Source organism: Lactuca virosa, chromosome 1 (genome assembly GCF_052849685.1).
Source record: "Lactuca virosa cultivar CGN04683 chromosome 1, Lactuca_virosa_CGN04683_v6, whole genome shotgun sequence".
In the NCBI taxonomy this organism is placed as follows: Eukaryota; Viridiplantae; Streptophyta; class Magnoliopsida; order Asterales; family Asteraceae; genus Lactuca; species Lactuca virosa.
In genome coordinates, this window is record NC_136426.1 from 81,892,297 (window position 1) to 81,964,385 (window position 72,089).

The 72,089-nt window shown below is 37.4% G+C and overlaps 2 protein-coding genes across 8 annotated transcripts; one reads left to right on the forward strand and one right to left on the reverse strand.

Moving 5' to 3' along the window:
- Positions 1 to 2,308: 2,308 nt before the first annotated feature.
- Positions 2,309 to 10,783, forward strand: LOC145148970 (uncharacterized). The gene is made up of 10 exons (XM_079075184.1): positions 2,309 to 4,403; positions 4,515 to 4,568; positions 4,725 to 5,735; positions 6,465 to 7,361; positions 7,653 to 7,787; positions 8,222 to 8,328; positions 9,232 to 9,592; positions 9,711 to 9,854; positions 9,947 to 10,062; positions 10,248 to 10,783. Exons 1-10 carry the CDS (start codon positions 3,093 to 3,095, stop codon positions 10,657 to 10,659), a joined length of 4,548 nt encoding a protein of 1,515 aa, XP_078931310.1. The 5' UTR covers positions 2,309 to 3,092; the 3' UTR covers positions 10,660 to 10,783.
- A 3,326-nt stretch (positions 10,784 to 14,109) lies between these two features.
- Positions 14,110 to 55,349, reverse strand: LOC145148986 (putative receptor-like protein kinase At2g23200). Of its 7 annotated transcripts, XR_013729857.1 has the most exons (7): positions 54,355 to 55,349; positions 54,209 to 54,250; positions 17,083 to 17,158; positions 16,493 to 16,611; positions 15,984 to 16,083; positions 14,824 to 15,268; positions 14,110 to 14,374 (listed from the first exon to the last, which is right to left on the reverse strand). XR_013729857.1 is itself a non-coding variant. In XM_079075186.1 (4 exons), exons 1-4 carry the CDS (start codon positions 55,285 to 55,287, stop codon positions 16,544 to 16,546), a joined length of 1,119 nt encoding a protein of 372 aa, XP_078931312.1. In that variant the 5' UTR covers positions 55,288 to 55,349; the 3' UTR covers positions 15,833 to 16,543. The 7 variants fall into 7 exon arrangements, 3 of the variants coding, with proteins under 3 accessions (XP_078931312.1, XP_078931313.1, XP_078931314.1); XR_013729851.1 differs by having other exon boundaries at positions 15,984 to 16,611; XR_013729899.1 differs by lacking the exons at positions 54,209 to 54,250; positions 54,355 to 55,349 and adding an exon at positions 17,346 to 17,712 and having other exon boundaries at positions 15,984 to 17,158.
- Positions 55,350 to 72,089: the final 16,740 nt, after the last annotated feature.

Consider the following 72,089-nt stretch of genomic DNA (forward strand, 5'->3'; position numbering starts at 1 on the left):
TTATTTTAGAAAAAACCATTTTCTTAAAAATATATTCCTTTTTGAAAAGCTTTACCAAATCCTCAATTTGAGTTCTGACACACCTGTGAGTGTGTCCAAATCCCTCAAACCAAGACTCTGATACTAACTTATAAAATCTCAAAAATATGATCTCAAAAATTTCATTTTTAATTTAAATAAAACAGTATTCCAAAACATTATCCATACAACCCAAATGAAAATAAGTGCATCAAACATCATATCAATCAGAGTAATATCCCAAAAGCGGAAACCATGTGGTGTGTGCAATGCCGTCATCCCAAGCTCTTCCCCTTGGAACTAGAAGTACCTGAAACATAAACTGAAAACCGTAAGCACAAAGCTCAGTGAGTTCCCCAAGATACCGTATACCAAACATAAAACACATAATGGGCCCCGCCCAAAGAGTATAACGGGCCCCACCCAATGAGTATAACGGGCCCCACCCTAATTCGCATAACGGGCCCTACCCAATGAGTATAACGGCCCCGTCCTAACTCGTATAATGGGCCCCACCCTAACTCGCATAACGGACCACTCCCACATACAATTCATACTACATAACAATTAATAGCATATAGGATAACCATCGGCCCCGCCCAGTAAGCATATAAGTATATACACATACTAGTGTCACACATACGATGAGCATTCTAACATATCAGATCATAGGTCGGTATTGGTACCTTCGACCCACTATACATGGTGAGGAAACTCACCTCGACTGTTGGATCTCACAGAAAAATCTCTGGTTGCTGGTCCGACAAATCCCCGAACTATCAATATAAAATAACACCCAGTTAACATTTGGGTCTCAAACCATGACCAACAATCTATACTTGGGTAAAAAGACCATTTTATTAACGCTTAAATAAATAAGGGCCTTTTTGATAACTTGCTGACTGGGTTCGGTCATCACTTTTTTGTTGACTCGGTCCGGTAAGCTTGTTTGATACAAAGTAAATTTGTCTGACCCGATAAGAAGCTAGTGACCCACCTCCTAACTTGGTCCACTACAAAAAAGAAGCTGACTCGGTCCTTTTTCTTGATTTCCCTCGTTTACCCTTATCCCAAAACACGTCCGCTCTTCACTTCTTTCTTCCCCGTCGCCAAGTTGATAGATGAACGCAAGCTACAACTCAATCGATTCTTCCTCAAACATCGGCCACCCCTTCTCCTGCTCCAACAATGACTTTTTTTCTCTGAAATCAAATGTATGTTTAGTGAAATTAGATATATGTTTCGTAAAATTATGTCTGATCAATCCATTGCTTGTTGTTTTCTTTTGATTCTATCAATTTGAAACTGCGATGGCTATACTTTTTCACACAAAATCGATTTCTTTTCAATTGCAGGATTGCTGACTCCAGTTGATGCTTTTGTTGGATTAGAAGTGCTTGATTGTTGCCTTTTGGAAAAGTACCTCCATCCGGCCATAAAACCCATGGTTTAGTCGAAGAATCGGTTTCAGGTGCAATGTAGACCGGAGAGTACTCATTGGTAGCTTCATCTTCAACCGACCATGTATTAGGAACATGTGAGTTTCTTGATCTCTTTGTTTTCAGCAATGCATAAAAAACGGGGCCAATTTTGATTGTTTTTACGTTTGAATTACATGCTAATTTTGATTGTTTTTGTCCCAGATGTTTGTTCATCTCAACTTGATCGGGTTCTATTTTAATGGCTCACAACGTGTTGGAATCCGATCTTTACGATCATTGTTGTTTATTTTGTTATTTAGGTTGTTTCAAAGAAATTTGTGAAAAAAGCTATTAAAAATACAATGCACTTTTTTTTCTTTTTTATACATGCACTACATGGCTATGTATTTTAGTATCTTGGTTAGTTTCTTTTAAAACATACACTACCTGACAACAGGGCCGGTCCAGACGGTGGGCAACACGGACGGTCACCGCCCAGGGCCCACGACTCCAGGGGGCCCAAAATTTATGGGCTATGTAGTTTATATATAAAAAAGTATTACTAAATGATTTTTAGGGCTTAAAGTTGGTTGAAACTTAAATTAGCTCAAACATAAACAACTTAGTTTGCTTGTTAGTGCTATATTAAAGAGTAAATGATATATTTTTTTTGATCTTTATTATATTTGCGAGGGGCCTTTTTTTTTCTTTTTTCCCCTGGCCCATATATGTTTAGACTGACAATGTGTTCTTTTTTCATGCCACTAAAAAAAGACAAAAAAGGTAAAAATGTTATTTCCATAATCTGGTTTTAGTCGAATCTAATTCAGTCGCAGCTTACTAGCTTATTACTAGTCAGTAAACAGCCAAGTCCTATACAAATTTCTTTTGTTTAAAAGTCGAAGAAGAAAAAACGTCAATGCCTGTAAACGGAAAGGCAGCGATTTGACGTACGCCAGCAGCGTTGGTCAGAGTGTGCTGGACCGTCGGCGACAGCAGCGTTGGTCTGAGAAGTTCTGATATTGTAGAGTTCACGGAGAGCAAAATTCAACCGGATCTTACCATTGGGGTGACCAGAGGGACGGCGGAGCTGGAAAGTTCCGATGATCGTGGAGTCTTCGAGGTTTCAAGAGGGTTTTGAGTGAAAGATTTCTAGAGTAAGGATGGCGGCGGACGGAGAGGACAAGAGTCGCAACAGGTTGGAGGGTTTGGGTATGCCTGAGATGGAGAAGGTCTGAGCTTGGTCGTAGATCTCTGGCGGTATCTAGGGTTATAGTGGATTCGGACGAGATTCAGGCAGGGGAGGTCGACGTTTTCTGGAACAGAGGCACGGGTGACGATCTGGAACAGAGCAAGATTCTGGCTAGGGTTCCCGCAAAACGAGATTCCGGCCGGCGATTGCCGCTGCAGTTCCGGTATCGTGACTAGGGCTCTGATATTTGGTATGGAATCGTGATTTGTATTATGAATGATGTACATGAATGGCGAATGCTAAACTATGAAAGGCTAATTACATGGAAAATTTCTGTACAAATGGTATCATGGAGAAATAGAGACGGAAATAGGCTGACGTTATATGTATATATCCCTTGAACATATCGTCTTCCGTTCTACATCTTTTCCTGTGGTTTTAACTTGATAAATACAAACATCATGTCGTCTTCATCGACTTACAATCAGTTTGCTCACTTACAAATCCCACTTGAAGAGATATTATCCGCCACCAACAACTTTTCTGATGAAAATCTCATCAGACGAGGTGGATTTGGATCGGCTTATAGAGGACAACTCTTGCGATCTAGTCAATGGATCGAGATTGTTGCACGGAGGTTAGATCAGGCGAAAAAGCAAGGAAACAAAGAGTTTTGGATGGAGGTATCGATGCTTTCTACACTCAATCATGACAATCTGGTGTCTATCATTGGGTATTGTGATGAGAAGGGCGAGAAGATCATCATAAACAAGCATGAGACCCATGGAAGTCTCGACAAATATCTACGAGACCCGGCCCTCACATGGATGCGAAGATTGGAGATATGTGTTGGCGTTGCTTGTGCATTGAAGTACATCCATTACGATGAGGGACGCGATTATAGCGTCATACATCGTAATATCAAGAGCTCCAAGATTTTACTTGATGACAACTGGAAACCCAAGCTATATGGTTTTGAACTTTCCATGAAAAATACAAAAGCTCGAAGACATGGAGTTCTCTTTGATCCTGTTGGTGGCACGATAGGGTATATAGACCCAAGATGTGAGAAGCTTGGGGGTGTAACTCACAAGTCAGACGTGTACTCGTTTGGAGTTGTATTATTTGAAGTCCTCTGTGGGAGGAGGGCATACATTCCTAAGATGTGTTCAGATCAGTTGTCCCAACAACATCCCACAGAGGATTTCGTGGGAAGTTTGCATGAGATCCTTAACCATGAGGGTCGATCACCTCAATTGGCCAAACAGCATTCCAGTGAGAGAAAACTAGATGAGATGGTAGATCCCCATATAAACGAACAAAAGGATCCTCCATCATTCAACATCTTATCAACAATAACAGCATTCAGTGGCTTATCAAATGAAATGCAGGTGCTGTCGTCAACAACAACAGTTAACAGCTGTTGTACGAAGAAACAAGTTAAACAATCTCCTGGACTAAATCCCCTAGGCATGTCCATGTTTACCATTTCTCCATTTGCGATGTTGGACTATGAAAAGAGATTTGGGCACTTGCATATTCCAAAAGACGAATTATTAGCTCCACTGGCCAGATTCCACTATGATGAAAGAAAACTAGATGATATGATTGATCCAGATCTACGGAAACAAATGGACCCACAATCATTCCACCTTTTCTCGGAAATAGCATATTGCTGCATAAAGGAGCAACGATCAACACGCCCAGATATACATCAAATTATCATAAGACTTGAGAAAGCCTTGGATTTTCAACGGAAACACGATGAAACTGTAAGACCAACTTTTTTCTTTCCCTTTACCCCTTATATTTTGTTTTCTTTCATCTGTTTATTATATTAAGTTACATGCTAATCTTGTTATTTCCCATTGAATTCATTGCAGTTGAATCTAGAGGAACACACGGAAGTTGAAGATACGTCGGCCAATCACTTGAAGGTAATTAATTTCTTTCGCTTTGAGGTTATTTTCTACACCATTTTAAAGGCAGATAAGAAAGTACCAACACACACGTTTTGTTAAAACTTCATTCTCATTCTTACTAGCCTAGATAGGCTGCAACACACCCTTTTTAATATAAGTCCAATGCTGCAGTTGAAAAAATTCAGGCACTTGGAGATCCCACTCACTGATATAGAGAAGGCCACCAAGAATTTTGACAAAGCATACCTCATTGGGTCAGGCGCATATGGTGAGGTGTACAAAGCAGAACTTGACCATTTTGATAGCAAAAAGTTCTTTTCATTAGAAGAGAAGAATAAAGGTAAATTTCCCAAGAAACGCAGCACTGTAGCTATAAAACACATAATGATTAGAGAAGACAAGCAAGGAGAAGAAGGTTTCCTTGCAGAAGTTGAAATGCTTGCTAGTTGTAAGCATCCCAACATAGTGTCTCTTCTTGGCTTTTGTGAGGAAGGTGGTCAAATGATACTTGTCTATGAGCATGCTTCTAATGGAAGCCTTGATGATTATCTAGGAAGCACCGCTAACTTGACTAATCTTAGTTGGGTGCAACGTATAAAGATCTGCATTGATATTGCATGTGGATTGAATTACCTTCACACCAAGATAGAGGACGACCGAAGGATAATACACCGTGACATAAAAAGCTATAACATTTTGTTAGGTGATAATTTGGAAGCGAAGATTGCTGATTTTGGACTCTCTAGATTCCGCCCTGAGAATCAAGAGTTGAACAAGACTCTATATACACAGACTCTTGCGGGCACAGAACTGTATTCGGATCCAGAATACATTAAAACGGGTAAGTTGAAAAATGAATCAGATATCTACTCTTTTGGAGTTGTATTATTTGAGATGTTGTCTGGGAGGTTTGCCAATGATAAAATGTACACCGAGGAAAATAGCAATGGGATTGTACATGCTGCACGGCGACGCTTCATTGAGGGAACAATAAGGGAAATGGTAGATCCTAGGTTAGTGGAAGAAACTCATGAAGGCCTTTTCACTCGAAATAGAGGACCTCACAAAGATTCCTTGGATGCATTTTCAAAAATTGCGTATCAATGTGTGGCAGAATCTCAAGCTGGGCGCCCGACAGCGGTAGCCGTAATCAAGAAACTTGAGGAAGCGTTATCTTTTCTAGTAAGCCAATATTTATGACGATAACTTTTTTAGTTATAATTTTATAACAATGCTGGATTTATGATTTATGATTTATAGATTATATAACAGACACTTTAGTTTTATATTTACCATGTTACACATTTCTTTTATAACTCATAATTTCAAACAAGGGTATCTATTAGTTTGTCAAATTATAGATCTATTGTCAGAAAAGATTATAATAAAATACATGTCAAGCAAGCTGTTTGAAAATTTCAATAATATTTAGTGGATTCTTTTTAAGCTGCATGTTGTTAAAAGATTGAGAAACTGTCATACTCTTTTTGTCTCGTTTAATCCTATAATAAATATTTTGTATAAGCCCGCGTGTACAGATATGCATAACAATACAGTGCTGACGTGTGTGTGTGTGTGTATCTAATCTAAAAGAATACGAATTGTTGTGGCATTTGGTTGGCTACTTGTAGTGAAACATTGTAATTTTGATGTTGAGTATTACTATATCTATATATGAATATATTTTAGTTTCTTTAATTTCAAAATATGTTTCATTTTTTAACATGATTATACGGTTTCCATTTTGTTTTAAAAAAGTTGGCATGAACTTGCTGGGGACTTGTAGTACAACTGAAATTTAGATTTGAGTTTCAGCGTTCTTAGTTACCAAGTTAATTCGAGTGTTTAATAATTCATAGGAAAACTAGTTATGAAGTTAAAATTTGAAATCAATTGTTTAATTATCCACAGGTAAATCCAAAGGACCATCTTCAATTTTCACTTGAGGATATAGAATCGGCCACTCAAAACTTCAGTGATAACAATCTTATTGGAAAAGGAGGATTTGGGCATGTATACAGAGGAGAAATTACACATGCTAATGGATGTAATACCATTGCTGCAAAGCGGGTGCACGGGATGTATGGTCAGGGAGAACCTGAATTTTTAATGGAGCTTGAGATTCTTACCGAGTATAAACACGAGAACATCATCGGTCTTGTAGGTTATTGCACTGAAATGGATGAAAGAATCATTGTTTATGAGTACGCGTCTAGAGGAAGTCTCGATACACACTTGAACGACTACGATCTTACGTGGAGGAAACGGCTTGAGATATGCATTGATATTGCACGTGGTTTGGATTTCCTTCATGGAGGTAGTCTAACACAAGATGTGGTGATCCATAGAGACATTAAAAGCGCCAACATTCTACTAACTGATGATTGGAAAGCAAAAATCTTTGATTTTGGCCTTTCCTTAATAAGTCCAACAAATAAAGATATGGACTTTGTCATTGACAATCCTATAGGCACATTCGGCTATGCTGACCCACTGTATGTGGAATTGGGTTTCTTAACGAAAGAATCTGATATATACACGTTCGGTGTGGTTTTAGTTGAGATCTTGTTTGGGAGATTGATTATTGAAAAGAACACTGGCGGTCAAACCCTAACCCCTTTGTTTAAACGCCACTATGAAGAAGGAAAACTTGATGAGATGGTGTTTAAAGGTATAAAGGAACAAGCTGTGCCAGAATCTTTGACTACATTTCAAGCAATTGCCTACCAGTGCTTACATCGTAAAAGAGAAGAACGACCAACAACAGGTCAGGTCCTAGTGCAACTTAAAAAGGCATTGGAATTCCAAGTAAGTTTTCATACATTAAATAATATCTCTTTATTTTAATTAACATATGTCACATATGCAAAAAGAAGTTACCTAGACATAACTAAAGGAAAAGTTTGTGCGATCTTTGAAAATTTTAAATAATGGTTTTTGTGATAATTATGAAAGAAAAAGTTCTTTTAAATAAATAAGGAGGATAATATCTTTCTAAAACCGGATTTTGTTAAACTTATTTTTGAAAGTAAAATGCAAATAATCAAGTGTGCTGTGCATCAATTAAAACGTGGTTTTTATTGTTTAACTTACACACAGGAGGATTGTGAAATATGGGAGCCCAAATTGCCTAATGACTATAAAGAAATAATCTCTGAGACCTACTCTACTGAAAAGAGGAAAGACCTCTACCACATGTTCTCCAAAGGAATCCTTGTTCAAGAAGCCAAAGTGGTAGTTAGCTCCTTCTCATATATCATAGTCATCTTGTGTTTTCTATATTTCTTGCATCTTCTGTTATCCAAAATTTATAAAAAAAAAAAAAACTGATAGACCTTTTCAATTAACTGCTGGTTTCCATAATTTCACTTATGTTTTTCACTTGAACATATCTTGAACTTCATAAACTCCTCCAACTTTAGAACTTGAGTACTCTAGCTCATTATTGACCACAACAGGTTGTAATGCGAAACTAAAAATCTGCACTCTTACAAAACTCAGTTTTTATAGAATTGTGTTATTTATCAACTCTTTTGGTCTAAGTGAATCTATTTTGTTTACATCATTATCTTGAGATGTAAAACAAGCATCCTGAGGGGTAGTCCTAAACCATACATGCATTTACACATAACAAAAATTGGGTTTAATTTGGTTGTTTTGTATATCAGTTGTTTTCACTAGGTGGTAATGGAGAAAGAAATGTAATGATATCAGCAAAAAGATTTTCATACATAAACCATTGTCTGCATAAATGGCGATTTGTTCCGGAATCAAGGTCCCACTCTTTTCTCTGTCTATGTGTTTTTATATGTGAATGGAAACATGCATCTTTGTATTTGGGATTCTAGATAACGAACTATGTTTCTACAATGCCTTTAAGTAGCATTTTCACTTGTTACCAAGAGGCCTTTGGCAAAATGCTAGCAGACATGGATGAAAGTACAAAAATTGTTTAATAAAAGGGAATAACATTAAAAAGTAACAAAGTTTGACAAAATATTTCATTAGGTACCTCAAAAGTTGATGTTTCACCACTAAAATTTTCATTTTGTTCCATTCATACGAAATCATGTAATCTGTTACAACTTACAAGTTTGTGTTACATGTTGGCTGATGACTCTTGGCAACATATTTGGAATAAGTAAGTTTTTTTCTTTTTCAGTTACATACCTTAAACCTTTTTTAAAAGTTCAACCCCACTAGTGTCATATCATATATAATTTTGGTGGAATGAGTGACCATCATTACCATCGAAATCTTGATCCAAGATTTTTTTTTTTAAAAGAGTTATCCATCTTCCCATTAGGGCAACCATGGCTTATCAATTCTTGGTTGTTCATTCCAGACTTCTAGTTTATAATCATACCACAATAACTAGTAGATTGTCTAACCTGACAATTCACAAATCATCCGCTGCGGTGTTTGACGACTTAAATATCAAAACCACATATTGATAAGAAAATAGAGAAATTGTATAGTTCAATGTGGGGTTTGGCAGCTTCAATAATTTGAATGTTTGACGATAGAATAAAAAGTAATTAGATTTTTAAACTCATGTACCAAAATTCGGAATTATTCATTTATTTTGGGCGGAAAAAAGTATTAAATTCAAAAGTAAATCAAAGTGTGTTTGCAGGGGAATAGAGTTTAAATTTTGTATCCACTTCTACATGTGCAGGTTTGAAGTAGTAGCAGAGATGTTAGATATTTCAAATCTAAAGATCAAAATCAAGACAAGAACTCAACTTTTATCTCCAGATGTCATTTATGGGGTTTATTTAGTCTTCAAGTTTTGTGACCCAAGAAAAGTTTCAAGTAAACCTTTGTATGTGAACCTCAAGTATAAAAATGGGAGAAAAACCTCACATGCATATTTTGCAAAATGGAGAGACAACGATTGGATGATGATTGAGCTGTGCAGATTCTTGAATGACAAGGAAAATATCGATTTTAAGTTTGTATTAGAGAGCCTTTCACGATACCACTGTCAAGATAGTACCATTTATGCTGAAGGCATTGAATTTCGACCCATTGAAAATGCAAGTTTGAAATTACTCTTTGGTTCCCATATATTCTAGATTCTTTGTTTATATATTTTGGAACAGAGAAGGATTCATGGACAACATTATCACATTCTTTTTTACAATCTTTATACAGGTGAAAAATGAAGAAATCAATGAGATAAAGGAAGTCCGACAAGTATTGAAATCAGACTCAAACATGGATCGCATCATGCAACAACTGCCAATGAACCCTGAAGAAATATATAAGGGATCCGAAAATGGAGACAATGGTGAAAAGGTAATTTTTTTTACTACTAACAAAAGTTATCTATAGGACGAAAATCTCCTTGTGGTTTTGTGATAAATTCTGTCTGAACCTATGATGAACAGTTGTTTTTGCTCAACGAAGTGAACGGAAAGAAACATCTTATGCTTTCAGCAAAGGCGGCTGTTTACAAATATTCTGATGTTAAGCTTTTCAAAACAAAACCATCAACTCAAACCAGGTTTGCTATTGGAACTAATTATAACCATGAAAGATTTCCTTGTATATTCCCCATGTATCTGAAACTTTCTCAAATTTAAGCAGATTTCATAACTTCTTGTGTATTGAATCGTACAATACCCCCAAAAAAGAAAAAAGCTTCATCTAATAAGTATGCAATCACATGATATATGTATGTACATGCAGATTTGCAGAGGTGATTGAGCTTCTACCACAACAAGTATTTTGTATCAATCGCACCATTAAAAGTGAAATGTTATCACGAGATACAGAGTATGCATGTCACCTTGTCTTCAAGCTTTCAGAGAAATGCCATGGGCTGCATTGTCCTGTGAAAGTACGGAATCTACTCCATAGGAACAACAAAGAGGTTGGAATTGTTTATTTTAGATCCCCAGCCCCATGGAATTTACATGATACCAATCAAGCTCCAGAACAGAGAGCAGATGGATGGATGGAGGTTAAGATCTGGAAATTCAACTTAAATCACGAACTCACAAAAAATGATTGTTTTCGTGTGAATTTGAAGTTAATTAGTTATGAAGGAACTTTGTCTGGCCTTATTGTATGTGGCCTTGAGTTTCGGCCAATGTATTAGAGTGTATATGTGTGAAGTTGTTTGTTAAATCAGTTGTATATATAGTTTTTGTAAAATTAAATTAGTCATTGTTAATTCAATTAACAAGTTAAGTATTGATTTCTTAATAAGAAACTCTTGATTATTATTGCAGTGAGATTTTAGTATGTAGTTTTGCATTGGAGTTGTTAAAATTCACCAATTGAACTCTACTGTTGAGAAGAAAGTGACTAAGGTGAATTGCAAAATGGACATACAAAAAGTTTTCCAAGTTGTTGAAGATAATAATCAAATTTCAATCTTGTATTAGAAATAAGTAGAAATTAATCGTTGTTGTATAGTCTGTTATTGTAGGGACTTAAAAGCGAGAAGAAGAAGAAAAAAAAAAAGATTGTTGCTTTTGTGAAATGGAAGTACCGAAAGTGGAAAGAAGTTGGAAGGGTGAGGAAATAAACTAAGGGTTATACATCGTTTCATAATTTTATTAAATAGATCTTTTATCTGAGCATTCAAAAACATATAACATTTTTTTTAATATATTCATTGACCTTTTGGTGGTATATTACTATATTTTTCTAAATTTTGGCAATACGCGTTTTCCATAGGAAAGAGGTAAGAAGCAACGTCTTACGTCATCATATGGGTCGTCATAATACGTAGATTTGTAATTTTGTATGTATTCCTCTCCTCCTATAATAAGTAGCCCTCTTTGGAACCACAATCGGCAATTCAACATCTCTTCCTCCGATGTCTCGAGCACCATCGCGTTCAGGGGTTAGGAAGCTTGTGCCTTCTCAGGTAGAAGACGGCCAAAACCGTGGTGGTTCCGATAATATCAACGACAAACCACTGTCGTTTCAACATGTGGCTCCAAGACCTCCGTCTTTGATCCAAAACCTCGAAATACAAGATCTCGCTGCTAACCCTCCTTCCCATAATGCTGTCAATCCTCATCAATCTACTTCAGCTGCTGAACATCTGAAAGTTCTTGATGGAACCACTACTAAGGCGCCGCCGTCCGCCGGAGGTTTGATTCATGGTAACAGAAATTAGATTACTGTAACTTCTTGATCAGAAATTCATGTTGTAATCTTGATTGAAGCTGTTCTAGTGTGTGTTTCGTTGATGTATCTTTCCCATATGTCGTGTTTCTCCGAAGTTTCTAAAGCTTCGTTTCCTTTTCTCCTAATCTCGTCAAACATAGAGATAGAGAGAAAGAGCATAAGCAAATTCAGTTAGTAATTAGTAAGGAAGTATAAGAATTCAGTATATTTAAGTGTGTTTAAATGGGATGAAGTTTCAAAGAACCACACACAGTTGATTTTTCCACAAAGTCAAACTACGTGAAAGATTCTTGTACAGATCTGAACGTAATGATACACTGTATGAATTTATTAAAGTTGTAACATGCCTTGATTAGGGTTAAAATCATCAAACGAAAAATGGTTGAATTTTGAGCCAAACCTAGAGTTACATCCGATCTAAATCTAACCATGCTTCGTAAATCGTATATGATGCTTATGGAAGTCAGTGAGCAACGTTTTGATTTGAGGATAAAAAAGTCAAAATAATTGTGGAATGTCTGAGTTTGACTAAAAGTCAAAAACTTCATGGTGTTCATCGTACTGACTACATATTAATTACGAGGGTAATGAATTTTGGAAGTATAAAACTACTTTTTGAAGGTTTGAACATCAGGAAATATTGATAGATTAATCAAATGCCTTTAACTTGCAAAATAAATTTACTGGGATTAAATTACACAAATTGTCCAAGTAGTTTATCACTTAAAGTTTTATGGTCTACGCGTCTACGGCTCGTGCAATTAAACACCCCCATGTGCTTATTTTATTTTATCCATATAATTTTATATTCTTATGTAATTTGGTACAATTTTTTTTTTTTTTTTTTTTTTTTTTAAGACAAATACAAATATATACTAAACTACTCCTAAATTATTCTACCTATGTTCACAATGGGACTCGAACCCTCGATCTCAAGGAGAGAAAGCAACACCGGATACCACTGGGCTAGAAGCCCTTTAGTATTTGGTACAATGGTACCTACCCTTAGTCTTCCGATCTTCTCCACTAATTAAAATGATCATTTTATCCATATAATTTTATATTCTTATACAATTTTGTACCTACCCTTACTCTTCTCCATTAATTAAAAACGATCATTTTATCCATATAATTTATACTCTTATGGAATACGTTGCTACCCTCACTCTTCTCCGTTAAGTGAATAGTTTCCTTGAGACTATCAAATCAACCCATAAAATCATTAAGCATTTGTATCCAATATTTATTTGTGTGTATTTGTATGTGAAAAAACCATTAAGTGTTAACTTGTTTGATCAGCAAATAGTTTCCTTTTGGTGATTTGTTTCCCTTTGGTGACAGTGAATATGTTTTTTTTTTCAGTGATAAGTTTTCTTTTGGTGAATAATTTATTTTAGAAGTATTTCATATTACAAAGAACTTAAACCGTATCAGAAAAATAATTTATCTTCGTTTGTTTCAATTTACAGTTTTTTTGTTTTCGGAAAATAGTTTGTTTTAAGTTATTATACACCTCATTGTAACCGTTATTTGGAACCGAAGAAAAATGTGTTGAAATAACCCTTGAAATGAGTTGTTATAACCAAGTGGAATTTATACCAAACTCAATAGGAGCCATAAGTGGAATTTACACAAATAAGACAAGTAACGTCGCAAACCCTTTATATTTCATTTCGGACGAATAACGTTTCAATAGGAAGCAATGAAAATATGAGCACAAACAATGCAACATCAATTAGTATTTTTTTGGTGGACGGTGAATACTACAAGTGGTTTAGTTTTAAATGGATGGTGAATAGTTTCATTTCCACGATTAGTTTCTATCCGGTAGTGGGCGATCGATTAAATAGTTTCCCTTATGAAAATAGTTTATTTTCGGAAACATGTCATTAAAAATGGCAATGAAAGAACATTGTTACAAAAAAAATATGCATTTTGTATTAGTTTCTTGGCCAATTCAATTGGACGGTTTTGTATTTATGGGATTTCATTTAAGTTAGTATGGTACTATTGGTCATGTATACAAAAGCAATGATTAGTTTCTAAAAGTATATCATAAATACATTAAGGATTATTTATTTTCTTCCGATAGATTTCATATGGTTATGTAGGTGCTGTTTGTTTTTTAAGATGTAAAAAGTCTGCAGTCTACGGACCATATCTGCAGACATCTGCAGAAGAAGAGGTGGAACAAATGTCTGCAGTCTGCAAGAAAAAGACTATTTGTTTTTTAAAGTCTGCAGACTGCTAAAATAAAATAAAGTTTAAATAAATAGATTTCTTAGACTTAGAAGTTTTTCAAATTTTTATTCTAGTTCATTTAATCTATAATCATATAGTTAGATTTTAATATTAAAAAATCGCTTTCAAATCTATTGAATAAAAATATATCATTGTCTTTGCAAGATAAACAAAAATAATATCGTTAAAAAAATATCTTACATGAAACACATCTCCTTTTATTCCAAATGCTTTAAATTGATATGGAATCATATGGAATGACATCAATACAAATATATACACATTACACATAAATTTTCCAATCATAACCATTCATAACCTGAGGTGAACTCTTGAACATGAAAGTCACACACACCAACTATTGCCACCATTGACAGCATTGTCATCTTAATCAAATTTCCATCTTTCTCAACATAATTGGTGTCGTTTACCTGCAAAAGTTGTAAATTTGAGTCTCCATTATGTTAAATTGAACTATAAAAAATAAAACTATGTCTTCCAAGATGCAATGTCCCTATTAGACATTTTATCAAACACTTGGTGGGCAATGTTTATGTGATTTTAGAAAACCAAAATGATTTCAGCACAAAAAAAAAAAAATCCAAAACAAGAACCTAATCTGATTTCATAACCTAATCTGATTGTAGAAGCCATTTACCCAAACCTGACATCAACAATGTTATGGGGTTCCAGCAAGATACATCAAAAATATGTTGACTTTCAGCAACATTCAATAAGAAATTGAAGTAAGAAAGACTAATTTCAGCAATGTTTTCGGTTTTCCACCAAGATCCAAAAGCTAATAGAGAGTTTTCCAGCAAGAATAACAATCAATTTCATATTAGAACAAGAAAAAAAAATCAGAAACAATGGAGCAAACCTGTTTTCGTTTTCAAAGGAAAATCTAGTGCTACTTCGAAGTGCGTCTGGTGGTGGCGGTTCTGGTCTGGAAAGCGGCGGCACGAGGAGGAGACCCGAGGTTGAAGAAGACCGGTGGAGGGAGGCGTTGGTAGATGTTGGAGGCGCTGAGAGAAAAGAAAAAAAAAGCGTGTGTTTTTTGTTTAGTTTTAAAAGACTACCTTAGAAGACATTGGTCAATGTCTGTGTCAAGAAGACCAGGTGCAGACTTGACTTCCAAAAAACAAACTGTCTATGAGGGTCTATGTCTAAGCGGCGTAGTGTGCAGACTTCCAAAAAACAAACTGTTTTTGAGGGTCTATGTCTGCGCGGCATAGTCTGCAGACTTCCAAAAAACAAACTGTCTTTGAGGGTTTATGTCTGCACGGCGTGGTCTGCGTGGCGCAGACAGAAGTGGTCACACAGATCTGCAGGAAAAAAACAAACACTACCTTAGAATATGACTTTAACAACTTTTATGTTATAACTTGACAACTTCATCTTTTTTTACATATTTATTTGTACATTTTTTTAAAATGATGGCTTGCTATTGAGTGTCATGTTAAGTAAATAAGTTTAAAAATATAATTGAGTTTTAGTTTAGTCTTGAAAGTGAAAGAAGTTTAAAAAACAAAAGGTTATTTACCATTTATTCATTATGATAAACATGTATGAACGAAAACATGTCAAAAAGCAACAACGAATACAATTTATGCTTTTGGAATCCATTTACCATGGATATGTTTGCACTTTTATACACACGCAAATTGTGTGCAGTGTGCATTGGTCCAAAAGTACACTGATCGGGATTTAAAGAAAAAAAATACAATTTTAGAATTAAAAAAAAACAGCCAATTCAAAATTTTATAAAATAATTGCATGTAGCATTTACAAGCTGTTTGGTCATTCTAGCATTGTTTATACATAAGGCCTTGAAAGTTTGTAATGTTATATCCTACCACTTTTGAAGTATATTGCTTAAAAAGGATGTATTGTAAGAAAATGAAAATATGAAAACAAACAGGGAATACATAAGCGACATTCACAAGGAATCCCAATGAATCAGATGAGTTGAGTCATGAACAGTCGAATAATGCAATAAGTAAATTAATGTAGCAGATCTCAATAGACATGTATAAGCACCAGAGTTCATATATTCCAAGACTTGAGTTGACTTTATATTAGCTTGAACATTCTCTTTTGTTTACACTCCACCTCCATTACCTATAAATAGAGATTCTTACTGCACAATAGTCATAAGAGCCGAAGAAATGAGTCAAATGCTATTAGTCCAACATACACTTTTGACGCCCAATATAACATATCCCATATCAAACATGAATGCCCAAAAATACTCTTTATTATTAATGAAAAACCCAGACTATTTGTGATTATTTTTCTAAAATAGATGAAGCTAGAAAAAAAAAACCTAAACTATTACCTGAATTTTTAACTAACAATGGATTAAAGAATCATTTTAGGAACACTTTAGAACGAATACCCACATAATCATTTCAGAATCTCATAGATTGTGGGAAATAAAAAATCATAGTTCAAGACTTTTGAACTCCTTTTATCAACATATAATAAAAAAAACACTAAAAAAAATTAGAAAATATGGAATCCAAAATAAAAGAAAAAAGAAACTCTACCAGTTTTTTAAGCTTGCCATGTATGGTCGAAGTTCCTTTCTCCTCATCGACTTAGACTGCTCCATGACTGAAGGCTGGTGGAGGAGCAGGATATAGAGGCGAAGTGGATTCAGATCTTCCTTTAATGACAACACAGAAATAAAGGCTTAAAATTTCTTAACAAACAATTTAAAATACTATAACTAAACTCATTTTCTAAGAGACAGTGAAGTATTATCCTTAATAGACGTAGAGAAATATTAAACCCTTAACAACTTATTTAACACAAAATTGTGTATCAGATCTCTCCAAGTACTTAGAAACCAAATATCATAGAAGACAATAGATTTGTGCAGAGTAGAAGAGAAGAGAGAGGTTCGAGATTCTTGTCTACAAAATTCAAAAAGAAACTACTTTGTGGTAAATCGATGCTGGTGGTTTCTGGATCTATAATCATGTCGAACTTTGAATTTCATCTCTGTTTTCTCTGTTCTGAAATGTAATAATAGCTCCACAAATATGTTAAAGTTAAAAATATATAATAAGCAAATGACTTTAGGAGGAAATCATTGCACAAAATCAACTTGCAAATTATAATTAAATTAACAAACCCCTGTGTATCTTCTCATTGGCTACTGGGGTATATCCATCTTTGTAGAACAAAACCCTACACCGCCATGATGAAATCTGAAAGAAAAATACGAAAATATTAATAAACCTAAAATCAGAGAGAGCTAAAACGTAAAACATCAAGAAATTTGAAAGCCAAATACGGAAAACCAAAAACACCTTAATCAGAAAAAGATAAATCAGAAAAACCCAAGAAATCAACAATATTCAGAAAAAAAAAGGATAAGAATCAAGAGCCACATACTGAAGGATAAAAATCAAAAGCCTTCTATTTCGTTTACACCATATACGCCTTCCAGAACAGAAAATGGATTAAACATACCAGGTCCAAAACATGGAATTGATTGATATACGGCTAGGGTTTTGGAAGCGAATGGAGATGGAGGGACTTGGTAAGTTGGTAGAGTGCTGGAAAATGGTGCGATGGCGGAGACACAGTGGTGGTGCACTGGTGGTGGGGGAAAGCATCAGGTCATTTAGGTGCAATGAAGTGGTAGTTCGACGATGGCATCTAGGGTCCTGAGCTTTATTGAAGAACTGTAATCTTACCTACATTCGATCAACATTTGAAGTAAGAGAAAATTAGAAAAGTTCAGCGCCGGGAAAGGTGGCCAGAATAGAATAATTATTGCCGAGATATAAGTTGAACGTGGGATTACACCTACGGTTAAAAGCCAACAAAAGATAAGGAAGTCATTGTGTAATTTCAGCCTAAAAATTTGGACTATTTGAAAAATAATATTATTTTATTGTTGGTTATTTGTACTGTTAGCTTAATAATTTGTACGTCTTAAAAAAATATTATTATATTCAATCTATTTTTAGAAATAATTAGATTTATTTTATAATGTATTATAGATATAATCAACAGCCCAATCCTCTAATCGGTCGATACGAAGACAACAGAAGACAACGATTATTCAGCTTCGAGGTAGTCTAATCGATAAGGAAGCAGGAAATCACTCGATCCATGATCCTCATTCGTCCACTCCTGTATACTACAGCCTTGCTAATCATGTAATCGTCTACTCGATCATTCATGTATGATGATGTATTTATGTTATTAGATCGGAATTTAGAAATCAGAATGTTATCAGATTCTAGTGTTCTAGTTCTCTCTAATTGACATGGATACGGTCATATGGACGGTCATATGGATTTTGGGCAAATTGAGACTAGTTTTATTTTCTATATATATGGTACCCACACAAGTATTAGTGACGAAATCCGTTGTTTTTAATGCAGTGAAAGACAAGGAAGGAAAGAGTGCAGTGAAAGACAAGGAAGGAAAGACTCCTCTCATATTGGCTTCCAACCTAATAATGTAGCTAAAACCTTGATGGAATTAGGTGTCATTGTGAACTACTATTATATAGGTGTGTTGGTTTACTCCCTGAAGCATGATAAAGAAGGTATTTTATTTGGTCTGTCAGTTGGCCATGGTAATTTCTCTCACTAATCGTAATTTCAATAGTCATTCTACTCTTCACTATGCTGCAAAAAAGAGGCGCATTACAGATGCTTAAGCTATTGCTTTTACATGGTGGTATGTGCTTTTTAGTCAATGAGAACATTGCTACTATATTGTTGGTTACTTTTTTTAGGCCCCCATCATAGTCAATGATATAACATAAAATAACAGTTATCTGGTGTGAATGGGACAAAACTTAAAAAAAAATGGATTTTGGACTCTAAAATTACCCAAAAAAGCTTGTCATGTTATTTGTTATATGTAACCAATTGCTTACGAAATATTTGTGAGTGCCTTGTATTGTGTGAGGGTTTGCTTAACCACCTCCAAAGAAAAGTCTAAGTATTTCATTTTAATAGCAATAAATCTTTAATATATGACAACTGATAAATTTTTTTTTTTTCTACTCGTCATGGGCATTTGAATCCTCAGGACCGGCCCTTCTAACCTACATTATTATACAAGTTAGGGGTTGTTTGTTTGCCTCTTAATTGGCAAATTAAGAGGCATCCTCTTAAAAATTCAGATTCAGTCCGTTTGTTAGCATCTTATTTTTTATCTCTTAATATTTCAAAAGCCTCTTAATATTTCAGAGATGGGATTGTATCTAAAAAAGAAAAAGAGACGTGCGTTCCTATTTTGCCCTATGTGACTTCCCTCTTCTCTTTTCTATTTCATTCGCCGACCCCTTTTTCCCTCCCAACACACTCCGATTACCTGCAATCTTTTGCCGCCATACGCTCCAACTCCGTCAGCCGATGCCATCGCTGCCTTTCGGATCTCCGGTGCCATCCTCCTATATCTCTGGTGCCAGCCTCCCACACCTACGACGCCATTGTCGCACACCAGCCTTCAGGTATGTATCGTTCTCTACTTTTTCCTTTTTTCTCTCCCCAAATACAATGAAATCGACGATTTCAGGGTGAAATCAATGTTTTCTTGCTGAAATCGATAATGAATCTGTAATTGTTGCTGACATTTGGTGATTTTTTTGCTGAAATCTCCACTGTCAAATGTGTCGTTCACACTAATTGCTCCATTGTTCTATTTTACTCAAATTGTTTTCAGGTAGCATGTTTTGATTTAGAATGACACTAAATTGACATAAAGATTGATGATTTCAATTTGGAATTGAGGAATTTTGATTACATATCCTTTGAGCAGAGATGGAAAATGCAATATCAGGGTTGTTTTAGTCATTTTTTTCCTGAAATACCTTTTCTTGATGTATTTATGTTGAAATCTGATGTGGTAATGTATGGACACAAAAATCTGATCTGATGCTATTTTTTTTTTCTAAAATCACAGCTCATATCATATGTGCTGATGTGCTGAAAATCTGATGTGCTTGTAGGATTTTATTTGGATTTCAATATAATTTTTAGGATTTGAAAATATTTATGTTTGATTTGGATTTGTGTTCATTTTGATGTATGTTCAATTTGGATTTTATATGATATTTATGTTTTTTTTAATAATTATTAAGAAATTGTTTCGTTTTTATATAAACAAGCATTTGAATTCACTGAAAAATAATACAGAAGGGTAAAATGGTCATTTTTACAATTCAACATAGCAATTCAGATGTTCCAACCAAACATCATGTTAAAAATTCAGATCTTAAAAATTCAGACCCTCTTAAAAATTCAGACCTCTTAAAAGTTTAGATCTTAAAATTTCAGATCCTACCAAACAGTCCCTTAGACTACTTTGGAAAATTTTACAATATTTTAAAGATTATCCGCAACATTAACACTCCAAAAATATTTTAATCTCATCATATACCATCTTCACTATCACACCACAAACTTTAGGAAATACTCATTACTTTATATTGTGTGTATCATTTTATTTTTTATTGTTTAAGTACAATATTTATATAATTAAGTCTATATTAACTAGAAAAATAAATACTAACATAATTAAAATTAAATTATATATATATATAAAAATACAATATTCTATTACTGAAAAACTTAAATTACATAATTAAAATTAAAAAGACAATAAAAATAATAAAATTTAACGTTACAAAATAAAACTATTATTCGATGTTGTCGTTAGTCTCATCGTAGTCGTCCTCATTGTCATAGTTAAGTTACGTTTGGTATATGTGCTCAGCAAATCTTGACAGAGACTGTTGTATGTTTCTCTATTTTGTATTTGCAAAAATCTTGCAAAGTATTGTAGGTTACCAGTTACAATTTGTGCATGCTGATGGAGTATATTGTTGGATTATACATACAGATAGCCATACTCATTTCTTCTATTACAATGTTATGTAAAATGATACAAATAGTCATTATCATCTCTATTTTTTTCCGAATCCCATGATCGTGATAAACGTTTTATTATGTGTCATTTTCTCTTGACCTCGCCATGCACTCCCACAACCAATGCGTACAATAATGTTAGCAAACATTCATGGGAAATCGTGTTGAGCTTGATGTGCCACATAAAATTGTTTAACATCACTTCTCATCAACTTCTACAAATGTAACACCTTGTTCCGTATCATTTCCTAAATCGGGGTGGTGGCCCAAATGTCGGTTATTATCAGGCTTAGCGCCTTTGGGGAAAAAGAGATTTATACTCATTTGGGTGTGGGTAATGTAACTTAGATGATCAGGGTGTTCGGTTGGTATTTTAGAGCCAAGGGGTATATATGTAAAGTGTCAATTCGGGATTTTATGGAAATTGGGTTTTAGTTCGGGAAGTTTTAAGGAAATTATGAGTTGATAAAAGCGTAGAGCTTCTCATTACCTTTCCGTGGATATAAGGATCGTCAGAAACGGACTTATAACGACAAAGTTATGGCCTTCAGAAGTTTGGTGGTTTTAGGGTTTAACCGAGTACGCAGGGCGTACACAAGTGTACGCATGGTGTATTAGAGAAAAGCCCAGTACACTGGGCGTACATTGGTGTATTCTAGGCGTACTTAACAGTTTGATTGCGGATGCTCTAAAGAGTACGTTGGGCGTACTCTAGTCAGACCCAAACCCTATTTTAGGGTGTTGGACCCTATTTAAGCTCCTTATCTCATCACCTAACCCTAATATCTTCATCTTCCATCCCTCTAAACCCTAGAACTGAAACCCTAGGCCCTATTTGAAAGGTTTTTGAAGTTTTGATGGTATTTCATGCTTTTTGGTGTTCATGGAAGAAGAAAGTACTTCTTGGAGAAGTGTGCGATGGCTTGAAGCTTTTAAATCCAGGGTTGTTGCATTTTGATCTACATTTTGGAGGTATCAAGTTTCTATCTTGATGATCTTATATGTTAGATTTAGTTCATGAAGTATTTTGTACTTTTTTGGAGTCTTTTGTGATAAAGATGGAGTTTTGATCTACTCCAGAAGCAATGGGTGCTAGATCTTAGCTCTATTGAGTCCCAAGGTTCATAAAAATGCAAGCTTTATGATGTATTTTGTTCCACTCATGCATTAAGACCTTTGTTAAGTCCTTATTGAGCTTTTGAGTCCCTTTTTGCCATGCAGGCACGTAAAGTTGCCAAATGTATGTGATAAGTAGTCTTATAGAATTAGATCTGAGAGTTTGGCACTTTGTCTTAACCAATTAAGGGTTTATTGGAGTGAAAAGGTGGTTGGACGAGTACGCGAGGTTTACTTAGGAGTACGCTCAACGTAATTCTGAGTTTGTGCATTATGGACTTGTATAGTATGCTTCGGGGGTGAGTACGCGGGGCGTACTCCCAAGTTTGCATTTTGGGCTTTTTGAAAATTTGGGCCTTGTTGGGCCATTGGACTTCTGACTTTGGGCCTTGGATAAACTTAGGGTTTTCTTGGAGGTAGGTCCATGTTGGTTTTGGGGCCCAATCGGTTTATTGGGCCATAATGGGCTTTGATGCTTTTATTTTGGGCTTTGGATTGCCATTTTGCATTTTGGGCTTTTTATGCATTTTGGGTTGGGCCTTGGTTATGGAACAAGTGAGAAAAGGGTAAAATGGTCTTTTACCCTTTAGGAGGTTGGTTTTATTGGGTTTTGTATACAACTTCCTATGATGCACATACAACCCTAAAAGCTTTGGATCTATGTTTTCTCTAATTATAATGCAATGTTGTTTCCAAAGCTTTAAGCCTACAACTAGCATACAATTGACATAAACAACATAAAATACTAGTTAGGAGTTTACCTCTTTATGTAGCTTGTAGAACTTGTTGTATTTGGCCTTTAAGAACTTAGCACCAATAGTGTGAATGCCTCAAATGGAGTCACAACACACCTTGGACAAAGGGTGACTTTTGAGAGAGAATGTCTTGCACCAAAATACGCCTCATATGAACTCATAGAACACTAGTGTGTTGATTTTAGCTATGGGGTGCTCTATATATATGTTAGGAATCCAAGAGTCATGGGTAAACCCTAATCCATACTCTTGGGCTTATTATCCATGATCCATGATTCAAGTGGGCTAACTCTTTATAGATTCTTCCATAAACTTACTCCATCGTGTATCATAAGCCCAAACCATATATATAACTAATTTACACAATTAGTCCCCATTAATTTATTTAGTCTCTTTTGATCACTAAATTAATTACAAATTAAATCTTGATCAATACTAATTAAATCATATGATTTCATATTAATATATTAGAACTTATAATATATTAATAAATCATAAATAACCTCTTCTCAAAAGTCCATCCTATCAAATTGTCGTGGTGATATGCAACCCAAATGGACCATGCTACTCTCGGGTCAATTACATACCAATTATAGTTATGGGCTTAGATACCTAATCCAACAGTCTCCCACTTGGATAAGTCTAATAACTATTATTGCAAGTACGACTCCAAAATCCCGACTAGCAATCGTAGCTCTTAAAAGCCGTTTGTCGAACTCTGACCTAGTCAATGACGCGTCCATTAGATAAGGGATCATATATTCCTCCATTCTACAAGATATCATATGGACTGAGACATGGATTATAATCATTCTCTCTGTCCAACTGTTGTTTCCCGATTTCCGATTTATGACGACCGACTAATTGAACAAATCAAATCAGTCCAGGCTTGGCCAAGCACTTAGGGTTGTCATCACTAAATCATCGAGGCCCCACAAATATCGCTTTTATACCTCTAAGGGTAAAAGGAATGGATAAAATTCGACTCAAGTGCTTGCTTGTACTTACTCATCAAATCACACACAACGATATGTTTTATAACACCAAGTTACTGGTGCGTTTACATATGTCAATGTGCAACCGACTTGTAAACTACAACTCACATGTCTTGGTTTCAAGAATATAAGATATTATCGTCTCACAATCACTCGTGATAAAATCCATGAAGTGATTCAAATGAGTGTGGGTTGAATCCAATACTCAAATCTTATTACAGGAGTACTTATGAACACTGCAAGCAAACTTGTGCTATGTCTAAACGCCTTTAGACAAACTACAGACCCATTCATGACAGTCTTGCCTCAATACCTACTTCCAAAGTATGATCGACTGTGGACGGTTTGAATAACCTAGTTATTCGGGAAGTCAAAACATGCAAAGTGAAACACAAGAATAATCGAATCCAATATGGTCTCAAAACTTGTGAATGTAAATAAAACACATTTTATTTAATCACCATATTGATTACACATTATTCATTGTATAATTTTTCGAATAATCAACTTAATACTTGAATTAAAACAATAGTTATCCTATGCTCCAAGCATGCACACTATGTTTACCTATGGTCCTTACTTTATGAAATAGATCAATTGACAACATTTCAATGATGCTCATTTCACAATTCCAAATCCTTACCGTAAATCTACACTACGGCCCAATCCAATTTCGTCAAGCCCAAAAGGCACGTCTGCTGAGTACGCGGGGCGTGCTCAGCTCTTATGCTTAGCATAGTCCATCCGGGGCTAGTACGCCCAACGTACTCCCCAGTGTGCCAACTTAACCCGTTAAGCTATTAAACTGCTAAGTTCTTTATCCAAACTCTCAGATCTGGTCCCTAGAGGCGACTTATCACGTAAAATCGGTAACTTTACGTGCATGAATAGTTTAATGGGGCTCAAGATCTCAAAAAGAGCTTAACAAAGGTCTTAACACATGCATGGGTCACAATACTCCATAAAGTTTTCATTTTTATGCATAAGGGACCCCTAAAATGTCCAGATCTAAGGGATAAGCTACTGAAACAACCCTTTCTCACAAGGAACAACCAAAAGGGACCAAAATAAGCCATAAACAAACCCAAACTAGATCTACACTAGAACTTGACAAGCTAAGGACTTTATACCTCAAATGGCTCGAAATGATGATGCTAACTCTGGATCTCTAAGCTCTACTCCAAGTAATGAGTCTTCGTTCTCCTTCTACCACTTCAAAATACATAAGAACACACCAAAATACTTCTCAAGAGCTTAAAACACCAATACAAAGGCTAAGGACGAAGTCATGGTTTAGAATATATGGATGATAGTCTAAAATGTCCAGGAGGTGAGTTTATGATGCTTAAATAGGGTTTTTTTGTCCCAGACCTGTATACGCCATGCGTACTCAACGTATGCCCAACGTATGTGGATGGAATCTGAGATCATGCATCGTGATAGTACGCCAAGCATACCAAAACTTAAATGTTACAATTCTCCCCCACTTGAATCATACTTCTTCCTCGAAGTCCGCTGCTCCAAATAACTTCGGGTAGAGCTCCCTCATCTCATCCTCCGACTCCCACGTCCATTCTTGTAACGCCCGGGTTTCGAGGCTAAGCATTAATAGATGATGTAATAGTCTAGATCAACTATTGTAACTCTTTATGAAGTAATAAAGATGAATTATATGAATTTATGTGCTTTATACTTAATTATAAAGGTATAATTAATAAAGAATAAAAATAAGTGTCAAAATTAAAGTGTGAGATAAACCCGATATCTTTACATAAAGTGGTGGTGGTCGAAACAAGGATTCCGGGGATATAAAGAACGTCCAAATCTGACTTCGTATGAGGAAGTTATGATTTTTCTAAGATTTGGCATAGCAGTGCACGACCCGAAACTCGAATTTTAGTTCGAGCGGTTTTTGGCTTACGCGACCTAAATGAGAGTTGAAGATCTCATTAATAGGAACTCAACGACAAAAAGACAGACGAAAACGGAGTCCGTATGTAAAAATTATGAATTTTACGCGGACATTTAACAGTGTAATCACCTCCTACTGTTAAATTTAAGATCGGTCGAGAATTAGCCGACGGAGTAAAAAGGAAAGTTGTAGATTTTATTTTTACCTACGCGTGGATATAAATAACGTCAAAAACGGAGCTCGTATGCGAAAGTTATGGACGAAGCTTAGTCTCTACTTTTCGAGCGCGGCGAATTCGATATAGTTTTGTAAATCTGAGATAGAATGAGAATTAGCCAACGAGGTCTAAATGAAAGTTGTAGTACTCGTAAATACCAACGCGTGGATATAAATAACGTCGGAAACGGAGCTCGTATGCGAAAGATATGGACGAAGTTTAGTCGCTACTCTTCGTGCGCGATAAATACGATACAGTTTTTGCAAATCTAAGATAGAAGGAGAATTAGCCAACGGGGTCTAAAGAACGTAGAAAACGGAGCTCGTACGCGAAAGATACGGACGAAGCTTAGAGGCTACTTTACTATAACATTCCTATAAATAAGAGATGAACTCTTCATAATTTCTTCACACCATAAGCCTTTCTTTCCCTCCCTAACTTCTCTCTAACCCCTCCCAAGTCTAGGGAACCTCCCTAGCACGAGAAGGAAGCCCCGGAGCGCCCGACGGCTCCGAGAAGAAAAGCTTTCGGCTCGGAAACGCTGCTCCAGCGAAGCCCGATTTTTAATAAAAACCCGCTGTAAGTGAGCTACGCCTATACTATATTTAATATAGCTTTTATTTAAATATAGTAATGTTATTAGGACCTTATAATAATTATTTGGGCTATTATTATGAGTTATATAAGTATCGTTATAATATATTTTTAACCACTCGCGGTACGGGGAATCTGGTTTGGAGGGCCGCTTGGGTTGCTGGATTCAGAAGTGCTATATGCCAAAATGATCCTGCCCTCCGGTGTTCCATGTCTGGCCCCTGTCTGTACATAGTGGGTGAAAAGTATTGTGTTAACGCTTATATAATAGTAATAATAGTTAGACTATTAATTAGTCTCGACGAATATTAGACTAAAATCTAGTGGTAATGATACTAGGTTCTGTCAAAGGAGTTGTTTAAAGTAAACGAAGTGTTGTCCGAGTACCGAGTCACCACCTTATCAGGTGAGTGCATAGTCCCTTTCATCTTACACATAGATATGGAGTATTTACTATATAATTTACGTGTTGTGTGTGCATATTGTCTGAATACTTGCTGTCTATGTTTGATGAAAGCTTTTTATACATGATTTAAATGATTTAAACTATATATGTATTTTATATCTACAAAATGTGTTGGGTAAAACATGGGTAGATGTATTAGTTGCTGTGTGACAAAATAAAATGATGAGAGGCCTCGTTATAGATGTTATTGATGATCCAGTCATCTAGCGGAGTATAGATGACGACCACGGACTATTCTAGACAGTCTAGTGGAACGCTAGCAGGCTCGCAACCTGTAGGTGTTTTTTTGAACTGTGTGTTTATTTGAACTGTGTGCTCACCAGATGTACTCCATCCCCCACATGGTTGCCTATAGGACATTTATTGCTAAGGAACCCCCTTGGTAGTAGTGTCCATCCTGATGTTGATCCTTAGTCTAGGTCCCTTATGATGAGTGTTTAGGGACGTAATGTGAGGATAACAGGAATGAGTAATCGGGTTTGTTTGGTTGATGAAAATAATAAAATTATTTATTGTGGGTTGAAAACCCTATGTGCTCACCAGGCTCCTAAGCCTGACCCACTCAGTTTCTTGTATTACAGGTAGTGGCGCATGAGCATAGATGTTTGGATGAGAGATAAGGGATTATAGGCCTGTAAATACAAAATAATGTAGTAAGGCTTATGTTGTATTGTTTATGCTTATGTTCTGTATCGAATATGACATCCCGAGTCTTTTAATGAAATACATTTCTATGGAAATGCTTTTGATAAATCTTTATCATATTTTTGTTTTGGGACAAATTCCGCAACTATTTTATTTAAAAGGTACTCTGAGTTTCAAACAAGCATAAACAAAATCGGTCTTTTTTGGCCGTGAAAATGGGGATGTCACAATTTTGAACCCTTGATAATGCCCTAATTGTGGAAGTTGTCAGTGGCAAGTTCGTACTTGTTAGTGATCGTATTATGTGGCATCCTCATTTTCACGGCCAGAAAAGACCGATTTGTTTATGCTTTGTTTAAAAATCAGAGTAACCTTTTTATTTAAAAGAGTTGCGGAATTTGTTCCCAAAACAAAATATGATAAAGATTTATCAAAGCATTTCTGTATTTCATTAAAAAGACTCGGGATGTCATGTTCAATACAGATCATAAGCATAAACAGTACAATATAAGCCTTACTACATTATTTCATATTTACAGGCCTATATCCGTAATCTCTCATCCCAAACATCACATCTATGCTCAGGCGCCACTACCTGTAATACAAGAAACTGAGTGGGTCAGGCTTGGGAGCCTGGTGAGCACATAGGGTTTTCAACCCACAATAAATAAGTTTATTATTTTCATCAACCAAACAAACCCGATTACCCGTTCCCGTTATCCTCACTTTACGTCCCTAAAACATCTAACACAAGGGACCTAGTCTAAGGACTTTCATCGGGGTGACAACACATGCTTCGGGGGTTCCTCGGCAATTCATGTCAAATAAGGCAACCATGTGGGGGATGGAGTACTTCTGGTGAGCACGCAGTTCAAATAAACACACAGTTCAAATAAACACCTACAGGTTGCGAGCCTGCTAGCGTTCCACTGGACTGTCTAGAATAGTCCGTGGTTGTCATCTATACTCCGCTAGATGACTGGATTGTCAATAACATCTATAACGAGGCCTCTCATTATTTTATTTTTCACACAACAACTAATACATCTACCCAGGTTTTACCCAACACATTTCGTAGATATAAAATACATATACAGTTTAAAACATTTAAAACATGTATAAAAATCTTTCATCAGCATAGACAGCAAGTATTCAGACAATATGCACACATAGCACGTAGTTTATAATAAATACTTCATATCTATGTGTAAGATGAAAGGGACTATGCACTCACTTGAAAGGTGGTGACTCTGCACTCGAACAGCGCTTCGTTATCTCAAAACAATTTTCCCTCGACAAAACCTAGTATCAATATCACTAGGGTTTAGTCTAACGCTAACCGCGACTAATTAATAGTCTAACTATTATTATTATTATATAAGCGCGACACAATACTTTTCACCCACTATATACAGACGAGGCCAGACATGGAACACCGGTGGGCAGGATCATTTCGGCATATAAGCACTTCTGAATCCAGCAACCCAAGCGGCCCTCCAAACCGGAACCCCCGTACCGCGAGTGGTTAAAAAGATATTATAACGACACTTATATAACTCATAATAATAGCCCAAATATTTATTATAAGGTCCAAATAACATTACTATATTTAAATAAAAACTATATTTAAAATAGCGTAGGCGTATCTTACCTACGAGGGAGTTTGGCTAGAAGTCGGGCTCTGTAGGGGCAGAACTTCTGAGCCGAAAGCTCTTCTTCTCGGAGCCGTCGAGCGCTCCGGGGATTTCTTCTAGCGCTAGGGGAGTTTTGGGAGGTTTAGAGAGAGAGTAGAGAGAAGAAAGAATAGGAAAGGTGTGAAGAAAATGAGGGTGGGAGAGGTTCTATTTATAGGGTGAAAAATGGCTGAACTTGGTGCCACATGTCACCATCTAGTGGCAAGACTTGGGGAGAAAGCAATGGCCAAGATTGTGCCACATCACCCATTTTCGCACAACACACTTCCGACTTCTAAAATCCGTAACTTTCGCTTACGAGCTCCGTTTTAACGTTCTTTATATCCACGCGTAGATAAAAACAAGATCTACAACTTTTCTTTTGACTCCGTCGGCTAAATCTCGACCGATATTAAATTTAACAGTAGGAGGAGATTATACCGTTAAATGGCCGTGTAAAAATCATAACTTCTTCATACGAACTCCGTTTTCGTATATCTTTTTACCGTTAAGTTCATATTAATGAGATCTTCAACTCTCATTTAGGTCGCGTAAGCCAAAAACCACTCGAACTAAAATTCGAGTTTCGGGCTGTGCACTGTTATGCCAAATCTTAGAAAAATCATAACTTCCTCATACGAAGTCAGATTTGGGCGTTCTTTTTATGGATGCTCTTGGTTTAACATATACTACAACTTTGGTGTAGATTACTAAGGTCAAAAAGTCTTCCATCGTAAATTCACTATTTACGTTTCCCGGTGTCGTGTCGGTTCCGTCGCGAAACTTCGACGGGTCATAACTTCTTCGTTATAACTCGGATTTCGGCGTTCTTTATATCCCCAGAATCCTTGTTTCGACCACTACAACTTTATGTAAATATATCGGGTTTATCTCACACTTTAATTTTGACGCTTATTTGTATCCTTTATTTATTATATATTTATAAATAAGTAATAAACACATAAATGCACATAATTCACATAATACTCAAATAATTCATCTTTATTACTTCCAAAAAGAGTTACAATAGTTGACCTAGACTATTATATCATCTATTAATGCTTAGCCCCGAAACCCGGGCGTTACATATTAAGAACAGCGTCATCGACTTAAACGAAAACGAATTCCACGAAGAGTTGTTACCCATAGAGTTGAACGGTTTTGATATCGTTCTGGGTATAGATTGGCTTAGCGCCAACGATGCTGAGATTCTTTAACAAAAGAAGATAGTAAGTGTAAACCCACCCGGAAAAGAGTCATTTATGGTGTACGGGGACAAACGTAGAGTGAATTCTGGAATCATCTCCCTGATGAAAGCCATAAAATCTTTGTCCAAAGGATGTGCATCATACTTGGTATTTGTCATCGATGCTAAGAAAGAAAAGAAGAAGGTGCAGAATATACCGGTTGTGTGTGATTATCCGGAAGTCTTTCCCGAAGTTCTTCCTGGATTACCGCCTGATAGACAAGTAGAGTTCATAATAGACTTGTTACCAGGAACAACACCGATAGCAAAAGCACCATACCGATTAGCACCGACGGAGATGAAGGAGCTTATGATGCAACTTCAGGAGTTGTTGGACAACAGTTTCATTAGACCGAGTTCATCACCCTGGGGAGCTCCAGTGCTATTCGTAAAGAAGAAAGATGGAAGCATGAGAATGTGTATATGATGGGTTTCGAGCAATACAACATTCCTATGGTGTACATGCAAACCCTAATAGCTTTTGGATCTAGTTTGTCTAATGAACATGCAATTGAATATCCAAAGCTATAAACCCTATATCTATCAAAAAAGAACTGAAATAAGGGTTTAGTAATTACCTTTGATTGTTATATAGTAATAACAATCAATTCCTTGCTTTGATTGGCTTCAGAAAGCTTAGTGCCTCAAGTGTTGCACCTCTAATGGAGTCACAAACACCACTAAGCAATTGAATGAAGGAGAGAAGAGAGAGGAGGCACCAAAAACGGCTGGAAACCCTAATCCAAGTGTTAGCCACGTTTTTGGTGCCCAAGGGTTCCTTATATACTTAGGCTATTAGGGTTATCCAACAAGGAAACCCTAATTTGACTGCTTAAGCCCTAAGCAGCCCATGGACCCCTTCTGGAACATGCCTTGGGCGATTTCTAATGGGCTTCCCCATAGAATTCGTCCAACCTATTATTCCAAGGTGATCCATAGCCCAATTGCAATTATCCTATAATTACAATTCCAGTCCCCTAAGTTTAATTAATATCTTTTAGCCACAAAATTAATTCTTTATTAATTCTTGACTAATATTAATTAAACAATATGATTTCTCCTTTAATATATTATTCTCATAATATATTAATAAATCATAATTAAACCTTGCTCTCCTTAATTCATCCTACATATTGTTATGGTGAAGGCAACCCAAAAGGACCATGCTCATAATCGGGTCAAGTACATACCAAAATAGTTATGGACTTAGACACTAATCCAACAGTCTCCCACTTGGATAAGTCTAATAACTATTTTGCATAACTTCAGAACCTGATCAGCAATCGTAGCTTTCAAAAGCCGTTGTCAACTCTGATCTTATCAGATACGCGTGTCCTTTAGATAAGGGATCATATATTCCTCCATTCTACAAGATATCGTATAGACACAAGACATGGATTTAAATCATTCTCTCTGTCTATGTATTGTTTCCCGACTTCCGATTCATGACGACTGACAACAGACTACAATTGGACACATCAACTTAGTCCCGGCTTGGCCAAGCGCTTAGGTGTCATCACTAAATCATCGAGGGGCCCACAGATATCGCTTTTATCCTACTTTGGGTAAAAGGAATGGATAAACTTCGACTCAAATGCTCGCTTGCATTTACTGATCGAATCACACAAAACAATAAGTTTTATAACATCAAGTTACTGGTGCGCTTTCTTATTATCAAAGTGCAACCGACCAACAAATAACAACTCACACGTCTTGGTTTCAAGAATATACAATGTTATCGTCTCACAATTACTCATGATAAAAACCATGAAGTGATTCAAGTGAGCGTGGGTTTGATCCAATACTCTAATCTTATTAAAGCACTCATGAACTCTGCAGCAAACTTGTGCTATGTCTAAACACTTAGACAATCTACAGACAGATTCATGATAGTCTTCCTTCATACCTACTTCCAACGTATAACCGACTGTGGAGGTTCGAATAACCCAGTTATTCTGGAAGTCAAAACATGCAAAATGAAACACAACGATAATACTTAATCCTATATGGCCCCAAAACTTTTGAGCGTAAATAAAACACTTTTATTTAAACACCATATTGATTACTCATTATTCATTGCTTACTGTTTCAGAAAATCAACTTATTACTCGAATTATAACCACAATTGTCCCATGCTTCAAGCATGCACACTTTGGTTTCCTATGATCCTTACTTTGTGAAATAGATCAATTGAAAAACATTTCCAATGAAACTCATTTCACAATTCCCAATCCTTATTATTAGCGTAAGAATACAAAATTCTTTCCACTTTTAGAATATGTCAGATTCTAACATTTTATGCAACGATCCTTTCGTGAAGTCACAACAGAAAAGTCACAAAGACTCGGCCAATGAAATCACAAGGTACTCTATCAGAAATTGTTACAAAACAATTATATAGATGTGATGTCTCTCACTCAAAGTACATTCCTTTGAACATCCTTCTCGCATAAAAGTTTCTAATCTAGACATATTTCTTAATATCCAATTCCCATTAATGGAAACATTTCCATATTTTCCATACGACAACTCATTCTTAATAGAATCTTATCTATTCATAATAATGTCAATATAGTCCATCCAGTACTATACTTCCAACTACTCACAAGCAACAATTCCTTGGCGAACCTTAGATCGTCCTTTGATAGTTGTTTAATTATTTTAGTCAAATCCAGTTCAAGTCCCTTTTCCCTCTTAATGCCCTAGGCATTTGGAAAATTTTAGAATGGTCAAATATTATAGCATTTGCAATCGATCCTATACCCTAAGCGTATGGGATACGATGCATAATATCTTACATAAAGATATGATACTTTATCAATCTTTTGCCATAATATTTTATGTGTCATGTTCTCACAATTCGAACTATGAAGAGGGATGTCGTAATCATAATCAAAATTTGAGAACACACTATGTATCCTTTGACTAAATTTATTAAAATTTCTCAATCTAAGCTTTAGATATTGAAACGAAGTATAATATTCTCTCCCTTAATTATAGCAAAACAACTTTTCAACCCCTACAGCTTTGCAAAGTTAATCTTTGTTTTCTATAATTAATATTGCTAACTCGCAATACTTGAAATAATAATCATGTTCCCACTAACACGATGATTATTACAATACAAGCATAACACTTATGCTCCCACTAGCTTTGACATATATCTAGAAAACATCTGAACTTCCAGAAAACAATGCTTATTGAATTCCTTAAGTTCATATTTCTAAATACTTGATGCTTTGATAGGCCTTTATCTAAGCTTCTTAAACTCATACACCTTTGCCTTAGAAAGCTCATATGGTGTCTAGACAAATTCAGAACTAAGTCCCAAATGTTCAGACTAATTGCCAAATCTCACTATTCGAATTATGAAGAGGGATGCCGTAATCATAATTAAATTTGAGAATACAATTATCACAATTGCTATCTTCTTAATATCTCTCTTAGTGAAAGCATTTCCTCACAATCATTTTCATGAAGGAGGGAAACCTCATGACACTTAGATTTTAAAGTGTATGTGTTCCTATCCATGTGAATTTGCCAAAACCAAAGTTTGCGACAAATCCAAACTCATATGGACCGAACGTGCTCAATCTCGATTTCTTGCCTCATGGTAACATGAATGCCGACCATGTCTTCCAAGCAAATCACCCTTACTTATCAATGTACTTTCAATTGATCAAGGTGTTTTGTCTTTATGCATTCAAATGAGAATTCATAGAACTCACATACATTTTTAGCTTAATTGGAATGGCACAGAAACAAAATAATGTTAACATGATAGGTTATAAACCTCAAGTCGTGCGCTAGTGATGATTAACTAGGTTTACTCTTGATTTGTTCTTGAAACTTTTCAAGACCATTAAGACTCCCACTGACTCCTTGACATATAAGATTCTCTTGTCAAGAAACATTTCTTGACAAACAAATATTCAAGAGTTAGTGTAGCTTCTTATCAAGCTTAACACTTCACACAATTGGTCTTAGTTGGTCTTTGACTTATCCAAGACATCACAACTTACCAATTTCAAATGTGCAAGAATATGAAAACTTTTCCAAACTCCACATTTGATGAGTGTTATAAACCTACTAAAGACTTGTCACTCATGTCACAATCTTGACTCTAAGACTTGATATTGGAACGAAGTATGATTGACTTCTTGATTTAACCATTTCTACAATTCTCGATTCCTCTTTTTAGACATGCAATTGCACTAAGACTCACTTAGATGATCAATTGAGACATGGCTCTTAATCATTAAGACCTATCATAAAACACAATAAAAGTTACTCTCCCTTCTTCTTAGAATAGAGAAACTTTTATCTTTCTGCCTACTAGATTCTTCTTATTCGTTCTGCTATTGATTGAAACTCTTTCAATCAACTCAAAATTATACTCAATCTTATAAGTATAACCATATTTACTAAACTTTAGTAAATCATGACGAATATCTTTATTACTCTTGTGGTGGACTTGATCGACGCACAACCTAGTGTACTCGATCTCTTAGTCCTTCACTTGACACTTTGTCAAGGAATTAGTCTAATTTTCAAATATGAAGTTTCTCATTCATCATACAATGCAGGTTGCATGATTCCAAGTTTCTGTCCAATTGAAACTTGGGTGATGAGAAACTCTCCCTACTTGGTAAATTCTCGACATTTCCACAAATAACACAATTAAGAATCAAATCCATTATTGCTAATAGAAGAAACATTCAAACATCAATTTTTCATACATGCCATTGCAAGGATAAATAAATAAGACAAAAACAAATTTTATTTTATTGCGGAAAAACTTTGTCCTTACAATGCAATTCAACTGAAAAACTATGCTATTACATATTTCTTAGAAATCTACCCTAACTCTAAAGTAGCAGCTCAAAAATCCGATCTTTGAATCCTTGCGATCGAAATCCATCTCTTCGTGATCAGATTCAACACGCTTCTTCCTTAAGTTTCCTTTCTTTTCTTCGATCCTGCAAAACATCAAAATGTAATCTTATCACATCATGTATTAAGAACCAAAAATAGGAACTCATAGAGTTAGTTAATGGATTTTACCTGAAGTAGAGCCATATGTATTGACTCTCCCATCTCTTAGATCTCTCAGGTAAACAGGACAGCTTCGTCTCCAATGCCCCTTCTCTTGGCAGTAAAAGCAAATGGACTCCTTTGGTACACAGAAAGGGACAATCTCAGCCTTTTCTGGACTTCCAATGTAGCTGGTGTCCAATGAAGCATGGGAGTTTGATTGACCAATCAAGTTTGCTTGACCAGTGCGCCAAATCATCACTGATTCAGCAGCAATAAGCAAATAGGTCAAATCAATGAGGGTCACGTCGTGAACCATCGCATAGTACTCTCTTACGAACTCACTATACGAATCAGGAAGTGACTAAAGAAACCAGTCAACAGCCAACATCTCTGAGATATCGACACCCAACATCCTTAACCTATCAATGTGTGACTTCATCTCTAAGACGTGTGCACACACATGTTTCCCATCTTCGTGCTTACTTGCCAATAGGGATTGAGTGAGCTTGAACTTTTCAAGCCTTTGAACTTATGGGTCAGGGAGAACAATTGGAGGAGGTGGAGGAAGTGAAGCATGACTCTCATTTCCTTGATCGTATCTTGGAACGTCATCTTCATTTGGAAAGCTTGTTCCAATGGATTTAGGAAGACCATTGTTAGATTCAGACATCTACAAAACGGGAGAAATTCAAGTCAAGTTGATTAGAATCCTTGATGTAACACCCAAACGAAACATCAAGGCTAGGATCCAACACAATACTCTATAACCTAGAAGAGGGATGCCGTAATCTAGTTGCAGAATATTTGAAGGTACGTAAATGACGATTTACCAATTTCCACCATGAAAAACGAAAAAGAAGTTTAAGTTTTAAATGAATTGAAACTCCTAGATCTTTTGAGATTCATTGAACTTTTCAATGGCGTGTTTAATCTCGATTATGCCCTTCAAGTTTGCGACTGGGATGCCGAGGATCACAAACAAGGTGTGAATAACCATACGAATCACGTGGTGCACCCAATTGCTACTATCACCTAATCAATGTGTCGGTTAGCCACACACGCTCCATTGATCTATGATAAACATCGAGCCACCCTTCGCCGCCAATGTCAATCCCAAATTAGTGTGCCGGTTAACCACACACGCTCCACTAACGTTTCGACAAGGGTACAAAGTGTAATTCCACGGATTAGCATGCAATTCCACATTTTTCCTAAAGTAACTATGATTTGGGAATTTGTAAAAGCATGTAGTTACTTTGTACTTCATTATACTTATAATGGAAGGTTTCGTCCTATCCTACCCGTTCGGCTAACGACCCTCCACTAGTCAAGAGTGCGGTGGGTAAGAGTGGATACCCATTCAATCGCCATTTTATAGGCAACTTCCTTAAACACCCGTTATAGACCAGCTTCGTGAATGAGGCCTACTAACGGTAAGACTGACTGTTTACTTATACATATATAATATTAGACCTTTAATTTTATATATATAGTATAGGGTGTATTTTACACTTTTAAAATACTAGGTGGTTCAATTTAATAAATTATACTTTTAATTTAATCAAATGTAAACCAAAACTTTATGGAATTATTAAATCTCTTTTAATTATACACTTTAATTAATTAATAAAACCATAAGGGTGTAATTTGAACTTTTTTAAAAATACGAGGGTTTTAGAATTTAACATTTCAAAATTAAACTTTTAATCAACTTTTAAATTACAAAACTTGAGGGCAAGTTTTGAAACATTTCAAAAACATTAGGTTTAGAATTTACGTATTTCAAAATTAAACTTTTAATCAAAAAATTTAAATTCCAAAACTTGAGGGCAAGTTTTGAAACTTTTCAAAACATTAGGGTTTAACTATTCAAATTTCAAAAACAAAACTTTTAAGTTCAAATTTAAACAATAAAACCTAAAGGGGAAAATTTAAACTTTTTCACAAGATAATTCAAATCTAAATTACAAATAATCAATCTTTATCTAATAAAACAAAAGATTATCTAAATTTTGACAATTATCTTCTATTTTGGTAAGGATAATCACCCAATATCAATAAAAATCGGATTTTATGAATTAAAAACGTTTATGGTAAGTATCCCAAGCCAAAACAGCAACAAAATCGCCAAAAAACGCTGCCAGATCCATGGACTCGCCGAGTCAGGGACTGGACTCGCCGAGTCGGCCTGACTCGCCGAGTTCATCCACTGACTCGCCGAGTCGGAGATTCAGAAGGCAAAAAAACTTCGTTTTTCATGCAAAAATCGATCAAACAAGCATCAAATTCACTAACAAACAGCCCTAGGCTCTGATACCACTGATGGGTTTCGAGCAATACAACATTCCTATGGTGTACATGCAAACCCTAATAGCTTTTGGATCTAGTTTGTCTAATGAACATGCAATTGAATATCCAAAGCTATAAACCCTAGATCTATCAAAAAAGAACTGAAATAAGGGTTTAGTAATTACCTTTGATTGTTATATAGTAATAACAATCAATTCCTTGCTTTGATTGGCTTCAGAAAGCTTAGTGCCTCAAGTGTTGCACCTCTAATGGAGTCACAAACACCACTAAGCAATTGGATGAAGGAGAGAAGAGAGAGGAGGCACCAAAAATGGCTGGAAACCGTAATCCAAGTGTTAGCCACGTTTTTGGTGGGTTCCTTATATACTTAGGCTATTAGGGTTATCCAACAAGGAAACCCTAATTTGACTGCTTAAGCCCTAAGCAGCCCATAGACCCCTTCTGGAACATGCCTTGGGCGATTTCTAATGGGCTTCCCCATAGAATTCGTCCAACCTATTATTCCAAGGTGATCCATAGCCCAATTGCAATTATCCTATAATTACAATTCCAGTCCCCTAAGTTTAATTAATCTCTTTTAGCCACAGAATTAATTCTTTATTAATTCTTGACTAATATTAATTAAACAATATGATTTCTCCTTTAATATATTATTCTTATAATATATTAATAAATCATAATTAAACCTTTCTCTCCTTAATTCATCCTACATATTGTTATGGTGAAGGCAACCCAAAAGGACCGTGCTCATAATCGGGTCAAGTACATACCAAAATAGTTATGGACTTAGACACTAATCCAACAACATAGACTACAGAGAGCTGAATAAGGCAACGGTAAAGAACAAGTACCCATTGCCGAGGATTTATGACCTATTCGATCAGTTGCAAGGTTCGAGCTATTTCTCAAAGATCGACCTTAGGTCAGGATATCATCAGTTGAAGGTGAGAGAGCAGGATATCGAGAAGACTGCATTCAGAACTAGATATGGACACTATGAGTTCTTGGTTATGTCGTTTGGACTAACCAATGCTCCAGCAGCATTCATGGATTTGATGAACAGGGTTTGTAAACCATTCCTCGATAAATCCGTGATAGTGTTCATCGACGACATTCTGATTTACTCGAAAAGCCAGGAAGAGCATGGCAGGCACCTGCGAGAAGTCTTAGAAGTGCTGAAGAAGAAGAAGCTGTATGTAAAGTTCTCCAAGTGTGATTTTTGGATTCGAGAAGTCCAATTCTTGGGTCATGTGGTTAACCAGGAAGGAATAATGGTTGACCCCGCAAAAATCGAAACTGTGATGAAGTGGGAACGTCCAAAGAGTCCCACGGAGATTCGAAGCTTTCTAGGATTAGCCGGATATTACCGACGATTTATTCAAGGCTTTTCTTCGATAGCTGCTCCATTGACAGCTTTAACCCACAAAGGAGCTACATATACGTGGAGCGAGAAACATGAAGAAGCATTCGAGAAGCTAAAGAAGAAGTTATGCGAAGCACCGATTCTTTCTCTGCCCGATGGAGTTGAAAACTTCGCGATCTATAGTGACGCATCTGGAGTCAGGTTGGGTTGTGTTCTGACCCAAAGAGAAAAGGTGATAGCATACGCATCTCGACAATTAAAGGAGCACGAAAAGAACTACCCCACTCACGATTTGGAGTTGGCAACGGTAGTTTTTGCTCTAAAGATATGGAGGCATTACCTCTATGGAACGAAGTGCAAACTTTTCACTGATCATAAGAGTCTCCAGTATCTCTTTAATCAGAAGGAGTTGAACATGTGGCAACGACGCTGGCTAGAGTTACTCAAGGACTACGACTATGATATACTTTACCACCCCGGTAAAGCAAATGTTGTCGCTGATGCTCTCAGTCGAAAAGTCAACCTTGAGAGAAAAAGGCCAAGAGCGTTGAGAATAGAAGTTGTCTCGACCATTGTGGAAAGTATAAAGAAAGATCAAGAAGAAGCTACAGAGAAGAATGACCGAAAAGAAGAACGTTTGGGTAAAACGTTGGTGTTCGGTACAAACAGTCAAGGACTGAAGGTATTCCAAGATAGAATTTGGGTACCTAAGACGGGAGGGATACGAGATCTTCTGATGGAAGAAGCTCACATGACCAGGTACTCGATTCATCCCGGTAGCACTAAAATGTATAGGGACCTAAAACCCTACTACTGGTGGCCGACGATGAAGCTCGATGTTGCAAAGTATGTGGCCGAGTGTGTAACTTGTGCAAGAGTTAAGGCACAACATCAGAAACCGTATGGGAGTTTAGAACCTTTGCATGTACCCATGGGTAAATGGGAAGACATCACCATGGATTTTATGACTAAACTGCCCAGGACGAAGAGCGGTCACGACATGATTTGGGTAGTCGTGGATCGTTTCACGAAGAGTGCACACTTCATAGTTGCCAACGAAAGGTGGTCTATGGATAAGCTAGCAAATGCTTACGTGAAGGAAATTGTAAGACTTCACGGTGTTCCTCTAACAATCTTTAGCAAAATGGTCTGACAACCTGTAAACAATATAGCTCAATAAGTGCTTCTAAAAAACACCACCTGTTAGGTAAAATATGAAAGGTTGAAAACATGTGGCTATGCATGTGAAATAAAAGAATCAATTGTTGGACGGCTAATGTGAATGGAAGGAAATTCAACGTCAACATTTGCGGCTTTCACATTTGAGTACTATTGTCACGACGACTCAACATTTGTGGCTTTCACATTTGAGTACTATTGTTACGACGACTCAATTTCATGTGCAAATTGTGGCTCTCTCACCTATATATATGCATGTATGTTTTGCATATTTTGTGTGCAAAAACTTGAGAGAACATCAAGTGTAGAGTGTCAAGCCAATTGTAATCTTGTGAGTTTTAATAAAATTCTCTAGTTGCAGCTCGTGGACGTAGGATTTGCACTGAATCCGAACCACGTAAAATCCTTGTGTTCTTCTTGCTTTATTTTCGTGAGTTTGTGTGTGTGTGATAGTGTGTTTCCGCTGCGTGTACCCGGTCCGGTTCCTAACAACTGGTATCAGAGCCAGATTAGCGAGGTTTGGAGGGTACAATCATTTTTTTTATCACGCACGAGTGTACCTGATTTGTATCTTGTTTGTCGTAATGGCTGAAGACAAGGTTGTAATCGAAAAGTTCAACGGTTCTGATTTTAGCTGGTGGAAAATGCAACTAGAAGCATTGCTATGTCAGAAAGACTTGGACGTGGTACTCGGAGACAAACCGGAGAAAATGGAAAAAGCTGCTGAAGATGCGTGGAACTCAAAGGACAAGAAAGCCAAGGCGGTTATTACATTGTCGTTGACGAAGAGCGTTGCTTTCAACATCATGAATGAAACCACGGCACGTGGTATGATGGAGGCTCTGTCAAATATGTATGAGAAACCATCGGCGGCTAACAAGGTGTTCTTGATGAAGGAGCTGTTCACTACAAGGATCAATGAGGAAGGCTCAGTTACGGTTCACATGAACAATCTAAATTCAATTCTGTCCAGATTATCATCTGTGGGAATTAAATTTGATAACGAGACTCAAGCATCACTGCTACTAGCTTCTCTACCTGATAGCTGGTCCGGAACAGTTACTGCTGTTACGTGTTCCGTGGGGACCAGTGGTATGACTTTTGAAGGGGTTAGAGATTTGGTTCTAGGCGAGGATATCAGACGCAAGAATCAAGGTGGATCTTCCTCTTCTGATTTATTAAATGTCGGAAGAGGTAGAGGGAATAGCAGGAATAGTGGAAGCAGTGGGAGTCGGGGAAGAAGTTCATCTAGAACTAAGAAGAATGTGAAGTGCTGGAACTGCCAGGAGGTGGGACATGTTAAGAGTCAATGTCCAAAGAAAGAATTGAACATTGCCGGTGCTGAGAGTGTGTCTGAGGATGATGCATTGATACTCAGTATGGAAAGTTCTGTAGACTCTTGGGTCATGGATTCAGGGGCTTCGTTTCACGCCATGGACAACGGGGAAACGATGGTGAATCTAACAGAAAGAGATTTTGGAAAGGTACGTTTGGCAAATGACGAGATGCTTCAGGTAACGGGCATGGGAGATATTGATTTGGTTACTTCATTGGGAACTACATGGAGCCTGAAGGATGTCAGGGTGATTCCGGAGCTGAAGAAGAAATTGATTTCTGTTGGTCAGCTGGATAAACAAGGACTGGAAGTAAGGTTTGGTGGTGGTAAATGGAGGGTGATCAATGATAATCTAGTGATTGCTCATGGTATGAAGTGTGGGTCATTGTATATGGTTGAGGTATCTGCTGAGGGAAGTATGACCGTCCCTGTTAAGCAAGACAAAATCTGGTTCGCTAAATCTACGGCTAAGAGAGTTCATTTTGCAAACATGAATTCTGGAGCCAAGGGGATGTTAGCTGAACGAGTCAGAAATTCTAAACCATTCAGGAGATTCTGTGACAGTGGGAGCACGGGGTGTGTTTCGGGTACAGTTACAAAGAGCCGTTGGGTTTTTTGAAGACTAAGACTGAAAAAGTCTCTCCTGTTGAAAGTTTGCAAAGTTGGGAGAGTGTTAGTGGTCCTCGGTGTATCTCTGGATCTGGTGGAGTGTCCAAACCGGTTGAGACAGAGGATGAGTCGGTGGTGGGATTAGCCACGACTGAGTTGGAGCTAGTGGGAGCTTCAACTGTCCCTTCTAGTACTTGAAGATGAGGGGCGGCTGCAATTAGAGAAATGGGACTAAGTTTAGCTTGTTCTTAGGAACTGGAGGCTTGGAAGACTTGGTTGTTTTAAGATTACTGGAGTTGGATGACAGAGACGGACCATGTTGTTCAAACTTTCAAGTGGGAGATTGTTAGGTAAAATATGAAAGGTTGAAAACATGTGGCTATGCATGTGAAATAAAAGAATGAATTGTTGGACGGCTAATGTGAATGGAAGGAAATTCAACGTCAACATTTGCGGCTTTCACATTTGAGTACTATTGTCACGACGACTCAACATTTGTGGCTTTCACATTTGAGTACTATTGTTACGACGACTCAATTTCATGTGCAAATTGTGGCTCTCTCACCTATATATATGCATGTATGTTTTGCATATTTTGTGTGCAAAAACTTGAGAGAACATCAAGTGTAGAGTGTCAAGCCAATTGTAATCTTGTGAGTTTTAATAAAATTCTCTAGTTGCAGCCCGTGGACGTAGGATTTGCACTGAATCCGAACCACGTAAAATCCTTGTGTTCTTCTTGCTTTATTTTCGTGAGTTTGTGTGTGTGTGATAGTGTGTTTCCGCTGCGTGTACCCGGTCCGGTTCCTAACAACTGGTATCAGAGCCAGATTAGCGAGGTTTGGAGGGTACAATCATTTTTTTTATCACGCACGAGTGTACCTGATTTGTATCTTGTTTGTCGTAATGGCTGAAGACAAGGTTGTAATCGAAAAGTTCAACGGTTCTGATTTTAGCTGGTGGAAAATGCAACTAGAAGCATTGCTATGTCAGAAAGACTTGGACGTGGTACTCGGAGACAAACCGGAGAAAATGGAAAAAGCTGCTGAAGATGCGTGGAACTCAAAGGACAAGAAAGCCAAGGCGGTTATTACATTGTCGTTGACGAAGAGCGTTGCTTTCAACATCATGAATGAAACCACGGCACGTGGTATGATGGAGGCTCTGTCAAATATGTATGAGAAACCATCGGCGGCTAACAAGGTGTTCTTGATGAAGGAGCTGTTCACTACAAGGATGAATGAGGAAGGCTCAGTTACGGTTCACATGAACAATCTAAATTCAATTCTGTCCAGATTATCATCTGTGGGAATTAAATTTGATAACGAGACTCAAGCATCACTGCTACTAGCTTCTCTACCTGATAGCTGGTCCGGAACAGTTACTGCTGTTACGAGTTCCGTGGGGACCAGTGGTATGACTTTTGAAGGGGTTAGAGATTTGGTTCTAGGCGAGGATATCAGACGCAAGAATCAAGGTGGATCTTCCTCTTCTGATTTATTAAATGTCGGAAGAGGTAGAGGGAATAGCAGGAATAGTGGAAGCAGTGGGAGTCGGGGAAGAAGTTCATCTAGAACTAAGAAGAATGTGAAGTGCTGGAACTGCCAGGAGGTGGGACATGTTAAGAGTCAATGTCCAAAGAAAGAATTGAACATTGCCGGTGCTGAGAGTGTGTCTGAGGATGATGCATTGATACTCAGTATGGAAAGTTCTGTAGACTCTTGGGTCATGGATTCAGGGGCTTCGTTTCACGCCATGGACAACGGGGAAACGATGGTGAATCTAACAGAAGGAGATTTTGGAAAGGTACGTTTGGCAAATGACGAGATGCTTCAGGTAACGGGCATGGGAGATATTGATTTGGTTACTTCATTGGGAACTACATGGAGCCTGAAGGATGTCAGGGTGATTCCGGAGCTGAAGAAGAAATTGATTTCTGTTGGTCAGCTGGATAAACAAGGACTGGAAGTAAGGTTTGGTGGTGGTAAATGGAGGGTGATCAATGATAATCTAGTGATTGCTCATGGTATGAAGTGTGGGTCATTGTATATGGTTGAGGTATCTGCTGAGGGAAGTATGACCGTCCCTGTTAAGCAAGACAAAATCTGGTTCGCTAAATCTACGGCTAAGAGAGTTCATTTTGCAAACATGAATTCTGGAGCCAAGGGGATGTTAGCTGAACGAGTCAGAAATTCTAAACCATTCAGGAGATTCTGTGACAGTGGGAGCACGGGGTGTGTTTCGGGTACAGTTACAAAGAGCCGTTGGGTTTTTTGAAGACTAAGACTGAAAAAGTCTCTCCTGTTGAAAGTTTGCAAAGTTGGGAGAGTGTTAGTGGTCCTCGGTGTATCTCTGGATCTGGTGGAGTGTCCAAACCGGTTGAGACAGAGGATGAGTCGGTGGTGGGATTAGCCACGACTGAGTTGGAGCTAGTGGGAGCTTCAACTGTCCCTTCTAGTACTTGAAGATGAGGGGCGGCTGCAATTAGAGAAATGGGACTAAGTTTAGCTTGTTCTTAGGAACTGGAGGCTTGGAAGACTTGGTTGTTTTAAGATTACTGGAGTTGGATGACAGAGACGGACCATGTTGTTCAAACTTTCAAGTGGGAGATTGTTAGGTAAAATATGAAAGGTTGAAAACATGTGGCTATGCATGTGAAATAAAAGAATGAATTGTTGGACGGCTAATGTGAATGGAAGGAAATTCAACGTCAACATTTGCGGCTTTCACATTTGAGTACTATTGTCACGACGACTCAACATTTGTGGCTTTCACATTTGAGTACTATTGTTACGACGACTCAATTTCATGTGCAAATTGTGGCTCTCTCACCTATATATATGCATGTATGTTTTGCATATTTTGTGTGCAAAAACTTGAGAGAACATCAAGTGTAGAGTGTCAAGCCAATTGTAATCTTGTGAGTTTTAATAAAATTCTCTAGTTGCAGCCCGTGGACGTAGGATTTGCACTGAATCCGAACCACGTAAAATCCTTGTGTTCTTCTTGCTTTATTTTCGTGAGTTTGTGTGTGTGTGATAGTGTGTTTCCGCTGCGTGTACCCGGTCCGGTTCCTAACAACTGGTATCAGAGCCAGATTAGCGAGGTTTGGAGGGTACAATCATTTTTTTTATCACGCACGAGTGTACCTGATTTGTATCTTGTTTGTCGTAATGGCTGAAGACAAGGTTGTAATCGAAAAGTTCAACGGTTCTGATTTTAGCTGGTGGAAAATGCAACTAGAAGCATTGCTATGTCAGAAAGACTTGGACGTGGTACTCGGAGACAAACCGGAGAAAATGGAAAAAGCTGCTGAAGATGCGTGGAACTCAAAGGACAAGAAAGCCAAGGCGGTTATTACATTGTCGTTGACGAAGAGCGTTGCTTTCAACATCATGAATGAAACCACGGCACGTGGTATGATGGAGGCTCTGTCAAATATGTATGAGAAACCATCGGCGGCTAACAAGGTGTTCTTGATGAAGGAGCTGTTCACTACAAGGATGAATGAGGAAGGCTCAGTTACGGTTCACATGAACAATCTAAATTCAATTCTGTCCAGATTATCATCTGTGGGAATTAAATTTGATAACGAGACTCAAGCATCACTGCTACTAGCTTCTCTACCTGATAGCTGGTCCGGAACAGTTACTGCTGTTACGAGTTCCGTGGGGACCAGTGGTATGACTTTTGAAGGGGTTAGAGATTTGGTTCTAGGCGAGGATATCAGACGCAAGAATCAAGGTGGATCTTCCTCTTCTGATTTATTAAATGTCGGAAGAGGTAGAGGGAATAGCAGGAATAGTGGAAGCAGTGGGAGTCGGGGAAGAAGTTCATCTAGAACTAAGAAGAATGTGAAGTGCTGGAACTGCCAGGAGGTGGGACATGTTAAGAGTCAATGTCCAAAGAAAGAATTGAACATTGCCGGTGCTGAGAGTGTGTCTGAGGATGATGCATTGATACTCAGTATGGAAAGTTCTGTAGACTCTTGGGTCATGGATTCAGGGGCTTCGTTTCACGCCATGGACAACGGGGAAACGATGGTGAATCTAACAGAAGGAGATTTTGGAAAGGTACGTTTGGCAAATGACGAGATGCTTCAGGTAACGGGCATGGGAGATATTGATTTGGTTACTTCATTGGGAACTACATGGAGCCTGAAGGATGTCAGGGTGATTCCGGAGCTGAAGAAGAAATTGATTTCTGTTGGTCAGCTGGATAAACAAGGACTGGAAGTAAGGTTTGGTGGTGGTAAATGGAGGGTGATCAATGATAATCTAGTGATTGCTCATGGTATGAAGTGTGGGTCATTGTATATGGTTGAGGTATCTGCTGAGGGAAGTATGACCGTCCCTGTTAAGCAAGACAAAATCTGGTTCGCTAAATCTACGGCTAAGAGAGTTCATTTTGCAAACATGAATTCTGGAGCCAAGGGGATGTTAGCTGAACGAGTCAGAAATTCTAAACCATTCAGGAGATTCTGTGACAGTGGGAGCACGGGGTGTGTTTCGGGTACAGTTACAAAGAGCCGTTGGGTTTTTTGAAGACTAAGACTGAAAAAGTCTCTCCTGTTGAAAGTTTGCAAAGTTGGGAGAGTGTTAGTGGTCCTCGGTGTATCTCTGGATCTGGTGGAGTGTCCAAACCGGTTGAGACAGAGGATGAGTCGGTGGTGGGATTAGCCACGACTGAGTTGGAGCTAGTGGGAGCTTCAACTGTCCCTTCTAGTACTTGAAGATGAGGGGCGGCTGCAATTAGAGAAATGGGACTAAGTTTAGCTTGTTCTTAGGAACTGGAGGCTTGGAAGACTTGGTTGTTTTAAGATTACTGGAGTTGGATGACAGAGACGGACCATGTTGTTCAAACTTTCAAGTGGGAGATTGTTAGGTAAAATATGAAAGGTTGAAAACATGTGGCTATGCATGTGAAATAAAAGAATCAATTGTTGGACGGCTAATGTGAATGGAAGGAAATTCAACGTCAACATTTGCGGCTTTCACATTTGAGTACTATTGTCACGACGACTCAACATTTGTGGCTTTCACATTTGAGTACTATTGTTACGACGACTCAATTTCATGTGCAAATTGCGGCTCTCTCACCTATATATATGCATGTATGTTTTGCATATTTTGTGTGCAAAAACTTGAGAGAACATCAAGTGTAGAGTGTCAAGCCAATTGTAATCTTGTGAGTTTTAATAAAATTCTCTAGTTGCAGACCGTGGACGTAGGATTTGCACCGAATCCGAACCACGTAAAATCCTTGTGTTCTTCTTGCTTTATTTTCGTGAGTTTGTGTGTGTGTGATAGTGTGTTTCCGCTGCGTGTACCCGGTCCGGTTCCTAACACCACCTAACCATAAGAACCGCCCCCTACATAGACCATGGATAGCTCCATAGGAATAAAACTTTCGAGGGTAGTTGGTATATCATTTCGATGTCATGATCCAAAAGTTGTGGTATAGGCTACATTGCACGACCAATTGGTTACGTAATGGGTTTATGGATCAATTCCACAAGCAATTTTATGGCACACAAGCTATTTTTGGTCACAAGTTGTTATTATTAGTCACCTATGTACAAATGTAAGCCTATATAAAAATTGTGTTTGACGGTTATTAATAAAATCTCTCTAGTTCATCGTGGATTAGCCGATCACTCTTGTGTTTGCATTTGACATCACTTTTGTGTTTTTTATTTTTCCCCATATTTTTAATTACGTGTTTGTGTGATTTATCGATCATTAATCCTAACATTACTTTGAGAGATACATGGTATGCAAGAGATGCTCCAGGAAGCATGAGAAAGTTGTGTGATCAAGTGGATGTCGAGCTCCTTGTCTTGATTCAGTAGCTAAATAATATATAATCAGATTGATAATATGCAAAATGGAGGTGGTTGGTGCACGTAAGGCATCACCAATGCTCAAATCTAAAGTTAAAATCTTAGGCGGCGTTTGGTTTGCAGAATGTTATTGAAGGAATTAGAATCTGCTAGGAATTGCAATCAAATTCTGTATTCTGTTTGGTTGGCAGGAATGAAATTTGAATCCAATTCCATATTATGTTTGGTTGACAGAAAATAGAACTGAAATAATATGAAATGACAAAATTGCATTTTTTTTTGTTTTTTGCTTATTTTTACTTTTTTTATAACTTATATGTAAAAGTATATTATATAAATTATAAAATTAGTAAATGATGGTGATGGTGGCAGTGAAGTTGACGGTGGCAATAGTGGTGATGATGGCGATAGAGGTGATGGTGGGTAGTGGCGGAGGTGATGACGATGGTGGCGGTAGTAATTGTGATGGTGATGGTGGCGGTCATGAGTAGTGGTGGAGGTGGCAATGGTGGTAGTAACGGTGGTGGTGATGAAGGTGGTGGCGATGGTGTTGGTGGTGGTGGCGGTGGTGGTGGCAGTAATTGTATGGTCGTGGTGGCGAGTAGTGGTGGAAGTAGAAGGTAGTGTGGTGGTATAGGTGGTGGTGGTGGGTGGTGGTAGAGGTGGTGTGTATCGGGTGGTGACGGCAGTGATATGTGGTGGTGGCGGTGGTTGTGACGGAGGTGGTGATAGCGGTGGTAGTGATCAATGATGGTGGAGGTGACGGTGCTAGTGGGTGGAGGGTGGTGGTAGCGGAGTTACCAGTGCTGGTGATGGTGGGTGGCGGTGGAGGTGATGGTGGGTGGCGGTGGTGGTGGTGTGTAGCGGTGGTGATGGGTGGTAGTGGTGGCGACAGAAGGGTTTCATATGTAGTGTTAAAAGTAAAATGGGTAATATGGTAACATTCAATATTCTCGCTTGAAAGGAATTTTAATTCCTTAAGTTTTTGGATGTAATTTATTTTCCCTCATTGGAAGGAAAATCTGACTCATTTAGGAATCCAATTCCTTTTGAAAGCTTGAACCAAACAAAGGAAAGTGATGGAATTAGATTCCAATTCCTTCTAATTCCAATGGATTCTAGCGAACCAAACGACACCTTAGAGTCATCAACTTCACGGGCATGCAAGAAGATAGATTAGTTGGTAGATTTTGACATGGTGAAGTGTGTAGTCTTAGGGGGTGTTCAGCACATATGTGGTGTTGCAAGAGAAAACCTACAAAAGCAATATGCATATAACTTTTATGGAAGTACTATTAGCGGGTGTTCGACACATAAGGATATATGAAATCGACGAAGAACTCTGCTAAGTTTTTGGGAAATATCAACCAAAAGAATCTTATGACATAAGGATATATGAAATCGACAAAGAACTCTGCTAAGATTTTTGATAGCTTATTTTATTTCCTTATTTTTATTAGTTTATTTTAGATTTTTAGCTCTTTTTATTAGTATTGCATTGTATATTCTTTATTTTCTTTATCATGGATCGTATCGGGGACTTTTTATTTTGCATGAGGAATTTTGCAGGGTTTTGGAGCTCATTGCGGTTGTGGTTTGACTGGAGTTGGGCTTAATGGGCTTTCCGATGCATTATTGGGCTTGGCGGATCCACCAAAGAAGATTTGGGCTTAAAAAGATAAAGGCTTGGATGAAGTGGGCTTGTGAAAAATGGATCATGGATTGTTAATTTGGGCTTGGAGCATCCATTTTTGAAGCTAAATGATGATTGGTTGGTTTAAATCATATGGATATGGAGGGGACTAAAGGAATCTTTGGTAGTGGAAGGGTGGAGTGGAGGAATGAAGGACCAATAGCATTACAACAACATTTGCGCGGGTGGAATTTTCGTCGCGCGGGTACCCGCGCAACTGCCCAGTTTGGGCATTTTGGTCATTTGGCACACCATAACCTTGGGGGATCAGATCTAGCAGCCATAACTTCGATTTGACACCATTGGAGAGCTGAAGAAGGCGATTTTGAAGCTCAAGACTCATTTCTTTTCATCTTTCCAAGTTATTGGTAGTTTATTTATGCAATTAGACTTTTGTGATTGTTGTTCTATTGCCATGAGTGGCTAAACTCTCTATTTTGGTAGACCTTGGCTAAAACCTCTGAATGTTTGTGGGTTTTTGAAGGATTTATGCTTATTTATCATTTATCTTATGTATATGATTCTAGTTCATATTTCCTATGCTTTTTTAGTGCTTTGATCATGAGCTTGGTACTTTAATAAGCAATTGTTGGTTTATTTCTTTGGTTTGGCATTGAATCATTGAATTTACTTAGAACAAGGGCTTTATGATGGTAGAAATCATCTCTAGATTATGAATCATAACTCCTTTATGGATGTGTAAGCATTGACATCCTCTAGGAATTGGGGATTTCTTCATTCTTAAGGCTAATCAACTTCTTGGGTTCAATTGCTTCAATTGGATCTTTGATTTTGATTAAGAAGGTGTGTTGTGGGCTTCCCCAACCTCCATACTACCTATGAGAAATCTTGGCATATCATGTTTCATGATTGTTATAACCAATTTGGGGTGAATGATAAGCTTCATGTTAAATCTTAATGATAAACACACAAATGTTCATTGTGTTGAATTTTCTTGGTTTACCAATTCTCTCTAATATCTGAGCATCTCACTTTCTTGCTTAATTGCAAGTTTTTAGTTATTCAAGTCTTTTAGTTTTCAAGCAATCATAACACCCCCCTTTTAGTTTAATTGTAGTTAGTTAGTTTATTTTCACTAGTTCTATTGGATTGCATTGGTGACCGAATACAACCATTTCCCCGAGGATCGATACCCCTTTTACCATTATATTATGTTTTATTTGCAAACAAATGGTGTAATTTGCTTGGTGGACTTGACATCCCACCAATTTTGGGAAATATCAACCAAAAGAATCCTATGAAAGGTATAAGAAAAATCGATTATATGGAAGGGTAAAAGAAGAATATGTAAGATAGTAATAAGAAACGTTGACAATAAGAAGTGGAGTGGGGCAACGTTAATAATAAGAAAAGTTGATAGTAATAGAGGAGTGAGGCAAGGCAATCCTCTTTCATCTTTCTTATTCATTATAACAATGAAAGGACTTCATGTTGTTCTGGAGACAACTGATCTTCAATTTTATGGTGTCTCTCTTCCTAATGATGGCCCAACTTTATTTCACTTTTTTATACCGATGACGTCTTATTCATGGGGAAGTGATCCAAGCTAAATTTTATAAATCTAAAAGGGCTTCTTAGGTGTTTCTTTCTTCTGGATTGAAGGTAGATATTCATAAAAGTGAAGTTTATAGAGTTTGTATGGTAGATTAAGAGTTTGCTCGTCTTGCTAGGAACTTCTTTTTTGGGGGAAGACTTACTCTTGTGAATTCGGTCTTTTAGCCTTCCTTTATATTACTTTTTCTTATTTAGACCCTGTAAAAAGTTATTATTTTTCTTGATAGTATTAGAAGGCATTTTCTTTGGGGTTGAAATAATGAAAAAAATTGTGTGTCATGGAGTTTGGTCACTTGCCTTGAAAAGAGATGCAATAGTGGTGTGGGTTGTTTGAACTCTCTTAATTTATCATTGCTTGTGAAGTGGCGGTGGAAGTTAAAAACTAGTAACACCGATATTTGGTGTAAATATGTTAAAGTTATCCACAACCTTCTTATAGTGGATGGAAATCCTATTGCTAAAAAAACATTTGTGGACTTTGGTTAAACAATCTTAAAAATAAATGAGAAAGTCCAAAATCTTGGAGTTTCTCTTTACAATCTTTTCGAGAGGGTAGTGGGTCGTGGTAACGCTACCATATTTTGGAAATATCACGGGTGTGGTGACTTGCCTTTTAAGACAAATTACAAAACTGGTCCTTGTAGTTTACCAAATGTCGCGAATTTAGTCTCTGTTATACCTGAAAAGACCAAATTACCCTCACATTCTAGGCCTTAACGGCGGAAAATAGACGACGTGAGTAAAAAGGACCTTCCATGCAAGTTTTGCAAACCATGCAAATTTTGCAAACCGCAAGGACCATTTATACTTAGTAGAGACCGAATTTATGACTTTTGGTAAACTATATAGACCATTTATCTAATTTTGTCTAATATTCAATAATATCAATAATATTTAATAATATAAATAATAAACATTAATTATTATCTTTTTTTAAAAGCCAACTGCAACCATGGAGCACTAAAAAACACTAAAATAGTGGCTTTTTAACACAAAAATAAAGTTTTCACTCCAAAGACTAACTATAATTTTACATTAAAAAATTATTTTAATAATATTATATTAAAAAAACAATTTCATTATATGTGATAATCTTAAAGCAATTCTAGTTAATTTAATATTACCACATAATGAAAAAGCAATTTAATTTGGTGTTGGACAATGATCATCGCCAAATATGGCGGCCAAATTTTATGCACAATAATAGCGGCGAGCAAAAATGGGAAAATGATTCGTGAGGTAATTATCTTATCGGTTTTCTAATACAATGTTTTAAATTTTTCTGATAATTTTATTTTTTTAAATTTTTTTATACTTTCATATAATTTTCATATAAGTTCTTTTAAACCAAATATTTTCCAAAATGATTATAAATTTTCTTACAATTATATATAATTTTTTATAACTTTCATACAATTATTTCTAAACTTTCTTTAAATACTAGATTAGAATGTTGTATTAAAAAATTAAAAAAATTATAAACTTCTAATTCAAAAGTATAAATAAGTTTTAATAATTTTAAAACATTTACATTATATAGATTTTTTATTTTCTTATTTGCTACGCAATACTTTCTTTTTATTTTTTTTTAAAAGACCCACCATATTTTTTAAAAACAAAAGAAAAAAAATAAGAGGCTATATAAAATATTTCACAAAAAAACATATTTATTAGTTAAAAAGTAAAATTCAGAATTGATCAATATTTAATCAATATTTATGATAATAAGTTTTGCTAAAAATAAATTAGTGGAAAATTGATTTATCAAATCAAAAGACTATAAATGGGAAAAATAATAAGTCATTATAGATACTTTAAAAATAACGTTTGGAAAAATAATACAAACAAATATGAAAATAACTTATCAGGGTAAATAATTTTTTGTTTTGTTCATATTTAGCCAATTTCTGTTTTTTTGTACACATTTAATCATTTAACTTTTAAATTTCTTCACATGTTATCATTGTTACCTGTGATAGCCAGTGACAATAATAATATGTGAACACATTTAACAAATTAAATGGTCAAATATGTACAAAAATAAAAAAGTTGCATAAATATAAACAAAACAATAAAGATGATTACCCTCCTAAATCATTTTTCTAGCAAAGACTTTATTAATCTGTTTTAGTGGCCGGTCGGATTTGGTCTAAAAATTGAATAATATCAAATAATTACTACAATATGAACCAAATAAAAGAGCATTAAGCCGTTTAAAAATAATAATAATAATAATAATAATAATAATAATAAAAGACCATTAGATAAACGTGCTCCCTTGTATTATTGAGCACTATAAAAGGTCAGTGGTACCTCTCGAGGTGTTTGTCAATTTTTCGCTTTTTATTTTTATATTAAAAAAATATATTAAAATAGTATCCAATTGAAATAATAAATACAGCAAGTAAGCCCTTTCAATTGTCAAGTTGTCCAATTGCCATATTTTCAAATGTCAACATAAAAGTATTTTAAACTGGCAGAATATATATATATATATATATATATATATATATATATATATATATATATATATATATATATATATATATATATATATATTAATGATTTATGTTAAATATGTTATTTTTAATGGATTGCACGGTCGTTCAAAGCTGTATACTGAATTGAATTGAAACATAGGATATTCAAAGTAAATCACTCTTGAAAAATTGCACCATTAGATCATTAAAGAGTTCGTAAAAAAATTTCTTTTTTTTTAGAACCGATCCATATAAATTAGTTGTAGTTTATCTAACCTGGATCACCACACCTCAAACCAAAAGAAATCATGAATATTTACCTTCAAGGTTTTGGAGGCTATGCCTTCAACCGTCGAGTAAGCCTTTAATGCCAATTGCAACAATGGAAAATAAATTAATAAATACATTGGCTATATATTATGATAGAAAATTGAATGGAAAATGGAAATCAATGGATTGGTCTTACAGGATTTTCATGTTTCTGTTGAGACTCCAATGCTTTCTCAAGTTTCATAACAATCTGATCTATGTTTGGACGCTGTGATCGTTGTTTCTTCAAGCAGTAATATGCTATTTCTGAAAAGATCTTGAATGATTGTGGATCCATCTGTTTCCATAGAACCGGATCGATCATATCATCTAATCTTCCACCTTCATAATGAGATATCGCCAACGGGGCTAGCAACCTATTAACCTCGTTAACCATCACTGCCTTCTTTCCGAACAATACTTCAAATAACAATACACCAAAGTAATACATATCCGACTTGTGGGTCACACTTCCACTCTTGACATACGTTGGGTCACAATACCCACGCATGCCACGAACATCAATAAGGCAAAGTCGGTTTCTCCGAGCTGCTTTCTGACTGATGGAAAGTTCAAAACCAGATAACTTCGCTTCCCAGTGGTCATCTAGTAAGATCTTTGAGCTCCTGATATCACGATGTATGACGCTAAAATCGCGTCGCTTATCATAATGAATGTAACTCAAAGCGTGCGCAACACCAACACATATCTGCAATCTCCGCATCCATGTGAAGGTCGGGTCTCTAAGAAGTTTGTCGAGACTTCCGTTGACCTTATCCTTGTATATGATGATCTTCTCATCTTTCTCTTCACAGAACCCAATAATAGAGACCAGGTTTTCATGCTTGAGACTAGAAAGCATCGAAATCTCCTTCCAGAACTCGACGTCTCCGTATCCATGCTTACGATCTAACCTTTCTGCAACAATATCAATCTGTTGTTCCGACCGAAAGAGGTGTCCTTTGTAAGCCTTTCCAAATGCACTTTCTCTAATGAGATTTGCATCAGAAAAATTGGTGGTGCCGGAGACTATCTCTTCAAGTGGGATTCGTAAGTGAGCAAACTGTTTGTAGGAAGATGAAGACGACATAATGTTTGTGATGATCGAGTAAAGACGAGAGCTAAAAGGAAAGGCCACAAATTAATGTTAAATAAGAGATCGGTCAATATAATGTTGGAGTTGGTAAGGACCGATGATGAGACATCATGATTAAAATATAAAATAGGACCCATACTATTATTGATCTTATAAATTTTAAATTCAGCTCCTTATAATATATAAAAAGTTATAAATAACATCCTTCCAATACTATAAAGTATCACTTTCTCTCTATAATAAACTAAAACTAAATTAAATAGGCCTAGGATGATAAGTATTGATATCATCTTCACGATATATTTACGAGACTTCATCCATAATATAGTTTCTTAGTTATAATACACTTTTTATATACTTCTAATAAATAAAGTTAATACTAACAAATAACAATTATCTAAAAATAAAAGTTCTAAAACCAAAGGTATAAAATTGAACTTCTATACAAATGAAAGGGTTATAAAATATCGTACTAATTATTTGATATAACGTTTTTTTATGATGGCTTTTTATAAATGATGATACCTATCTATCTTTTATCTTTTTAATATGGGCGCTGATATATTCATCCACTTAATATGTTTTATGTTTGTAATTTTTCTTTTATAACCTTTTATATCACCTTCGCAAAAAACGAAGTAATCCAGTCATCTAGCGGAGTATAGATGACGACCACAGATTATTTTAGACAGTCTAGTGGAACGCTAGCAGGCTCGCAACCTGTAGGTGTTTTTTTTTGAACTGTATGTTTATTTGAACTGTGTGCTCACCAGATGTACTCTATCCCCCACATGGTTGTCTATAGGACATTTATTGCTAAGGAACCCCCTTGGCAGTAGTGTTCATCCTGATGTTGATCCTTAGTCTAGGTCCCTTATGATGAGTGTTTAGGAACGTAATGTGAGGATAACAGGATAGGGTAATCGGGTTTGTTTGGTTGATGAAAATAATAAAATTATTTATTGTGGGTTGAAAACTCTATGTGCTCACCAGACTCCTAAGCCTGACCCACTCAGTTTCTTGTATTACATGTAGTGGCGCATGAGCATAGATGTTTGAATGAGAGATAAGGGATTATAGGCCTGTAAATACCAAATTATGTAGTAAGGCTTATGTTGTATTGTTTATGCTTATGTTCTGTATCGAATATGACATCCCGAGTCTTTTAATGAAATACATTTCTATGGAAATGCTTTTGATAAATCTTTATCATATTTTTGTTTTGTGACAAGTTCCGCAACAATTTTATTTTAAAGGTACTTTGAGTTTCAAACAAGCATAAACAAAATCGGTCTTTTCTGGCTGTGAAAATGGGGATGTCACAATTTTGAACCCTTGTGATGCTGCTACTGGACTTTCACCAACTCAACAACCTTGTTCCTCAAGGTTTTTGTCTTCCGGTTAAGAATCGTCACTGGTCTCTGAATATAATTCAGGCGGTCGTCCACCTGAATATCCTTCAATGGAACCACTACAGAATCATCAACTAAACATTTCCATAGTTGAGAGACATGAAACGTTCTATGGATCATCTGACTGAGCTCCTCGGGAAGATCCAAGCGATATGCAACCCGACCCACCCGAGCCAAAACCCTGAAAGGTCCGATGTATCTGGGGCCCAACTTGCCCCACCTTTTGAACCAGATGACACCTTTCCAAGGTGACACCTTCAGGAGAACCATATCCCTCAACTGGAACTCTAGGTTTGAACGGCCTCATCTGCCGGCTCTGAGCTGTCTGCAGTCTACTCCGAACCTGTTGGATCAACTCGGTAGTCTTGAGTACCACCTCGGTACTCCCCATGACTCATTGACCGACCTCAATGCAACATATCGGGGTCCTGTATTTCCTTCCTTAAAGCATTGTTATACGAAAATTCCGCTAACGGAAGATACGTATCCCAACTCCCACCAAAGTCCAAGACACATGACCGCAACATATCTTCTAAAGTCTAAATGGTTCGCTCGCTCTAACCATCAGTCTGCGGATGAAACGTCGTGCTGAAATGGAGATGAGCACCCAACTCATCATAGAACCGCCTCCAAAACCTGGAAGTAAATCTAACATCCCTGTCTAAAACCATAGAAGCCGACACCCTATGCTCTTGGTCAATCGATCCACGAAGAACCAAATAGAATCCACTCCGCACACAATCCGAGGCAACTTCGTAATGAAGTCCATTGTAATCTCCTCCCATTTCCAAATGGGAATGTCCAACGGATGCATCTTGTCGTGAGGTCGCTGATGCTTGACCTTGACTTTCCTACAAGTCATGCACCGCTCCACGTACCATGCTACATCTCGCTTCATGCAGGGCCACCAGTAATCAAACCGAAGATCTCGATACATATTCGTCGCCCTGGGATGAATGGAGAACCTCGATTTATGCGCCTCCTCCATCCGAACCTGACGCACACCGCCCCAATACATAACCCAAACCCTCCGATGAAGAGTCAACAACCCACGACTATCATAATCGAAGTAAGCCACCTGACCCACTATATGCTCACTCTTCCAGTGCTCTTCCTTCATAGCCTCAATCTGCACCTCCCGAATCCACTCCAAAAGTGGAGTAATTACAGTCATCCTCAAGCAAATATCCCTAATCGGAGTTGCGACCGCCTTGCGGCTCAGAGCATCGTCTACCACATTATCCTTATCCGGATGGTAAAGGATCTCACAATCATAATCCTTCACCGCATCCAACCACCGACGTTGCCTCATATTCAGATTCAGCCGATCCATCAAATACCTCAGGCTCTTATGATCCGTATAGATAGTACAACGGACCCCATAGAGGTAATGTCGCCAAATCTTGAGGGCAAAAACCACAGCCCCCAGCTCCAAATCATGTGTCAGATAGTTCGCTTCATGAGGCTTCAGTTGCCTCGAAGCGTAAGTGATCATGTGACCCCTCTGCATCAGATCTGCACCCAAACCCATGATCGATGCATCATAATAAACCACAAAATCCTCAACACTCTCCTGCAGGGTCAAAATCGGCGCCTCGCATAGTCTTTGTCTCAAGGTCTCAAAAGCTGCCTGCTGCTCAGGCCCCCAGCGAAAAGTAATAGTCTTCTTCGTTAACCGATTCAAAGGGATCACTATCTTGGAGAAATCCTGGATGAATCTCCAGTAGTAACCTGCTAATCCAAGGAAACTCCGAATCTCATATGGAGATCTCAGAACCTCCCAACTCATCATGGCCTCGACCTTGGCTGGATCGACCAGAATACCGTTCTGGTTGATAAGGTGCCCCATAAATTGCACCTCGCATAACCAAAACTCACACTTGTAGAACTTTGCATAAAGTCTCCCTCTTCAAAGTATCAAGTCCCTCCCTCAGATGCTCCCCATGCTGTTCTTGGGTCTTGGAGTAGACCATGATATTATCAATGAACACAATCACCGACCGATCCAGCATCAACCTTCATACGCGGTTCATGAGGTCCATGAACGCGGCTGGAGCATTGGTGAGCCCAAACGGCATCACCACGAACTCGTAATGACCATAACGATTCCGGAAGGCCGTTTTCTGCACATCCTCCTCTTTAACCCTCATCCGATGATAACCCGAACACAAATCAATCTTGGAAAACCAAGATGCACCCTGTAGATGGTCGAAAAGATCATCATTCCTCGGGAGTAGATAATGGTTCTTCACCGTTAACTTGTTCAGCTCCCGGTAGTCTATGCACATCCGATGAGACCCATTCTTCTTTTTCACAAACAAGATCGTTGCTCCCCATGGTGAACTGCTCGGTCGAATAAACCCCCTATATAACTCATAATAATTGCCCAAATATTTATTATAAGGTCCTAATAACATTACTATATTTAAATAAAAACTATATTTAAAATAGTGTAGGCGTATCTTACCTACAAGGGAGTTTGGCTAGAAGTCGGGCTCTGCAGGGGCAGAACTTCCGAGCCGAAAGCTCTTCTTCTCGGAGCCGTCGAGCGCTCCGGGGCTTTCTTCTAGCGCTAGGAGAGTTTTGGGAGGTTTAGAGAGAGAGTAGAGAGAAAAAAGAATAGGAAAGGTGTGAAGAAAATGAGGGTGGGAGAGGTTCTATTTATCGGGTGAAAAATGGCTGAACTTGGTGCCACATGTCACCATCTAGTGGGAAGACTTGGGGAGAAAGCAATGGCCCAGATTGTGCCACATCACCCATTTTCGCACAGCACACTTCCGACTTCTAAAATCCGTAACTTTCGCATACGAGCTCCGTTTTGACGTTCTTTATATCCACGCGTAGGTAAAAACAAGATCTACAACTTTTCTTTTGACTCCGTCGGCTAAATCTCGACCGATCTTAAATTTAACAGTAGGATGAGATTATACTGTTAAATGGCCGCGTAAAATTCATAACCTCTTCATACGAACTCCGTTTTCATCTGTCTTTTTACCGTTAAGTTCCTATTAATGAGATATTCAACTCTCATTTAGGTCGCATAAGCCAAAAACCACTCGAACTAAAATTCGAGTTTCGGGTCGTGCACTGTTATGCCAAATCTTAGAAAAATCATAACTTCCTCATACGAAGTCAGATTTGGGCGTTCTTTTTATGGACGCTCTCGGTTTAACATATACTACAACTTTGGTGTAGATTACTAAGGTCAAAAAGTCTTCCATCGTAAATTCACTATTTACGTTTCCTGGTGTCGTGCCGGTTCCGTCGCGAAACTTCGACGGGTCATAACTTCTTCGTTATAACTCGGATTTCGGCGTTCTTTATATCCCCAGAATCCTTGTTTCGAACACTACAACTTTATGTAAATATATCGGGTTTATCTCACACTTTAATTTTGATGCTTATTTGTATCCTTTATTTATTATATATTTATAAATAAGTAATAAACACATAAATGCACATAATTCACATAATACTCAAATAATTCATCTTTATTACTTCCAAAAAGAGTTACAATAGTTGACCTAGACTATTACATAATATATTAATGCTTAGCCCCGAAACCCGGACGTTACATATTAAGAACAACGTCATCGACTTAAACGAAAACGAATTCCACGAAGAGCTGTTACCCATAGAGTTAAACGGTTTTGATATCGTTCTGGGTATAGATTGGCTTAGCGCCAACGATGCTGAGATTCTTTGCCGAAAGAAGATAGTAAGTGTAAACCCACCCGAAAAAGAGTCATTTATGGTGTACGGGGACAAACGTAGAGTGAATTCTGGAATCATCTCCCTGATGAAAGCCGTAAAATGTTTGTCCAAAGGATGTGCATCATACTTGGTATTTGTCATCGATGCTAAGAAAGAAAAGAAGAAGGTGCAGAATATACCGGTTGTGTGTGATTATCCGGAAGTCTTTCCCGAAGATCTTCCTGGATTACCGCCTGATAGACAAGTAGAGTTCATAATAGACTTGTTACCAGGAACAACACCGATAGCAAAAGCACCATACCGATTAGCACCGACGGAGATGAAGGAGCTTATGATGCAACTTCAGGAGTTGTTGGACAACGGTTTCATTAGACCGAGTTCATCACCCTGGGGAGCTCCAGTGTTATTCGTAAAGAAGAAAGATGGAAGCATGAGAATGTGCATAGACTACAGAGAGCTGAATAAGGCAACGGTAAAGAACAAGTACCCATTGCCGAGGATTGATGACCTATTCGATCAGCTGCAAGGTTCGAGCTATTTCTCAAAGATCGATCTTAGGTTAGGATATCATCAGCTGAAGGGGAGAGAGCAGGATATCGAGAAGACTGCATTCAAAACTAGATATAGACACTATGAGTTATTGGTTATGTCGTTTGGACTAACCAATGCTCCAGCAGCATTCATGTAACGCCCGTGTTTCTAGGCTAGGCATTAATATTGACATAATGGTCTAGGTTAACCTTTGTAACTCATTTAGAAGAAATAAAAAGGAATTATGTGAATTTTATATGAATTATGTGTTTTATGCTTAATTATTAGGGTTTAATTAATTAAGAATAAAAATGAGCGTCAAAATTAAATATTAGATAAAGCTGATATCTATTAAGAAATTTGTAGTGGGCGTGACAAGGATTACGGATATATAAAGAATGCCGAAATCCGAGTTATAACGAAGAAGTTATGACCTGTCGAAGTTTCGCGACAAAACCGGCACGGTGCCGAATGTCGTAAAAAGTGAGTTTTTGATAAACTGCTTTTTGGCCTTAGTGATCTAAACGAAACTCGTAATGTAAAAAGTCTGACGAAAACGGACGTCGGATGAAGAAGTTATGAATTTTTAACGGATTTCCTGTCCCGGTCCGTTAAAAATAATAATTTAAAAAGTAAATTCAAAATTAGCCGACGAAGTCTAAATGAAAGATGTAGAGCGTAATTTTACCTACGCGTGCATATAAAGAACGTCAAAAACGGAGCTCGTATACGAAAGTTATGAATTTTAGAAGATTTTGGCACAAAATTCGAGAAATTTCGCATGGATGAGCTTCACCCGGAAATGCCACGTCACCTTCGCTCGTAGCGCGCCACGTGTCCGAATTGCTGAGTCACCCGAGGCCAGCTGGCGAGGCGTGTCGCTTCCTGATTCGACCGAAGGCTCGGCCCTCGCATATCCGTCGCGTGTGCAATGACTCCTCGTATCCACCAACTGCGGAGCAACGCGTGTCCGAGCTTCGCATGAGCCGCGTGGCCTTCGTTGCTGCTGCCACCTGCCTCACTGACTCGCCCTTCTGATCAAACGACTTCGGACCTCGCAACCTATAAATAGAAGGCATGCGAGCCTTCCCGGGTAATTTTGGGAAATTGCCCATTTTTAGCCCCTTTTCAATATTTTAGCCATTTTCGCTTCCCCCAATGCCCCGAGATCATTTCCAACGCCCGGAACACGTCCCGGAGTGCCCGAGAAGCCCGGGAAATTTATTTTTTCGGTTTCGAAGCCCGACCCTCGCAGAGCCCGGTTTCTCAATAAAACTCCCGGTTTTATTAGAAACGATCGTTTTAGGAAACGAATTGCTGCCCGATTTTCATTAAATCAGGTGAGTGTATAGTCACTTTCACCTTACACATAGATATGAAGTATTTACCTTAAAATACATGCTATGTGTAAATATATTAATTGTTTATTTGAGGTGACTGTTGAATTGATGTTTTATACAAGTTTTAAACTGTATATATATTTTTATCTACAAATATGTTGGGTAAAACATGGGTAGATGAATTAGATGATGTGTGATGAAATAAAAGTGATGAGAGGTATTGATGTTTAAGATGATCTAGTCATCTAGCAGAGTATAGACAACGGCCACAGACTATTTTAGATAGCCCAGTGGAACGTTAGTAGACTTGTAATCGGTACGTATGTTTGAACTATATGTTCATTAGGTATTTTTGAACTATGTGTTCATCCATTAGTTCTTCCTTTTGACACTATTAAGTGTCGGGGTACGGGAGCGTATGGGAGTACTTTATCGGTATTTTCCCTATACTTTTATTTGGAAGAGCTTTGGAGTCTTTGTTTTTTTATGAAGTGATCGGACTAGCTTCATGAGTTAGTGATATAGATCATGAGTTAAATAGTGGGTGTGTGATGAAAGGTGAGTTGGATAGATGAGATGATCAGTGATATAGATCATGAGTTGAAAGTGAGTGGTGAAATATGGGAAAAGCTTTTACCCAAATGTTGGCGTGAGTGGTGCAATATGAGAAAAGCCCTTACCCAACGTTGACCCCCGTCATTCAGCAGAGTAGGGATGACAACCATGGACTGTTCTAGACGGTCTGTGGAACACTAGAAGGCTCGTAACCTGTAGGTGTTAATGGACTTGAGTGTTTATTCGCTGTACTCTAAGACCCCCGTCATTCAGCAGAGTATGGATGACAACCATGGACTGTTTTGACGGTCTGTGGAACACTAGCAGGCTCGTAACCTGTAGGTGTTAATGGACTTAAGTGTTCATTCGTTGTACTATATTCCCCTCATGAGTGCCCTTAGGGAAAGTAAGGCTGGGGAAAACCCCTTAAGTATGTTCATCAGCTGTATGGAAAACCCATTGACATGTATTGCGGGGGGAACTCCCGTGGGAAATACCGTCGATGAATAAGAGCTATGGACTTAGTATATGGAAAACCCATTGACATGTATTACGGGGGAAACTCCCGTGGGAAATACCGTCGATGAATAAGAGCTATGGACTAGCACATGGCGACGATGTGAATTCGTGCCTATTTGACATAAATTGCTGAAGGAAAGCAATGTTGTCACCTTGTTGGTTGTTTTATGTTAGGATGTCTTGTTTGACATAACTTGCTAAGGGAAAGCAATGTTGTCACCCCGATGTTTGTTTTATTTGACATAACTTGCTGAGGAACCCCCAAAGCAATGTTGTCACCCCTAGTGATAATCCTTAGGCTAGGTCCCTTGTGACAGTTGTTTTAGGGACGTAAAGTGAGGATAATGGGAATGGGTAATTAGGGTTATTTTTGGTTGATGAAATTAATAAATTTATTATTGACTGAGAACTTAATAAGTTCATTATTTATTGTGGGTTGAAAACCATATATGCTCACCAGGCTCCCAAGCCTGACCCACTCAGTTTATTTGTATCACATGTATCGATACAAAGTTGCTTTACACTGAGAGATTAAAAGAGAAGTAGATCACTAGTGTAAATGAATGTAAGTTTTATTTATGCTTATGTTTTTGTATTGACAATGACATCCCAATAGTTTAAGTGAATAAAATACATTTCTTCGGAAATGATTTGATAACATATTATCATGTTTTTCTGGGAACAAATTCCGCAACACTTTTAATCAAATGATTACTCTGAAATTATTTTAAAAGCATAAACTAAATCGGTCTTTTCTGGCCGTGAAATTGGGGATGTCACAGTTGGTATCAGAGCATTAGTTTAAGCGAACTAAGAAATTGTAGGATTTCTAGACTTAAACTTAGAATGCTAAGCGATGATTGTGAGTTGAGCGTGTCTATTATATTTTAGGTAGTACACCTAAATTGACACGAGCACTAGTTTATTTTAGGAAGGATGCCTAAAATGCTTTTATGTGCTAAATGTTTTGTGTTATAGCTATAATGATGCTATTATTTGTTCGGATCTATGGTCTGTTTCCGACCGGATCTGGAAACCTTATGTGTGTAGGATTCTAAGCGTATGATTACGAGATTAGAACTAACATGTAAACGTTTCGAAGTGATAAGGAGATTTATACGTTTATCGTAAATAAAGCTTTCCTATCTTAAATTCTAGCCTGGTACACCGAACGTCTACTTGGGTGTACAAAACGTTATGGCGAAGACTCGTAGAGAATTGAGTAGATGGAGGAAATGAAAAGCTTATGATAGTGAATGATACCTATAAGAAGATATCGTAAGAGTGGTATCTTGTCTTAGAATATGTTTGATAAAATAATGGAACGTTTAGAGGAGTACGGTACGTCTGAAGTACACCTTCGATTGGCAGGATGATGGAATGGTTGGTGTAATTCTTGAAGTTGTTCCATCGTCTGGAATTTCCATCACCAACCAAGTTGAAGTAGAATTGATGACTGAAGATACGCATGGAAGAAGTCCTAGTAGAGTCTAGGAAAATTTTATGATTAATTGGACACATTCGTATGTGTTAAATTGTTTTGTGATTTTAGGATTTGGGGACTGCGAGACAGTACTTGGGACGAGTATGAGTAGGTGTGAATAGTAGTAGAGATCTATACTACTGGAAGCACAGGACTCACACTTGGATCAGGGAAAGTCACAAGGTTACCAAGGAACTCGTAATTGATTTCGTCTTATTCTAGTCTGTCGTTACCATCGTTTCGGTAATGACTAAGAAGATGATTGTTATTCCGACCCTAGTGGTCATATCGAATTGAGTTCGACTACGATGAGTTTGTTATGTGGTTCAGAGAACCAAGTTCGATGTAGCAGTTGACTTAAGCCGAATTGAAGTAAAGGCTGATCAAAGCGATCAATAGAAGTATCGCGTACGTTGTTAAAGAAGTTGGGTTAGGTTGTGTTCTGACCCAAAGGGATAAAGTGATAGGGTATGCATTGAGGCAATTGAAGGAGCATGAAAAGAACTACCCCACTCGTGATCTGGAGTTGGCAGTGGTAGTATTCGCCTTAAAGATAGGGAGGCACTATCTTTATGGTACTAAATGCAAACTTTTCGCTGATTATAGAAGAAATTGAACATGAGGCAACGACGCTGGCTAGAGTTACCCAAGGACTACGACTGTGAGATACTTTACCACCCTGGTAAAGCAAGTGTTGTTGCTAATGCTCTCAGTCGGAAGGTGAATCTTGAAAGGAAGAGGCCAAGAGCGTTGAGAATTGAAGTTGTCTCTACAAATGGGAAGTATAAAAGAAAGCTCAGGAGGAAGCTTTAGAGAAAAATGACCGAAAGGAGGAACGTTTGGGATAAAACGTTGGTGTTTGATACAAACGGTCAAAGACTGAAGGTATTCAAAGGTAGGATTTGGGTACCTAGGATGGGAGGAGTAACAGGTCTTCTGATGGAAGAAGCTCACAAAACCATGTACTCGATTCATCCCGGCAGTGAGAAAATGTATAGGGATCTAAAACCCTATTACTGGTGGCCGATGGTGAAGCTCGATGTTGCTAAGTATGTGGCTGAGTGTGTAACTTGTGCTAGGGTTAAGGCACAACATCAGAAACCGTATGGGAGTTTAGATCCTTTACCTGTACCCATGGGTAATTGGGAAGGTATCACTATGGATTTTGTGACTAAACTGCCCAAAACAAGGAACGGTCACGACATGATTTGGGTGGTCGTTGATCGCTTCACTAAGAGTGCGCATTTCATAGCAGCCAACGAGAAATGGTCTATGGATAAACTTGCGAATTCTTATGTGAAGGAAAGTGTGAGGCTTCACGGTGTTTCGTTAACGATTGTATCCGATCGTGACAGCCGTTTTACCTCAAGATTTTGGAGGAGTCTATAAGAGGAATTGGGTACCAAGTTGTGTTTGAATACAGCTTACCATCCACAAACCGATGGTAAGAGCGAACGAACAATTCAAACATTGGAGGATATGCTGAGAGCATGTACCCTGGAATTCCAAGGTAACTGGGATAAACACTTACCTCTAGTAGAATTTTGCTATAGTAATAGTTTCCATTCAAGCATCAAGATGACACCTTATCACGCTTTGTATGGGGAAAAGTGTCGAATGCTGTCATGTTGACTGGAAGCTGGGAAAAGCAGTTTATGGGACTTGAAATAGTCCATCGGACTGCTGAAAAGTTGAAAGTGATTAGGGAAAGGATGTTAGCTGCTCAAGAGAGTTATACTGACAAGAAAAGATAACCGATATCATTCAAAGTTGGAGATTCGGTTTTACTTAAAGTCTCGTCGTGGAAGGGACTTATAGGATTTGGTAGAAGGGGAAAGTTGAGTCCAAGGTTTATTGGACCATTTAAAGTTCTTCAGAGGATCGGGAATAAAGCTTACGAGCTAGAATTACCGGAAGAACTGGAGGGTATTCATAATACCTTTTATGTGTGTTATTTGAGAAAATTTACGGGAGATGTGCCCGACATAATTCTCATTTCTGAATTAAGGTTGGATGAAAACAAGAGGTTGATTAAAGAACCTGAGGCAATCGTTGACCGTAAGACTAGGAAGTTGTGAAGTAAAATGATCGAATTAGTGCTTATATGTTAGAAACATACGAATGGGCCAAATCTCACCTGGGAAACGGAGAGTGACATGATGAATCGCTACCCGTATTTGTTTGCTGATGTGTGATTCCGGGGATGGAATCATTCTAAGGGGGAGAGAGTTGTAACGCCCGTGTTTATAGGCTAGGCATTAATATTGACATAATGGTCTAGGTTAACCTTTGTAACTCATTTAGAAGAAATGAAAAGGAATTATGTGAATTTTATGTGAATTATGTGTTTTATGCTTAATTATTAGGGTTTAATTAATTAAGAATAAAAATGAGCATCAAAATTAAATATTAGATAAAGCTGATATCTATTAAGAAACTTGTAGTGGTCGTGACAAGGATTACGGATATATAAAGAATGCCGAAATCCGAGTTGTAACGAAGAAGTTATGACCTGTCGAAGTTTCGCGACAAAACCGGCACGGTGCCGAATGTCGTAAAAAATGAGTTTTTGATAAACTGCTTTTTGGCCTTAGTGATCTAAACGAAACTCGTAGTGTTCGTTAAACCGAGAAGTTCGATAAAAAGAACGCCAAAATCTGACTTCGTATGAGGAAGTTATGATTTTTCGAAGTTTCAACTTAGCAGTAGACAAAAAAACTCGAATTTTAGATCAAGTGGTTTTTAGCCGACACAACCTAAACGAGAATCGAAGGTCTCGTCATTTGTAGCACAACGGTAAAAAGTCTGACGAAAACGGACGTCGGATGAAGAAGTTATGAATTTTTAACGGATTTCCTGTCCCGGTTTTATTAGAAACGATCGTTTTAGGAAACGAATTGCTGCCCGATTTTCATTAAATCAGGTGAGTGTATAGTCACTTTCACCTTACACATAGATATGAAGTATTTACCTTACAATACGTGCTATGTGTAAATATATTAATTGTTTATTTGAGGTGACTGTTGAATTGATGTTTTATACAAGTTTTAAACTGTATATATATTTTTATCTACAAATATGTTGGGTAAAACATGGGTAGATGAATTAGATGATGTGTGATGAAATAAAAGTGATGAGAGGTATTGATGTTTAAGATGATCTAGTCATCTAGCAGAGTATAGACAACGGCCACAGACTATTTTAGATAGCCCAGTGGAACGTTAGTAGACTTGTAATCGGTACGTATGTTTGAACTATATGTTCATTAGGTATTTTTGAACTATGTGTTCATCCATTAGTTCTTCCTTTTGACACTATTAAGTGTCGGGGTACGGGAGCGTATGGGAGTACTTTATCGGTATTTTTCCTATACTTTTATTTGGGAGAGCTTTGGAGTCTTTGTTCTTTTATGAAGTGATCGGACTAGCTTCATGAGTTAGTGATATAGATCATGAGTTAAATAGTGGGTGTGTGATGAAAGGTGAGTTGGATAGATGAGATGATCAGTGATATAGATCATGAGTTGAAAGTGAGTGGTGAAATATGGGAAAAGCTTTTACCCAAATGTTGGCGTGAGTGGTGCAATATGAGAAAAGTGTTGGATAAGGTGTCTAAGTCCATAACTTATTTGGTATATACTTGACCCGACCCGGCATGGTCCATTTGGGTAGCACTTCACCCAAACAATTTATGGATAATTTTATGAGAGTTGTATACTTACGATTTATTAATATATTATAAGTTATAATATATTAATATAAAGTCATGCTACTTAATTAGTTTTAATCTTGAATTAATTATGAATTAATTTAGTGATTAAAAGGAAGACTAATTAAATCATGGGCTATTATATTTATATGGTGTGGGCTAATGCTCATTTGTTAATGGGCTAAGCTTATATGGAAGTCCATGGATGATCCATGGAGCTTTTACCCATGGATCCTTGGAAGAGGAAAAGACATGGGTTATTAGGGTTTCACCCTAACCATGTACACTATATAAACAAGCTTATGTTGCATGAAAAAGACACTAAGTGTGTGTGTAAGTGTGGTGGCCAAAATCAAGAGTTAGAATACTCTCTCATACATTTTCCAAGTTTGTGGTGATTTGTGATTTCCATTTGAGGCATTCACATTATTGGTGCTTGGCTCTCAAACTCCAAGGAATCAACAATCAACAAAAGGTATGTAATTCATCTAGTTCTTTTATGGTTAAAAGTACCCCATGCCATGCTAGATAGGTTATAAACCTTGGAAAATAATATTTTGCATGTATCTTAGACAAACATAGATCCAAGGTTTAATAGGGTTGCATGTACACTTAGGAAGTGTTAGAATGCTCAAAACCCAACAGTGGTATCAGAGACTAGGCTTGTTTGTTTGATACTTGATGCAAAATAGTGAAAAAAGTCGAATTTTTTGGCTGTCTGCCTGATGAACTCGCCGAGTCCATGGGGGGACTCGCCGAGTTCATGTGTAAACTCATCCTACTCGGCGAGTAGGTTCGTGCACTCGGCGAGTAGGAGCCTCAGAATGCAGATTTTTGACTTTTGCTGCTGGAAATGGACTAGAAACATTACCCTAAACTGTTTTGGTGTTTTAAAACTTGTTTTAGTTGGTGTAATGGTTGTTCTAATCCATTTACAATAGCTTATATCAAAATTTCATGTTTTGTATGTGTTCATATAATTCTTGAAACTTTGATGATCATGTTCATGTTCTTATGAATTTAGAAGATGATAGGAATTATTTGCTGAATTGTTTAGGATTAATTCTTGATCATTTATGTGTTTTAATGGAGTCCATAATTTGTCCTCAAGTTATGGATATCCAAAGGTCACTTCTTTTAAACACACACTTAAAACACATAAGTTACATGGAAATGAAGAGTCTTCATTTTTATGAACCTTTAATTCATAAGTTATGAAATGAAAAGTTTTGAATAGTTTCAAAACTTGTCCTCAAGTTTTGGAATTTGTAAAGTTACACACACTTTAATATACTTTAATTCCAAACCCTTAGAGTTTTAAAAGTTAAAATTCAACCCTTATACTATTTATAACATTAATGGTTAATTATTATATATATGTATAAGATTTAAGTCGTTTTACCGTTAGTAGGCCTCATTCACGAAGCCAGTCTATAAGGTGGGTATAAGGTTGTTGCCTATAAAATGGCAACTTAATGGGTGTCCACTCTCACCCACCGGTTGCTTGACTGGTGGAGGGTCGTTAGCCGAACGGGTAGGACAAGGACTTATAAATTCTCATTAAAAGTATGATGAATATTATAAAGTAACTAAACCTTTTATAAATTCCCAATCTTAGTTACTTTAGGAAAATGTGAATATGGTGCTAACCCATGAAATTCACACTTTGTACCTTACCAAGTCGTTGGTGGAGCGTGTGTGGTTAACCGGCACACTAACTTGGACTAGTAAGGATCACGAAGGGTGACTTAATGTTTATCATAGATCGGTGGAGCGTGTGTGGTTAACCGGCACATTGATTAGGTGATAATATTAAGGGTACCAAGTGAATTTGCATGGTTATTCACACCTTGTTTTGTGATCCTCGGCATCCCAGTCACAAAACTTGAAGGGCACAATCGAGATTGAAACATGCCATTGAAAAGTTCAATGAATCTCAAAAGAATCTAGGAATTTCAAAACCAATAAAACCTAATAATTCATTTCGTTTTCATGGTGGAAATTGGTGAATCGTCATTCACCTACCTTCAAATATATTATAGCTTAGATTACGGCATCCCTCTTCTAAGTTATAATATATTGTGTTGGATCCTAGCCTTAATATTACATTTGGGTGTATTATTAAGGATTCGGTATATCTAATCTAAACTTGTTTTCTTCTTTTCAGATGTCTTCCAACAACAAAGCTTCGGGCTCTAACCCTACTGGCTCCTTTTCCCTCATGAACCTTTGTGGGAGGGTCATCTTTGATGGTTCCAACTTTATGGATTGGATCCGGAACATCAGGATGGTTACTCGTTACGAGGACAAGGAATATGTCCTCGATAAGGAGCTAAAGGAGCTTGATGAGTCCACTGCTACTCCTGAGGAGGTCGCTGAGTATCAGGCACATGAAAGAGATGCCACCAAGGTGGCATGCATCATGATGGCCACCATGACAGCTGAACTCCAAAAGTCCTATAAGGACTATTACCCTTTTGAGATGCATCAGGATCTGATGGAAAGGTACCATCAGAGTGCTTGTCAAGAGCGGTATGAAATAATCTCCTCCATGATCACTACCCGTATGAAGGATAGCGAACCAATCACGATCCACATGCAGAAAATGCAAAGGTATGTGGACCGTCTAATGAAACTGAATGTGAACTTCCCTGAGGAGTTGGCAATTGATATCATTTTGCACTCCTTGCCCTCGTGTTATGATCAATTTCGTATGACATACCACATGAACAAGGAGGAAGTCACACTCAGTAAGCTTCAAGGACTTCTGAAGACTGCCGAAAGTGGTCTTAAGAGTAAGTCGGTTGCTACTCCTACTCCTACTACTACCCCTGTTTTGGCTATCGGGCAAGGCAAAGGGAAGAAGAGGAAGCACCCTTCGAAGGGTACCAAGGGAAAGTCCCTTGAAGGCTCCTCATCTGGAACCAAAGGTGGTTCTATCACTCCTTCTGCCATCCCTAAGGATGCTGAATGCTTCTACTGTCAAAATAAGGGGCACTGGAAGCGAAACTGCCCAAAGTACTTGCAGGATGTCAAGGATGGGAAAGTGAAACCATCCCATGCAGGTATTTACACTATATTGTCTAATAACTCACCATATTGTAATTCTTGGGTTCTTGATACAGGTTGTGGTATTCACATCTGTTGTGACTTGTAGGGCCTAAGAAGAAGTGAGGATGTGGAGCACGGAAAGATAAACTTAATCATGGGGAACAAGAAGGTTGCACCTGTTACCAGGATTGGAGTTTATACTTTGTTGCTAGATAGTGGGTTAAAGTTAGATTTGAATAAATGTGTGTACTCGTCTGAAATGGCGAGGAATATTATTTCCTTTCATGCTTTGTACAAACAAGGTTTTACCTTTTCTTTTGATAATGAAGTTGGTAGTATTAATGCTTTCTTTAATAATATTCTTTATTTTAAAGCATTACCTTGTAATGGTGTGTATGAAGCTGTATCGGTTGTAGATAATTTAGGGAATAATGTATTGTGTATTGATTCTTCTACTAGCTTGGATAAAGCATCTTTGTGGCA

Bases quoted from the DNA above. Each gene is read 5' to 3' on its own strand.
- LOC145148986 (XM_079075186.1), bottom strand. From the start codon at position 55,287: ATGTCGTCTTCATCTTCCTACAAACAGTTTGCTCACTTACGAATCCCA. The intron at 17,159-54,208 runs GTAAATATTCAT...TTTTTCTTTCAG, and splicing joins TAGCCTCCAAAACCTTGAAG to ATTTCATCATGGCGGTGTAG. The intron at 16,612-17,082 runs GTTTGTTAATTT...TTGTCATTAAAG, and splicing joins CAATGAGAAGATACACAGGG to GAAGATCTGAATCCACTTCG.
- LOC145148970 (XM_079075184.1), top strand. From the start codon at position 3,093: ATGTCGTCTTCATCGACTTACAATCAGTTTGCTCACTTACAAATCCCA. The intron at 4,404-4,514 runs GTAAGACCAACT...AATTCATTGCAG, and splicing joins AACGGAAACACGATGAAACT to TTGAATCTAGAGGAACACAC. The intron at 9,855-9,946 runs GTAATTTTTTTT...TATGATGAACAG, and splicing joins ATGGAGACAATGGTGAAAAG to TTGTTTTTGCTCAACGAAGT.